Here is a 64,357-nt window from a genome sequence, read left to right on the forward strand (position 1 = left end):
CTTACTGACATGAGGAATAAAACTATGGACGAAGCTTAAATTACCATCACTTGGACATCTGAGTTTAATGCCTCACTGAGATTAATGCTGTAGTTCACATCTCTCAAAGCTATTGTTTCAGGCCCTCTGCAGACTCATCTCTACATCACTTAGCCTATGTCTACACTAGCACTTCTGTAGGTATAACTTATGTCTCTGAGGGGTGTGAAAAAAACACCGCTCTGGGCAACATAAGTTACACCAACAGAAGCACCAGTGTGCACAGCACTGTGTTGGCGGGAGACGCTCTCCTGCCAACTTAGCTACCACCACTCGTTGGAGGTAGTTTAATTATGTCAACGGGAGAGCTCCCTCCCATTGGCATCGAGTGGCTTCATGAGTGATCTTACAGCGGCACAGCTGCATTGGTACAGCTGTGCTGCTGTAAGCTTGCTAGTGTAGACATGGCCTTACATTCAGCTTACTTTTCTGAGATTTTCTTCACAACCAAATTGGCTTACCAAGAAAAAAAAATCTGTAAAACAATATAGCAACTTGAAAGAGGTACCAGTACATGGTACTGCCAAGTACTGGCTGACTCGAGCCTTGAAGTCCAGGCCCAAATTACACAATATTATGGACACTTAATTACTTTAGCCACATCCCCACTGCTGGACTCTGATGAGTGAGATCCTGCCTGTTCATGGAAGGCTATTTCAAATTCACAGACACATTGCTTCAGAAAAAAAAGACAAATGTTTAAATGTTTGTTGAGTCATACTTCTTCCTCCCCCTCCCCCGATTGAGAGGTAAAAATGTAAAACAACAAACAGCTACTATTACTTGGAAATGACACTGGGGACCAGTGTTTTGTAAGAGATTAAAAAAGGGTGGTACTTAGTGTGCAGAACTGCAGTCCTGGGATTGGGAGCTGCCAGCTGCTGCTCTGGAATTACAGGAAGTACTTCAGAAATCTGAGAATTTAGTATTTCATAACTGATGGATTTCCAGCTCACAGAATAAATGGCTCCTTAATTTGCTCTTTTTTCTAGGGAGTGAGATTCTGGCAGTAGCAGCATTAGGCCTATGCCATCTACATGGCTGTGTAGGGCCTGATTCTTCCAGGAAACCTGTCCTTTACACACATACACCACCAGCAGCCCCTGGTGTCAGATGGGGCTATTCTCTGTCCATGTCCCTGTCTGACATACAGCCAGTAGATCACGGTAGACATTACATTTCCAAACTGCCCTCTCTTTTTGGGAAGGTGGCCAACTTCTGCTGTCATGGGGGTGGGGTGGAGGGCACCAGTTGCTCCAAAGCCTCACAGACAGCACAAACATATGAGATTGCCATTGTCAAGGTTCCTTGCCCACTCTGAACTCTAGGGTACAGATATGGGGACCTGCATGAAAGATCCCCTAAGCTTATTCTTACCAGCTTTGGTTAAAAAATTCCCCAAGGTACAAACTTTGCTTTGTCCTTGAACCCTATGCTGCCACCACGAAGCGTGTTAAACAAAGAATGGGGAAAGAGTCCTCTTGGAGACGTCTTCCCCCAAAATATCCCCCCAAGCCCTACACCCCCTTTCCTGGGGAAGGCTTGATAAAAATCCTCACCAATTTGTACAGGTGAACACAGACCCAAACCCTTGGATCTTAAAAGCAATGAAAAATCAATCAGGTTCTTAAAAGAAGAATTTTAATTAAAGAAAAGATAAAAGAATCACCTCTGTAAAATCAGGATGGTAAATACCTTACAGGGTAATCAGATTCAAAACATAGAGAATCCGTCTAGGCAAAACCTTAAGTTACAAAAAGACACAAAAACAGGAATATACATTCCATTCAGCACAGCGTATTTTATCAGCCATTAAACAAAAGGAAATCTAACACATTTCTAGCTAGATTACTTACTAACTTAACAGAGTTTCTGAGACTGCATTCCTGATCTGTTCCTGGCAAAAGCGTCACACAGACAGCCGAACCCTTTGTGTGTCCCCCTCTCCCGATTTGAAAGTATCTTGTCTCCTCATTGGTCATTTTGGTCAGGTGCCAGCGAGGTTATCTTAGCTTCTTAACCCCTTACAGGTGAAAGGGTTTTGCCTCTGGCCAGGAGAGATTTTATAGCACTGTATAGAGAAAGGTGGTTACCTTTCCCTTTATTTTTATGACAGCCATAGTCTCAGGAAGGTTTCAGGCAGGAGGTAGCTGTGCGGTAGGTCAGATCTGGATGCCCCCCTGCAGGTGTTACTTCTCATACCTGCGCTCTAGAGTACAAATACATAGTTTGCACTTAACTGAGTCTGAGCAATGAAATTAAGCTAGTCACTTTCACTTTTGCTTCTAAAAAACAAGAAGAAGTCTGGTGGCACCTTAAAGACTACCAGATTTATTTAGGCATAAGCTTCTTCTCTTCATGTGTCAATATATTTATGCTTGCATCTGTAATTTTCACTAAATGCATCTGAAGAAGTGGTTTTTTTACCCACAAAAGCTTATGCCCAAATAAATCTGTTAGTCTTTAAGGTGCCACCGGACTCCTCGTTGATTTTGTGGATACAGAATAACACGGCTACCCCTCTGATACTTTTGCTTCTAGTTAGTTTCTAGGAAGCTCCCTTTGCAGCCTCTGATTCCCCAGCACAATGGTGCAGTGTTTGAATTGCAAGCACTGCAGGGGAATGTCTAAAACCAAACTTAAAAAAAAGCAAAACACAAAATCCTTACATTTGAAAAACATTTCTAATAATAACAGATTTTATAAAACTTTGAGAGTAATAATATCTATTCAAATGTGTCAGCCAGTCATATTTCCGGGGGCAGTTATTACTGTATTATTATTTATATACAATATTCTATTACATCTAACTCTTATCACCTCATTCATTATGAGATTTTAGCCTCATAACACTCCTGTGAGATAGGGACATAATATCCCCATTGTATAGATGGGGAACTGAAGTATGGGGCAGGTTAAGTCACTTGCCTACAGTACTACCGGGAGTCTGTAGCTGAGCCAGGAATTGAACCCTTGTGTCCAGTGTCCTACACCATCTTTCCCATCCCCATACAGCAAATTGACTGGGCCAGACAAATGACACGTCCTTGCCCTGACAAATTTAAAGGTACAAGTGGATATTACACTATACGTAAGTACAGTAGGGCCAAATCCTGCAGTCCTTTCTCAGGCAAATCTCCCATAGACTTAAGGACCCTGGCAACTTATGTTTGCTCTTTTAAAATAATGTATTAAGTAATGTATCCCTGTCCCATGCACAGCCCTTCTGTCTCTATTTCTCACTTTTCACTTGCTTGGAAATGGATAGTTGTGGCAGATAAACATCTAAGAGGCACGGGTGTGGGAGGGTAAATAGCAGCCTGAGAGCATGCACATGAAGCAGAGGCTGCAGAGCCTCGAATCCGCGGCTGCTGCTACCTGCAGGCTTTCTCAGAAAGACAAGGAGCTGATTCTGGAGGAGACAGAGAGCAGGGGTGTCAAACATGTGGCTAGAACATAATTTATTTATGTGGTCACCATGACGTGTTCAGATTCTCCAGAATCTCAGCTTCGATTTTCTGTCTGCACTGGTAATCATCTAAAGCTGATTGGAATATAGACTTTACAGTGGTTCTTAACCTGTGGTCTGCATGCAGGTAGGGGTCTGCCAGTATAATCTAGGGGGTCCATGAATGTGCCAGCAACCAGCGGTGACATGTGGGAGGGGGCACAGGAGGTCACATCCTCCCCCCCACACACACACCAGATTTGTGTCTTCCATTTGGCCCTGCTCTCTGAAGTGTTGATGCAGCAAAGCAGAGCAGTGGTGTATCTCCTTGGCTAGCTGCTGCCTGTGGAGTCAATGGCTGTGAGGCAACCCCTTCTGATGGTAGGAGGAGATCTCTCTTCTGGAGTGACGCTGCAATTTTTGGTTGTGGCCTCCCCCCCAGATTTCTGCTGGGTGGCTCACTGAAGTGAGTCAGGGAGTGGAGGTGGCGTTCCCTCCCCGAGCCCCCCTAGATGGACATGCCCCACAGTTTGAAAACCTCTCTGGCATTAATAAGCTGTCAATATTTTAATTTGCTGTGTTTTGTTGATCTATTCAAATAATTTATCTACAGTAATATTCATGATAACTATTAAAATAATGTGAAAGAAACAAATTATGAGCAACAAAATAATGATGGGGAGTTGGGATTCTGCAAGTTTGTCAATTTAAGTTTAGGGGTCCCTGGGTAAAAAAAGGTTGAGAACCATTGCTTTGGGTGACACTTCAGTGCCAACATCAATATTTAATATTTTAATCACTCATCATTTTAGTGGGTAGATTAGGAAGAGGATGGGAGCGCAGCCCACATGGTTGGAAACCTGGAATTGCTGCAGGGAAGAAGGGAATTCAGAGAACAGAGGAGATTCCCAAAGACAGGGGAGGGGGAAGAAATTGAGAAAGGAAGATGGAGAAGAAGGAGAAATAAACAGCAGTAGGCTTAAACAGAAACATATTGAAAACAAAAAGGGTGCATACTGAAGATGAATGAGACAATGAGGTACTGAACAAATAACAACAAAACATTTAGTTACTGCATAAAGACCATATCCTTTCCTTGATATCTGTGCAAACTGCCAATTGACATCAATGTCTTATTGAGAGTATATAGTCCTGAATTTATACCCTGGGCCATGAATCATAATTAAATGTAGAATTCAGCCCTCTTCTTCCAATGAGTTTGACACCCCTGCCATAAAAGTTAAGGATTTTGAGGTTGGAGGAAAGAACAGTTGAGCCTTGATTCCCCCCTCTGTCATGGGATGATGGAAGAAGAGAAAATTTATAGTAAACTCTTGTACACTTCCCTCTTTCCTGCCTGCTTTAAAAAAAAAAAAAAAGCATCCTGTGAAATGGATGGGTGGGAAAGCTATTGCGGGCTACTCTCCCCAAAAATGCTATTGCGGAGTGTTACTCTTTCAAAAGTGTTATTATGGGGGCTCTCCCCCTAAAATGCTCATATGCTGTTATAGAGAAATGGGGGTTGATCCCTTCTAAAATGTTGTTTACCAGTCATACAGCAATCTCAGGGGAGATTTTCAAAGGCAAAAAGGGCAATGAAAGTTGGGCACCTGCCTCCAATTTGTGTCCTGTCCAGTACCTTTATTTAGATTCCCATCTGTTCCACATAGATTGGAGCAGTTATTCTCATCACACACCCTGCCTAAAGCACTTGTCTACACTACAGCAATTCTAAAAACTGTTTGGTCCACTTAGCAGGCACGTAAAACACTCTGCAACAAGTGCTCTAAACAGCCAAATAGTGTTTGAATTAGCATGGTTCCGGTCTGTAATGTTTAATGACAGTAGATGGACAATGGTTCAAGTAGCCCTCCCACTACTATCCAATATTGCACTGGTGGCCTTTGAAATCTCTCAGAATCCCTTGCTTCTGGAAGATGTGCTTGAAATTGTGGGATAGATACCCAGAAGGCATTGCAACTAAAGCAATTTAGAACAGTACCAGTTAGAACATGGACCAAAACTGTAATGGCACAGAACACAAATCACCGTGTCTAATGTGGGCACACTCATTTACTTGGACTTCAGTTGGTTCTGTTCCACCAGTTCAATTAGAAACAGTTAATTAGCTAGCGTAGGCATGGTCAGAGAGTGAATGAGGGAGGAAACAATGGCGACTACTCAAGTTAGTGTAATTGGTGGAAGGGAGAAGCAAACACCAGGATGTGTCACTAAGTCCTATCAAGCTGTGCAGGAATTAGGACAGAAAAACAAACTGTAAAACTGGACAATTACAAATCCAACATGAAAACAAATGTCAGTTTGAGCCAATGGGGGAAATTAAACCCTTCTCCAAATACTCCAACTCAGAGTTCAGAGCACCAAGACAGCTTTTTTCGAACACTGTGCCCCACACACATGATCTACATAGAATCATAGAATATCAGAGTTGGAAGGGACCTCAGGAGGTCATCTAGTCCAACCCCCTGCTCAAAGCAGGACCAGTCCCCAATGTTTGCCCCAGATCTCTTAATGGCCTCCTCAAGGATTGAACTCACAACCCTGGGTTTAGTAGGCCAGTGCTCAAACCCCTGAGCTATCTGTGCCCAAGACGACAAGAGTTCTGTTCCTGGGTGTGATATATGATCTTGGGCAAGTCACTTCACCTTTCTGTTTCTCCGCTTCTCCTCCCAACTAGTCTTATGTATTTAATTTGCAAACTGTTCAGGCAGAAACTGTCTTTTACATTATGATTTTGTATGTTTCTTAGCACAATGGGGCCCTAAATTTGGTTGGGATCTCTGTGTGCTACTGAACTACAAATAATACTAAGAATACCTTGTCTGAATTGTGATCCCACTGGCTCTGACCTCTATACACCCTTGGCCAGCATCATAAACTCCCCTGTGCCCTTGCAGAGCTGGCTGGGTGGCTTGCACGGGACAAAGGAGTCTGTGAGCAGGCTCTATGCTTTCTGATCTTGCCATGGTGGTACTCCATTCTGACCAGGGCTGGTCAACATTTCAATCTTTTCAAAATCATTTTTGCTGGGTTTTAAAAACCAGTTTATATAGAGCTGTTTGAAATGTTTCCAGTGTTGGACATTTCAACCCCAGTTTTTGTATCAGAAATGTTTTAAAAATTCTCATAAATCTCCACAATTTTTTGAGATGGACTGGCCCAGCCAGGGAGAGGGTGGGTCAATAATTTCACCCCAAGGAACAGGAGGAGAGCTGGCTCAGAGGGTTTTTTTTAAAGAGCTGCAGGGGGAACGTGGCGCGGGGAAGCTGGTCCAAGCCGAGGGGGCTGCACGAAGAAAGCAATGAACGCGGTGACTTCACTGCACTTCCATGTCTGCGGCATGCACCTCACAGGAGGGACATCTCTGTTACCCATCTGCACGAACGACACCACGGCAGCCCATCGCCGCGCACTTCGCCGCCCCTCCGAAGCCCCCCCCCTGTCCCGCCCCGTCCCGTCCCGCTCCCCCATTTCCTACCCTGTCACCCCAAGCGCCTGGGAGGCTGCGGCTCCTGGCTGGGCTGGCGATGCGCCCGTGGGTTTGCAAAGGCAGGGCGCTGGCGGGGGCTGCGGCGCCTTTAAGGACGAAGGAGCCGGTGGCTGTGAGGGGGCGCAGGCGGGGAAGGGCCGGGGAAGGGGCGGCAGCGGCCACCGGCTCCAGGTTGAAGCGGGGGCGGAGCGGCTCGGCGCGCGGGGCTCTGGTCCTGCCCAGCGCCCGCCCCGCCCCGCCCCGCCCGCCGGAGAGGCCGCGGCGCCATGCGACGGCGGTGCCCGCCCGGCCCGGCCCTTGCAAGGCTCCCGGCCCCGCGCGGCCTGGGCTGGGCAGCGCGCAGAGGACGCAGCGGCGCAGGCTGCCGGCCAGGGGCCCCTGGGCCTCAGCGGGGCGCGGGACCCTAGTGGCCCCTGCGGGCGTGGCCGACGCGGGCCGGGCCTGGCGGCCGTTTCCCTCCGCTCGGGGCTGCGGGGCGGGGTCTTCCCGGCTTGCGCTGCCCGGGCGCGCCCTCGGGCCGGACTTTGCGCCAGCCAGCCAGCGCCGGCCGCTGCACTGCGAAGGGCGAGCCGCGTCCCCGCCGCGGCGCGGGGCTCTCAGCGGGCGGGCTGCGGTCGCGCGGGAGAAGCAAATGCCTTGAGCGTCTCTCCCCCGGCGCGGCGCGGGGCGGGACCCTGGCACGGGGAGCCCGTACGGGCGGAGAGAGGGGCAGCTGGCCGGTTCCGTGCAGTCATGGCTTGGCCGGCGTATTGGGTGGACGAGATGCAGTGGTTTGCCCTGGTCACTCTGTTTGTGGCTGCCCTGGTCACTCTGGCCATCTACCTGGTGCAATATGCTCTGGTGGCTCTGCGGAACAGCCGGAGGAAACCGCCGTCGTCGGATGAACTTCTGCAGGGAAATGACACCCTGTTGGCCTGGGTGCTGTCTCTGAACAGCTGGAGGACCCAGTGGCAGAAAGCTTGGATAACAGCCCTGAATGCAGAAGCCAAAGTGAGAGGGGTAAGTGGCCGTCTATACTGGGGGGAAAAAATAATCGTGAAAATCTTGCACTGAAAACGACGTGGCGATCGTCTGTGATACCATAATGTGGGCACCTGCACTTATTGCAAGTATGTGTTCCTTGAGATCGCATGGTTTTGAATGGAGATCTGTTTCCCCAGTCCTGTTTCATGGGACTGTAACCCTGTTGATTAATTTCAAATCGAAGTGAACCTGGTGAAAAGGGAGTGGGGAAATGGCTTTATAACTCTTATTCCAAAAGGATCCTATATGTAGACTTTCAAATACTGTTGTGGCTTTTGTTTCTGCATTTTTGTGTAGGTTAAAGTCCTGGAGAGTAATTTTGAAAACCGAGCCTCAGATTTTTAAGATTACAGTGTAAGGACATTATCAAGTTATTTTTCCCTTCCAAATGTTGACGTTTTACAATACTCACTGTTCCTCATAGTTGCCTTCTGGAAGCTTTAAACTAAAATCTCTTTCTTCCCACTTCCTACCAAATCAGTACGATTCCTTCCACTTTATTAAACTGTCATTCCATTAAAAAGGCAAATCTATTTTGGTAAATACATACGAATTTGAAAATGCAAGAGCCAAATTTTGCTTTCCATTACATCTGTACAAATCAGGAGTATAAAGCATCAGTGAACTGGATGTACGCTGGTGTAACTGAAAGTAGAATCTGACCCAAAGGCTTACATCTCCCCTGCAGAGCACTCTTGTGGTTGCAGAGTCTGCCACGAAAGCTAAATAAGTGTTGTCTATCCCAATAACATGCTAGAACTTCACCAGACTCTGGTTTTATTCTTATGTTTGCTAACCATGAATCAAGTCTTTTTGGGACTATGAAAAACGCTAACTGTAGAAACATTTGTTAATAAAACATATATAACGTTTACCTGATTTGATTATGTTGCAGTGAATGTCATTATTTGACTCCTGCTTTGCCCTGCCCACTATTTACCATGTTTGCCAAAACAAGAAGTAAATATATGTATGGGGACACTTATTCAGAATATCTTTACCAGTGAAATCTAGAAATTTTCCTGTTCTAGCCACTATTTCCTTTAAAAAAAATATATAGAAGGGAGATGGCTAGAAGTGCAGGAGAGAGGGTGTTGCTGACCTCTCAACCAATCAAGATAGACTCTGCATATGCAACTGATAACATTGTCCTGTACCTCTGAGGTAAATAGTAGAAACTGCCTGACTTGTCGTGACTCTAATGTCAATCATGAGCCAAAAGAAAAGGAGTACTTGTGGCACCTTAGAGACTAACAAATTTATTTGAGCATAATCATGAGCCAGACTTTTTTCCCCCTGTATAGAACTCTCAAAACTGGTCAATTCCAGCCCCTCTCATTTATGGTTTTTGAACACATTTCAGATTTTTGATGTTTACTTCTGTTTAACTTATTTTTGTTTGTCTGGCAGATCTCAGTCTTGTAGAGTGGAGCAGAATAGAGTAAAATAAGATAATGTTCAACCTTGTGTCAGTCATGCAACTTATGTTTGGATTTTATGTAAAACTTAAAAAAAATTGTCTGAATTGGCATGCACAATATTTGACCTACCTTTCTAGTCCCAGTATCTTTGTGTAAAGGACGTAAAACTTTATATATAGTATTAAAAAACAAAACTCTGGATCTGAAGGGAGGGTGCAAGGGTAGGTCGGCCCACAACAACCTACTGTAATTTCCTGGACCGAAATTGAAACTTTGCTGTGTCAATGGAAATACCCAATTCTAACCATCTGGGAAATGTTATGTTTCCGAGAGTAGATTTTTATGTGTATTTTTCAGCACCATCTCCTCAAGCCAGTGTTCTTTTGTTAGCAATCTATTATTTCTAAGCAACCCGTATGTGTGTATGAAATTTAAAATTCTCCAGGCATTATTGTAAATGGGGAAGGTTGATTGGAAATACCTTTGATTGTCCTCTTAAAATACCAGTGATGTGTGAGGAAATTATGGGTGTTATGATAAAGGATGAAGGACAGAGTTCGGCAAAAATAAATGTTTTAAGAATTGTAATGAATTGGGGACAGGTTCCAGGAGACAGAAATTAACATCACTCTGTAGGCAGACAGATACAGAAAACAACATTCTCTCTCTCACTCACACCCCCTCCCCAAAAGAGCCTCTGTAGCCTTTTCTTTTGATGAATTCGCTGCCTGACACTGCAATATGTTGTTACTCCCTCAGCTAGGTTCCCAAACGCTCAGAACAATGTCAGCATCACAACACTAATGAAATTCCTCCATGTGTACTCTTTTTTATACCAAAGCAAAACTTAACCTGGGCAGTCTGTTAATGCAGCAGCAGCAGCCAATGAGCACACACAGCATGAGTAAAATGTAATTACTGTTGTTTCTGAAAACATGACTTCACAAAGCAGTGGATTTTAGGGATCTCTCTCTCCCCCTCTTTGTGTGTGTTACGTTTACATCATATTCTTCCTAGGTTCTGGTCAGTTTTGTAGGCGTGGGGTGTTTTTTATTTTTAATACTTTGCAGAAATATTGTTGTGTGTTTAAAGATCTTTCAAACGATTGTTTGAAAGATCTCTTCATTTTGGGATAGATCATGCAGCCAGCCGTATAACGTGCTGTAGAATAGTATTCGTGTTATTAGGCTGAATCCTGAAAACAGTTGTTACTATTATTTTTAAATATTTATATTATGGTAGGTGTGAGAGAACCTTACTCATGAGAGTAGCTTCATTGAATTCAGTAGAACTACCTGCAATATGCTGAGTGCCCTCACCTCCCATTGCTGTCAAGATGAGTCAGGATCAGGCCTTATGAGAGTGAAATTCAGCACAAGTTTTCCAGGACGTTCCTTGCATTATGTAGTGGAGCATAGTGGATAAGATTAAAAATCCCTGCAATTTTATATATGAAAACTCACACTATCTGATGGTTTCAAAAACTTTAATGACAGTGTCTCTATTATTTTCAAGTGAAAATAATTTAATTAAAACGTGTTACTTGTTTCGTAGGATTCATTGTTGCTTACATTTGAAGAAGACACAACTCCTCAGCCACTGGAGCTAGCAGTTAGACGGGTTGTAAGTGTTGTAAAGTCAGCCCAAGAGAAGGTAAACTTTGTTTTCTCTTAATAGATTAAAATCGTTACTCCTTTTTAAAATACTAAGCTTGGCAATGGACTTTCTGAGTTATGGACTGTTGTAAACCCTGTGCATGCTTATATGAGCCAATTATAAGTTTCAGAGTGTGTTTCAGGGCTGCTAGCAATTGACCACAAAACTGAGCTGCTTCTTAGTTTTATGCATCTGTCAAGGTCACATGGCCAAATGTTGTTTTCCCATTATTTCCCCCTCTCATTACTGTTAGTCTGCTTAGGGTGGGGAAGGAAAGGAACATTCTGGAGAATAAAGTACTTCTAACCGTCTCTTACTCACTTCTGTTTTGTTGATTAAAAGTTTTACTTAACTGCAACCAGATAAGAATAGGGCAAGTAGGTACAAAGTCTAAAGGTGAAATCTTGGCCCCGTTGAATTCAATGGGAATTTTGTCCTGGTCTTTAATGGGTCCGGAAAGTCACCCTAAGTAGGTATTAAGTGAGAACTAGCATATGAACACTTTTTTTTTTTTTTTTCCTTAAGGAAGCACACAACATTAAAACAAGACCGAATGTGGCCATTGGAATATGCACATTCTTTCCATGAGATGCACAAGCACAACTCTACTGACTTCAGTGGAAGTTGCATGGGGTGGCATAATTTGGACAAAATTGTAGAGGCTAATGACTAAGTTTTCAAATTTAAGTGCCTACAGTTAGGTCCCTGACACAAAATGGCCTGATTCTCACAGGTACTAAGCACCCACTCTCTTATTAATTCTCTGTTCCTATTAGTCCTGTGAACTATGCACATATGTCAGAGTAGTCTAGCTTTAGGTTCCCCGATTGTAGGTTTGTTTTTGTTTGTTTGTTTGTTTTTTAATAACAAACTCTTAGTTGAGTGGAAGGGAAGGGCCTAGATCATTTGATATGGCAGAGCTGCATTCAGAGTAAGACCTGAGTGTTTGTACACCCCTAATCCTGAGGCTAGCTGATGACTGAGCCAGTCCACAAAGTAAGTTAGGGGAGTCTTAACTCCCAGGATGTCAAGATGCCCTCCAACATCTCCTTTTTCTCCAGCAGTTGGGGCTAGGATGCTATAATGTTGTTGTTATGTTGGCTTCACATTAGATTCCCCAACGCAGGGGGAATCCTATAGAGGCTGGATCTGCCAGTATTATGACTGCTTTGGGCCACCACTGGATCAGATCCTTTGCTATTTAAAGTTAAGGTTGCCATGTCAACTGAAATGTGGCCCCCTTGTACAAATGAAGTATATTACTGTGTATGTGTTAACATGGACTTTAAAATGTGTATGTCTAACAGAATGTCATTGACTTGCACTAATGCCTGGGAGACCCATTACAAGTTTCTGACTTTAAAAATTAGCAAGCAAGAACAAATAGTGCATTGCAAAATGTATACCTCCTCACTTCCTCTGACAACTGTAGTCTAATTTCAAATACTTAAGATACATCATAATATTTTTAGTATTACGCTCTGCTGTTAATACTTTGAGAACTGGGGGCAGGTGTGTGTGTCTGAGAGAGAGATGATTAGTAGGGATCTACTGTAGTAGATGGCCTTACATTTCATGTGATCTTCAATGCCTAAGCAAAACAGGGTGAGCAAGGCCCTGTCTGTACTAGGGAAAACTGCTGTGCTGGGTGACTCACTTACAACATGGTAGTATTCCCAAGAGGTTAAAATCTGCTTTGGTCTTGCCTGTGTAGATGGGACCAAGACTTACAGAATCATGCTGTGGTGTTGGACCTCACCGATGATGTAGCATGATTTATGTAGCATGATTTAGAAACCTAGGTTGAAATAGGTTTACCTATATGGATAGGACTAGGGGTAGCAAGAAAACAACAATTGCATTTTGCAAAAAGGTTTGAAGTTTCAACATTTGTTTTTTGTTCTGCATCAGAACCAAAGTGAGACCTTTTTTAAACTTTTAAATCAAGATTGATGTTCTTTTCTAAGAGATGTTTTAGTGCAAGCAGGAATTAATTCAACCAGGGAAGCTCTGTGGCCTGTTTTATACAGGAGGTCAGACTAGATGATTATGGTAGACCCTTCTGGCCTTAATCTCTGAATCTATATAAATATTTTTTTGTGGAACAAACATAAGATGGAGATTGGGGGATTTTGGGGAGGGGGAGGGAGAACCAGCCAGACCAGAAAAATCAATAGCCTGGTGATTAGGGCACTCCCCTGGGATGTACCTGCTCTAGAACCTGGGTCTCCCATATCCCATTTAGGCATTCATCTGGGTCTCTTGCATTTCCCTCCTTTTCTCCTTCTCCTCCTTCTCTTCCCCCCACCCCCCAAAAATACCCCAAACGAAAACATCCTGGATCTAAAAACCTTTCTGATGGAAGCTTAGTTGAGACTGATAAGTTTTGGTGTTGACAGATCTACATTTTCCAGTGAGAAACATTTTGGCGAAAAAGTCAGCTACAGATAAGACTGGGTTGAATGCTGTCTTAATCATATAGGCAGGTTTTTATGGAAATGACTTCAACCTTATCTATGAATTTCTTTACTCTTCTTGTCTTAAGACACACCCTGCATGAAATTCAAATATCTTTTGCCTCTATGCACAATAATTGTAAATTAAAGAAGGAGCCCTTTGATAGGTACTTTCTCTCCCTTTTTAAAGGCACAGGTTTTTTTTTTCTAGCAAACTCTGGTAGTTTCCTTGTAGGACATTAATTGAAAATCCAAAGAGCATTGATAGTAAATCCATGGAGAAATAAGTAGCTCTTTTGTATTGTTCTGTTCTTGGAACTGGTCTGTCCATACAAATACATTAAATTAGAATGGGAAATTCTATAATACATAACTGAAACGTTTTTTTAGGCCCTGTCCACATTGCAACTTTCAACTTGAGTTTGTAACTAGTTATTAGCATCGGTGGTTCTAAATTTGGTGTGTGACCAGGCCCCACGTTATCAACGCTGTGGCAGCCAAGAGTATTTTGCCAGAGGAATGTCTGGCACATGGCTGTCTTCTTGTGCCAAACTGGTTGCCCTTATATTTATGATGGTATTAAAAGATCATCCAGAGGCCTCAGCCAAGGATCTGGGCTCCATTATGCCATGTGCTTTACAAACCTAATTTAAAAAAAACCAAAACCAATCCCTTCCTCAGAGCTCACAACTAGGATTGTGACAACTCAACAGTGGATGCAACAGAGGAATTAGAGTGAAAGGACAAAATGACAGTAAAGTAAATACATGTATGTATAATATTATGCATAAACACACTCAACACAAAAAAGAACCCCATGGTTTCTCCTCTGTGTGATTAGTCCTCCTTCCTCTCAGCTCTCTCTGCAGTAGGACATACCTGAGTGCATTAGTACATATGATGCTGGTTCTACTCTGTGAACAAGTCTACCAGGGCACTATATCTCCTACTGAGCTATTAGTGGATATCTGGCCAGAATGTTGTTGTTTTTTATTTTTGCAGTAGATCTCAGAGATCCCACTTAGGATAGGGGCCCCATTATGCCAGGCACTGTGCAAACCTAACCCAACACACTTTGTTCCTTCCTTGAAGAGTTAAAATCTAAGAAATGGGTGCATTTTCCAGGAAGCAAACATGTGGGCAAACATGGTTGTAATGGCAGAAAAATGGCTGTGTGGATGCAGACTGAACCATGTGACTTGTTGCAAGTTAAGGTGACGAAGGCTCTAACCAGTTACAAAATCAATTAAAAAATATAGTTTGGACAGGGCCTAAATGTATAGAATGAAGTGATTTTTTTTTTTTTTTTTTTTTAAGAAATACTTGCATTGCTTTGCTTTGCTTGGTCAGCATTTCCATCACCTGTTTCCAGAAGGCTTTTTGCTTGGCAGTAAAAGTTTTGTGGTTTGCTTTTGGTTTTTTTCCTCTTGTCTGGAACTTGGCACATAAGGATTTGGCCTAGGCAAGAGCAAGTTTTGAAATCTATTTAGTTGGTTATAAGCTACAACCAAAAGTCTCCCTCCTTTTCCTCCTTGACATTGCCTGCTTGACATATTCTTCATACCCTAAAAATTCCGCCGGGGGTGAGGGGGAGAGGAAGTGGTTTAGAGAAAGGAAAGCTTCATTTAGTGGGCTAATCAGCCATGTGATTTTTTTCAGCTGGGCTTTGCAGCCTGCCCTTGAGGGCCTTATTCAGCTACTCTGCCATTGCAACTGTGCCACTTCAGTGCTTCTGTAGGTTGCCTGGGAGAGTTGAGCAATGTTGCCAAGAGCTGGTGGCATAGGGTAGCACCATTGTAGGGGTTGGAGACTTTCAATCCCTTTTGGAGCTGACGAAGAGAGATAAGGAGCAGGTAAAGACCAGTAATGCAAAAGACAATCCGTTAGTTTTAAAACACACTTGAGGTGTTTCAGATTCATCCCATCTTCTTACTCTGAACTCCTGAGGAGAGACTCCAGATTACTGGCAGGAAAGAAACATGATCTGTGATTCACACTGCTTATTGAAGGTCACTGCCTAATAAGGTTAACCCAGGCATGTCCTTGGATGAGGTCTCTGATTTTTGTATTTCTGAGATCTGGCTGGATGAAACCGACCAGGGGTATTCTATCTGCTTCCCAAGATCCATAAACCTGGGAATTCTGGACGCCCCCATCATCTCAGACATTGGCACTCAGCCAGACAATCCTGCTGTCAATGTAGACTTTCTCCTCAGGCCCTACGCTACCAGCACTTCCAGCTATCTTCGAGACAAAACTGACTTCCTGAGGAAACTACAATCCATCGGTGTCTAGAAAACACCCTCCTGGCCACTATGGATGTAGAAGCCCTCTACACCAACATTCCACACAAAGATGGCCTACAAGCCATCAGGAACAGTATCCCTGATAATGTCACAGCAAACCTGGTGGCTGACCTTTGTGACTTTGTCCTCACCCACAACTATTTCACATTTGGGGACAATGTATACCTTCAAATCAGCGGCACTGCTATGGGTACCCGCATGGCCCCACAGTATGCTAACGTTTTTATGGCTGACTTAGAACAACGCTTCCTCAGCTCTCATGCCCTAATGCCCCTACTCTACTTGCGCTATATTGATGACATCTTCATCATCTGGACCCATGGAAAAGAAGCCCTTGAGGAATTCCACCATGATTTCAACAATTTCCATCCCACCATCAACTTCAGCCTAGACCAATCCACACAAGCGGTCCATTTCCTGGACACTACTGTACTAATAAGCGATGGTCACATAAACACCACCCTATACCGGAAACCTCCTGACCTCTGTTCCTACCTACATGTCTCCAGCTGTCACCCTGACCACACCACATAATCCATTGTCTACAGCCAATCTCTAAAATACAACCACATTTGGTCCAACCCCTCAGACAGAGACAAACACCTACCAGATCTCTATCAAGCATTCTTACAACTACAATACCCACCTGCTGAAGTGAAAAAACAGATTGACAGAGCCAGAAGAGTACCCAGAAATCACCTACTACAGGACAGGCCCAATAAAGAAAATAACAGAACACCACTAGCCGTCACCTTCAGCCCCCAACTAAAACCTCTCCAGTGCATCATCAAAGATTTTACAATCTATCTTGAAAAATGATCCCTCACTCTCACAGATCGTGGGAGACAGCCCCCCAACCTGAAGCAAATACTCACCAGCAACCACACAACAAAAACACTAACCCAGGAACCTATCCTTGCAACAATGCCAACTCTGTCCACATATTTATTCAAGTGACACCACCATAGTGTCTAATCACATTAGCCATGCCATCAGGGGCTCGTTCACCTGCACATCTACCAGTGTGAGATATGCCATCATGTGCCTTGTACATTGCCCCTCTGCCATGTACATTGGCTAAACTGGACAGTCTCTATGCAAAAGAATAAATGGACACAAATCTGACATCAGGAATCATAACATTCAAAAACCGGTAGGAGAACATTTCAGCCTCTCTGGCCACTCAGTAAAAGATTTAAGGGTGACAATTTTGCAACAGAAAAGCTTCAAAAACAGACTCCAACGAGAAACTGCTGAGCTTGAATTAATATGCAAAGTAGATGTCATTAACTTGGGTTTAAATAGAGACTGGGCATGGCTGGGTCATTATACATATTGAATCTATTTCCTTAAGTTAAGTATTCTCACACCTTCTTGTCACCCGTCTAAATGGGCCATCTCAATTATCACTACGAAAGTTTTTTTTTCTCCTGCTAATAATAGCTCCTCTTAACTAATTAGCCTCTCTGTTTGTATGGTAACTTCCAACTTGTGTGTGTGTATATATATGTGTAAAAAATCTTACTATATGTTCCCTTCTATGCATCCGATGAAGTGGGCTGTAGCCCATGAAAGGTTATGCTCAAATACATTTGTTAGTCTCTAAGGTTTTGCCACAAGTACTCCTGTTCCTTTTGCGGATACAGACTAACACGGCTGCTACTCTGAAACTTCTAGGCTCATGTTAACCTGGAGGCTTTCTATTAGGTTCTTAATTGAGCATAAGTTTGGAGAGATTGTATGGCTGTTTTGGTTACATCTGAATCTAATAAATCTCCCTCAGCTCCAAAGCTTGATTAAATAGTGTGTTAATCTAGAGTGTAACAGTCCTGAGTTGGTGTAAAAACTGGCATTGGTATATAGATTACTTGCTGCACAGAAGAATCCCTGGTGGAGCTGACTGATTTTTCGCTCTGTGATAGTATTACACCAGTCAGTATTGATTGAACAAAGTTGTGTAAATTTCCACGGAGACTGTGATTCCTCTGAATTATCTTAGGCTCTCTTGTCTACCGTGAGACTGTCCCAGGTGTCTTCTGCCTCTACTAGTACAGTTGGGCCATGCGCAGAATCCTTGGGCTAGGATTTCTGATGGTGAGGAGTGGAGATCAAATCCCTGCAGTGAATTGGTTTCTCATTTTGAGTGTGGGAAGCACTTTCTTTAGAGTGAAGAATCTATTTTTAATCGTTAACCTTCTGTGACTTAAAGAAGTGATCAGTTTGACAACTTAGACTAGATGCTCTTCAATCAACATGGCACTGAAGCTTGGTAGGACTTTATATTCCATGGTCTGACTATTGATAGTACGGCCCTAAACCCCTCTACCCCACACTTTGTCCTCACAGGTTTCCATGATAGAAGACTTTTGCATGTGAGAGGGAAGATGGCTAGAATTCCAGTCATGGGTCTTGTGCCAAATCTGATATGGTTATAGCATAAACAGTCTTGAAAACCCTATGTTGTGGGTGCGTAAGAACCAAAGAAAGGCTTATTTTCTTTTGCCAAAATATCCACAAAGTCCTGATCAACAGAACTGTTTTGGGCAGTGAACAGCCTGATTAATTTGTGTTGTCCTTAATCAGTAAGGTTGACTATGCCACGCTCTGGGGTGTCTTCTAATTATTTTGCCAACAACCTTGCTCTGATCCAGACTAAAATCTGCCTCTGGAATAGCAGAGGTGGGCCTGAGTTAGAAGGGGGAGACAAATGCAGAGACTTCTCTGCTTGTTTGTCTGTTTGTGTCATTCAGTAAGCTGCTAGGTGAGCTCTGGGTTATTAGCTGTGAGTTGGATTCTCCCTGGCAAAGGTCAGCTGGGAATGTTTGGATACACCTTTCTTTGAGAGGGCATCCCTTGCATTGAGGATGTGTGGTGGGGCAGCTGCCCCACACAGGGAGAAGAAGGGGTTAAAAGCAGCACCAGGGAGGCTGCGCAGAAACCACTAATCAGGAAAAGGCTTATTGAGCCCACCAATAGGAAGGAAGGAAGGCTTGCTGGAGCAGCCAATCAGGGCTGGCGGGGGCCATATATAAAGGGCAGCTCAGCAGAGCAGAAAGGAGTTTCTCCCTGGAAGGCAAGGGGGGAGGACTGGCTGGCTGCCTGAAGAAGTGCCATAGATAGAGCAGTGCTGGGCAGGGGCAGCAGAGTGTGAGGGTGAGCCGCTGGCTGACCACTGCCAGGCTGGGGCCTAGCAATAAGGGCTGAGAGGGTGCTAGGGCTACGGGGGAAGTGGCCCAGGGAAAATAGGCAGCAGGTTGGAGGAGGGCAGTAGATGGCTGCTGACTATAGGGTCCCTGGGTCGGGACCCAGAGTAGCGGGCGGGCCTGGTTCACTTGCCAATGAGAAGAGCGTCCGGTATCCAGATTGCAGTTTGCCCCTGAGGCAAGGGGCTGGACCTTGGTCTGCAGTTGGCCACTGAGGCATGTGGTGGGACTAAGGACTGCCGGTCCCCCGGAAGTGGGGAGATACAGCCGGAGGATTGTGCCCAAAAGAGGACGCTATGGTGCAGGGAGCAACGTGGGTCCAAAGAGTGGAGACAGCAGTGACTGCAGGCATGATCCCACTAGCTGAAGGCAGACCATGGAGAGCGAATACCCAGGAGGGCCAGCAGGAGGCGCCACGGTTGAGAGTCCCACCCTGTTACAGGATGACAAAAGCCTTGTAGGCATTAACCCCTTGGAAAGCCTCAAGCATTTATAACCAAAGCATAGTTCTACTCCTGTGAATCTCCTGGATGTCTCCCTTTTCTCACCAGTCAGATGCTAAGACAATTTTAAGAAAAGAAGTAAGTTCTCTACATTGAAAGTTTTAGGCTGAGAATACATATTAGCAAGTTTTAAGGGTAAAAATGGTTTGTATGGTCCCTGATGAGATGAAACTGTTGTGGATGAAGAAGAGAGTCCTGTCTTTCTCCGGTCACTACTCTGGGGGCAGAGTTAAGATAGTTTGGGTACCTAAGAATAAATTGGTATACCTTCAAACACTGGTTTATTGTAAATTTAACCTTAACTTTAATTTTCTGGCTTTCCAGTGGTGTGTTTTTTCTTATAAGGATTTTTATTCCTAAATTACTGATATGCCCTCAACCTTCATTAAGCTATTTATCTGGGAATAAAATTGTGTTATATAGTAGCACCTGTTTCTTTTCTTTCAAAGAAAAGGCCAGCCAATGTTATCGCTGCACTGAGAGTTTTAATAAATACGTATAGCCAGCCATCTTTAAAAACCCTAAATATATTGCTACTGGGAAGATAAGAATTTACCACTTAAAAATCCATTTCATTATGGGCTATGACCCACTCGTTTAGAGGGGGTAGGAAGAAAAGAATGTCGGAGGAGTGGGAAACATTTAGAACAATGTGTGAAGAGTGTGAGTTTATATAGTACCAGTACATAACAAGTGAATTTAATTGAAATAAAACAAAAATATGAACTAAAATAACCCTAAACCTCTTTATTTTATTTATTTAACTGCATGTTGCCACTTCTTCAAGGAGAAAAGAGTAGCTGAAATTTTATAGCTCTCTAGAGAGGTAGGAGGGAGCAAACAGAAACTGAGGCACAAGTTCCCCTACTAATTTAGCTATCTGGAGAGCCTGAGGGAAAAGTTGAAATCAGAATGAGAGATAAAATTTCTGTGAATAGTGAAAGGGAAAACTTAAAATAGTTTAGACACTCTTATTTATATAGACACATTCTCCTTAAAATAGTGTCTAAACTTGTTGAATTAAAACTACAAATCTGCAAATATTCGTCTGTGATGGAGCTTGAAATTAACAGTTTTGTTTTTTTGTTTGTTTACTTATTAGTTTGTGGCTCAGAACCACTGTTGTTGATTACAACTCAGGGGATAAGAGAAGAAGATTTGTTAGCTGAAAAGAACCAGAGCTAGAAGATAAGAACACTGTTTAATGTGTAAATTCACCATTCAAATACTGGCTATTTTAGCTTTAATTCCATTGAGACAAGGTACAGAATGAAAAGATGGAGCACCCATTCCAGGGGGTGTAGAACTAAGCAGGCCTGACTTTCACATTTTAGGATAAAGGAAACAGTTTTATTACCTGTGTAGGTAACTGTATACACATTAGACCTCCTAGAAGGAATGACCTTTTATAAAGAAATTTCTCAGTCTTTGAAAGAAGTGTTATGATGTTTCTGTTTGAAGCAGAATGAAACCAAGGACTTCTGGGCTGAGTCTGAGAGAGATAAGCAAATTGAGTGTATTTGTTTATTTGGCTTGCTGTTTATTTTAAACTGTTTTTTTAATTTATTTTTATTATGGAGTTGTGCTAGTGACCCTATGGACTATATAACCAACTGTTGAAATAGGTAATGAAAATAAGAATTGTAAATCAATTCTCAAGAAAACAGACTTTTTTTGGAGCTTGGGGGAAAGACAGGGAAATGGTCACACTCATTACCACTACAAAAGTTATTTTTCCTCCCTTGGTATCCTACTGTTAATTGAATTGTCTCATTAGACTGACCTCACACTTAGGCACCTCCCACCTTTTCATGTATTTATACCTGCTCCTGTATTTTCCACTCCATGCATCTGATGAAGTGGGTTCTAGCCCACGAAAGCTTATGCCCAGATAAATGTGTTAGTCTCTAAGGTGCCACAAAGACTCCTTGTTGTTTCTCCTCTTAAGAATATTTTTGAGGTGGTGGAAAGGGACTGTAGGGGAAATATTGGTTGGACTTTACTCATGGTTAAGGCTAGGCCTTAATGGATTGGCCCTGAGGCCATTAATAATAGAAATGTAGGGCTGGAAGGGAAATTTGAGAGGTTATCTAGTCCAGCCCCCTGCCCTGAGGCAGGACTAAGTATACCTAGACCAGCGTTTTCTCCAATGCAGCCACCATGGTCACGGGTGGCCAGCAGGAGAATTTTCTGTGCCCACAATAGCCGCCTGGGCAGAGATGGAGGGTAGGGTTGACATCCCTCTAGGATTGTCCTGGAGTCTTCAGGAATTAAAGATTAATATTTAATTAAATAGTATGTCATGAGATGAAACCTCCAGGAATACATCCAGCCAGAATTGGCAACCCTAGTGGAGGGAGGCAAAGCAGTGGTCCGTCCCTGCAGCACCCAGCTGTTGCTCCTGGCTGCCTTGGTGTTTGCTGGCACCGCCAGCAGGGGATCAGCACACTGCACCACGCAACCTCCCAGAGGCTCCAGGCAGCGCCTCTGCAGACACATGGGGGTCCAGTGTGTGCGCCCATCAAGCTTTGGGCTTCAGGGCCTGGGCTCTGGCTCTGGGCTTTAGCCTGGGGCGATGGAGCTTGGGCTTGGAAAAATTGTCAGAGCGGCCACCAGCAAGGGTTGCTGGCCACACTCTGAGGTCACCAAAAAATTGTTCTGAGAACCCCTGAATCTAGGCCATCCCTGACATGTATTTTTTCTAATCTGTTCTTAAAAATCTCCAATGATGGGATTCAGTTACCTCCATTGGAAACCTTTTCCAGTGCTTAATTACCCTTACAGTTAGAAAGTATTTTCCTAATATCTAATTAAATCAAAGTAAACAATCAATTTGTAAGCATCTTGGGATGTGAATTGGGACAGAATGTATTTATTTATTTAGGCCTTGCCTTGTGTGCAGGAGTTGCACCAGTTTGTCTTAAACTTTGTTTTTAAACCTGTTCCTGTCCTTTCCATGATTTGATCTATGGAGCCCTCGAGATGAAGTGCATCAAAGGAGAGACTGATGTTTAGAGCCCTGCATGGATACAAAATTTGTATTCGCATCCGATCTGCAAAAATGATCCATGGCTATCCACAGCCGTGGATACGGATACCTGTGGATATAAAGCAGATATCTGTGGATTTCCAGGGCTATTCTGATGTTGGTTAAGACATTAAGAGCTGTCATGTTTTCTCTCCCACATTCTTCCAGAGGATACATTGATTTACTTTAAAAACTTAAGCTCTGATTGCAGAGCAGATGAGTAGGTAACAAATTCTATTTGTGTGCTTTAATAGTATACTTAAAATGTTCCTATGAAACAAATCCTGAATCAGAAATTGATGACTTCATGCTGAAATTGAAATTGATGACTTCATGCTGAGTTAGTGTACTTGCTAATTATAAGAGCGTGACTGTGATGTCTATACACTTAAGATTGCTGATGTGATTCTACCTCCTTAGTGAATTATTTTCTTTATCTGGGGCTCCTCTGTGTTGTGAAACGTGTACTGCAAGTTATTTGAATGTAGAAAGTCAATTCCTGAACCAAATTGGCTTTGGGGAGGAGGCAGGATGAGATTTTGCATTTATAGGTATATAAATAAAGTTACTGTTCATAAAAGCAAATGGACTGGCTACCTTGGGTTAAGCAGCAAGATGTATTGCAGGCAGGCAGGCACTGCACAAGCTTTGTCTTTTGAATATTCACCCCAAACTCTACCAATGCACTTCAGTACTAAATTTCAACACCTTTTCTGGTTCAACCAAAGATCTCTTAAGTCAAGGAGGCTAATTATGCCAAATTATATGATGGCTTTTTGTTTTGTTCGCAAACAGGGAAACTAGGATGATGGAACAAAATTCATCTTTGTGATAGCAGCGTGCCAAAATGACACGTTGCTTTTGTGGAATTTCACAAAAGTGACTTCATTATTTTATTCGGACCATTTTGTGACCCAGAAATCTTAATGTCTTGTGAAACTTTCACAAGATGGCTAGTTTTACATCAAAATATGAAAAAATGGAGTCCCATCATGTTTTGATGGGAAAATGTGATCTTTGAGTAAAATTTTTTTTTTTTTTTTTTTTTTAAGTTTGTGGGTGTGGAGGATGTTTGACAGTCAAGGAATTTACTTGGAGCGTTTGATTGTGTCAAAACCTCCAATTTTCGAGAAAGGTAGTGGCTGTAAATGCTTTAAACTACAGTCAGGATTTGAACTTTGGTCTCCAGAAACGAAAGTCTAGTGTCCTTGTCTCCTGCATTTTTGAACTTCGTAATTTTTCTAACTGATCAAGGTAGAAAGTTCCTTGAATGAAAAATTGATTTATTTTATTTATTCCCCACTAGGTGGTTTCTTGTAATGTAGTGGGAGACTCCATTCAATTTATTGTTCATGTGTCACATACTTCACCTACTACCACAGAATGTCAGTCGTACAGTGTGAAACTGTCTCCACTTCACTTACAGGTAACCTTTTTTTTAATGATATCCCTTGCTAAATATTATATTCAGATCCAAAAAGACTAATTGGACCAATTTTTTTACATATACTGTAGTCAAACTGAAAGATTGTTTTAACTTTTGAACCTCATAGTTACAAAATGCTTAAATATTTGTTAGCGCAGTCCACAAAAGTTGTTGTTGTTGTTTTTAAGGTACTTTTGTCCCAATTCTTTGTATAATTAAAACTAAATATTTGTGAAGACAATTCAAATAAATAATATTGCATTTATAATTGTGGACCATGAAAATATTTTTTTTTAAATGAGTCTGACTTTTATCAGTGCCCTAGGCCAGTGATTCTCAACCAGGGGTCTGGCCACAAGCAGGTTTCAGGGCCAGCATTAGTTTCACTGGGGCCCAAGGCAGAAAGCCAAAGCCATACCACATGGGGCTGAAGCCAAAGCCTGCGCAACGTAGTTTCGCAGAGGCATCTGTGTCATGGGGCCCCAGGCAATTGCCGTGCTTGGTACCCCTTAATGCCAGCCCTGTCTTTTATATGTAGAAAACCAGTTGTTGTGGCACAGGTGGGCCATGGAGGTTTTTATCGTATGTTGGGCAGCAGGGGCTCGGGGGGTGGGGGGGGGAATGGAGACCCCCTCGCCTAGGCTATACTCACAGGATACGCTAAAAGGTGAAATAATTTCTTATGTTCTTCTTAGACCACCTATCATCTGAGATTTATGAAATTAAATGCTGGTATCACTCTGACTTCAGTGATACTGCACTTGTTTACAGCAGTGATGAGCTTCGTCCCGTGCTTCTCTTAAAAGATATTCACAAGTCTGCAGGTGACAAAAACTAACCTCTGTCATTTCAACAGCTGGAACTCTATCTGAAAGAGAAAGGAGAAGACATTGAAGTTGTGTGGTCCTTCCTTAATGCTCCCGAAACTAATATTAAAATCCAGCCAACAGCAGTGCAGGAGGTCAGTCAGTAAGTTTTTTATTTTTATTTGTTTGTCTGTCTTAACCAGTCCTCTAAAACAAAACTAAAGGACATATTTTGACTCCCCTCTTAAGCACAGTAGCATCCCACATGGATACTAAAATGTTAAATCTAGGTTAAGGTAGAGTTGACCAGTTTTGTGAGAGAAATCTTTTGTTGGGTCATTGGTTTAATCCAAATCTTAAAGGATGAAAAAAATTCCTGCTTCTTAAATTATTTCTCAAAGCATTTTTGGACATCTGTAATAAGTGTCCCAGTCCAAAATAATTTTTTAAGTCACTGTTTGGATCACTTGCATTAGTATTAGAAGAGGACGACCTTTAGTCATTTGTCAAGTTGACTCTGAAATGTTTGGCGGTGGCAGGGTAGGGACTAAGCATCTTAAGGGTTTCCATAGTGCTAAGCACTTGACTTGTGCTTTCTGGTTTGCATATGTTATCTTTCAAGTTACAAATGAATTTTCTCATTATTTGGGACCTTCCTCTCTTCACTCCGCTTTGTATTTATCAGATTAGAGAAATTGTACCTTAACAATGAGAAATGGTTCTCTTTTGTGCCCTGCACTCTAAAGTGTGTAGTGTTTTTTCCCCGTTTTAAAAAGTTGACTTCAGTGCATGTTAGAGCTTCTACTGATGAGTTGTATTGACTGAATGATGACCTGAGGGCAGGGGGAGCGGGGGCTATTTAATTTTATTATCATGGATATACAACTAAACGTATTAAAAACTGATGTATAACAAATCATTCTTCAGAACACTTTAAAAAAACCCAACAGATTTATTTTGCATGTGTGGCAGCCTAAATGACCTTAATCACTGGGAATGTCGACTAATATCCATGTATTAAACAGTCACTAAGTACTTATTGACAGGTCATAATGTCTCTGAAACAGTGTGCCTGTTGCATTAAAAACTCTGCTTTTTGAAAAGTGCTTGACTGTGGATTTACAAGTGTAGTTACATTGCATTGGGTGTTGTACAGGCTCTTAAAAAGAGCCTGTAAGATCTAAGTAACTAAAGGCTTCATTCTCTTTTTAACATTAATGGGACCTGAGTATGCATCTTACAGTTCTAGAGCTGAAAACCCCTAAAATACTGACATTTGTAAATGAACTACAATTTGGAAATTGTTTCGGCTCCTTCATTTAAATGACATTTTCCCCTGTTCCTTATTTTTTTTAAGTAAATACTTTTACATGCAAAAATAATAATAATCCTCACTTAAAGAACTTATCTTCACAGTGCTGCACACACACGTCAGTTAAACTGGATGAAATAAAAAGATTCCAGTTTACACTGACAAAAGCTGGATCACTCTGAATCACACTTGGCACGCTGTACTTGGCTGACTCTTAGTGTTGCGGCTGATATGGCCTTGCATAGAAACTGCACTACCCGGTCACAAAAATAATATTTTACAGTTGGGAACGACAGTTCTAGCATATTCTAAAAATGACGTGTTAAAGGTTCTTCAAGTAACTTATTCAGATGTAGTCTTAATGTTTTTTGGTTTTGTTTTTTTAATGTGTCCTGTGTTGAATTCCAAAAAGAGGGTTGAATGTAAACGTTTACAATTGAAGATGGGGCACAGATAATGGAGTTCAAGTTTTTTCAAACATTATATTCTACTTGAAGCCAACAAGGAAGTGGAATATAACTTTTGAAAAAACTTTTATATAAACCTAATTCCCTCACCATCCCAAATGTCCATGACATTGGGTATCCGTCTTTCCAAGCCTTTACATTTGGAACTAAATTTGGGTGAGTGGAGGCTTTTTGTTTTAAGTGAACTGCTTCACACATGGACATGAAAGCATCAGGCTAAATGTCAATGAGTATCAGGCCAATTATAACAATTGGCATAACTTAGTTCATAGCAAACTTAGAGCTGGTTGAAAATTTGAAAAATTCCAACCAACATTTTCCATCAGACTAAATTTTCATTGATAGTGGGCAGTGAGCAGGGGTGGGGGGAACACCCAAAAAGAGGGGGGGGGGTGTTTTTTGGGGGGAGGAGAATGGAGGTGGTTCAAGCAGGTATAACACAGGTTTGTTATCTATGCACTTACCAAATTGATAAGGTGACACTGCCAAAGTGGGCACTGGAAGTTTAATTGTAGCAGTCTTTTGGGGTATTTTTTAAAATATTGGATCACAACAACATGCAACTTATAGAAATATGGCCCCTTAAGTAGGTTACAAGAGAGAAGCTGCAGTACAACATGAGAAAAATAAGGTTGAAGGGTGGAGCGTGCTTTATATGAACAATATCTATAGATCTTCGAAAAGAAAAGGAGGACTTGTGGCACCTTAGAGGCTAACAAATTTATCTGAGCATAAGCTTTCGTGAGCTACAGCTCACTTCATCGGATGCATCTAAATTTGTTCGTCTCTAAGGTGCCACAAGTCCTCCTTTTCTTTTTGCGGATACAGACTAACACGGCTGCTACTCTGAAACCTATACATCTTCAGAGTGTGGCATCATAAAGCGGGTAGTGAAACAAGATTTATATACATTGCAGATTGGGATTGTTCAAACACACCTAATACTACCCCTCCACAAGTTGGTCCCTTCTTGACCACTGACTTTAAATTTATTAGGCCTGTGGTGAAGATTTGGTTGTCACTTGCACCAGCGCAGGAATATCGCATTAACTTGTGCTAGTTCTAAAACACAGTGTAGGTTTGCAAAATGAAGTGGTCAATCCTGTGATATGCTGAGCATTCTTGGCTCGCATCAAAGTTGTTGAGAGCTGATGGAGCTCAGTCAGAATGTTTCAGGAGACGCTCATCATCTGCCAGGATTAGGCCTTTCGTCCCCATTGTGATGATCATCTTGAGTTGCGCTAGTGAGTTGTTGGGATATTTCTGCCAGGAATGCAGCTAAATAACTTGGCTTCTGCAACAGGACCTGGTTAATATCCATTTTTTGGTCTCTATCTTGTTGCCAGAGAATGTGAGTCCTCCGGTTGCGTACAAAATGGCTGTGCATTCCCACCTGACCACAGCACACATCAAGATACTCTTTCCATCTTACTGTAAGAATCCGGAGACATGAATGTTTCATATAAGACTCCGTAAATTGGCTCCATTCCTTTAAAAGTTATGGTCTGTAACAGTATAATCTTTCTAAATGAGATGTCAGTTTGAGACACTCCTCTATATATTTTCATCTGTAGGTATTCTCTGTCATGTAGGTCTATGCAGTGTCTCCATCTCTGTACATTAAAAATTGAACCTCTTCTAGATTCTCCCTGGACCACTTCCAGTGCTCTTGAATTTCCTAATTGCTGTCTATGTGCAATAATTTAATTAAATATCCTCTCAATTCCAACTGTTGAAGAAAACTGAAGCATAGAATAGCATGCTGCCACTGATTGATTATAGCTAAAAGTAAACCTCCTTTATCAGATCACTGGCAAGCAAACAGTTACTGCATTGATGCGCTTTATAAGTAACTTTAAAGCTACCATGTATAAGCAAAATTTTGCAATGCATTTTGATGCCTGTAATATAAAGGACAGAGCATAAATGAATGCTGCAATGAACTATAAATATCTGGAAAGCATTTCTTGGCTGGCAAGAGGGGATGGGAATGATAGCTTAAGTTTCCTGACTGGAGCTACATGAACAATCATACAGGACTATTTTAGGCATGGTTGAGGTTTGGGCTTAAGGAGTACCATAATGATCATTGTGTGCTGAATGGAAGTTACCAAATTTCAGCTAGTTGAAGTCAGCATATTCCATAGGAGTCAAAGGTACTAGACTGATGATCTGACCTGCTGTCTCTATGTACTGTATTGCTATCCTGGTGTTGCCGAGGTGGTAAAAGAGCTTTAACAGCATAACAAATATGTATGAAATCATGACACAGGTTCTTTTTGAGGTGAGTAATGACTCTACTCTTTCCATTTCTCTTTCAGAACTGCATGATATTATAATGCATATATTGTGAATGTGGGTTTTTTGTTTTTAATAACTAAGATCAAGTGACTATTTGTCTGACATTTCCGTATGTCTGGCTATTGGCGCTAGACCTGCTGTCATTCTTACATTTGCTTTATGACATAGTGGTAGACTGTACAGTCAGCTGTCCAGTGAATTTCTGCATTAATGTATGTTCTCCTGATTAATTAGAAGCATGATTCTTTTTTTCTCTCCTACTAGGGCCAGATGGCTGAGACATGTGCAATATCTGAGCCGTTCAGAGATGTTTTCCAGAATCTAATTAGTTCAGTTTCACCATCTGTAATCTTGAGTACAAAACCTACAGATATAATAAAGGAGGTACAGGTAAGTCTTGAATGCATTTAAATAATTTTTTCAACCTGCTTTCTGTTAATATTAATATGTCTGGTTAGAGGACACTCATGATCCCGTGAATGAACTGCAAGGCTAATAATGTGCTATTTGATCAGAAACCATAGGGAAACACTTTAAAATACATAGCCTCGGGTACAGGAGGATTTGACCTTAGAATTCCTAGGTGACTACTTTGTTGCTAATGCTGCCCTGTAATTTTGAATATCAAATGACTTTTACCATGTTGATCTGTGTGAGCATACAATGTATTCCATATTTTATATAGATGATTCCTTATGTCTTGTTTCCTTTTCACAGAATATACAAAACATAAGAACTCTCCCCCAGGGCACCAGCCCTCCGAAACCTCCCAGAGTTCATGAGCTAAAACTGCTAGTGAAGAACATTGTAGCCACACTGACTGATCACAGTGCTGCAGGTAAAACAAAAGCTAAAGCCGACAGATATTCTGCTTCAAAGCTGTAAGGAGGGTGACTCTAAACCTGTAGTGGTCATACTTTCAGACACAACAAAATACAATGAATGGATCAGATAACTCCTCCTTCTGATCTGCTGCCTCTGTGGCACTGGTGGGCCTTCTTCCTCTCTGTCCTCTCCACTTCCAAGAACCTGTAGGTGGGGTGGAATAACTGATTTATTTTAATTTGAATAATTAAAAGACTCATGCACAAAGCTAGGTGTCCTGGCATGTAATACTGTAACAAAACAAAACCCCAGAAGCACTACTTAATTATTCCAAAAAGTAATCCTGCCAAGCTCCTTTCCATCCTGCCATTATTGTTGGAAGCGGATCCTCAGCCCTCCCCCAAAACCCCATGGAGCAGATTCCTTTGCAGCTTGCCCAGGTCACCAGTTTTGGGCTATTTCAAACCAAGAGGGGTTATGCACTGTGCACATCATGACACTCTCGTTCTACGCCCCCAGAAAACTACGGTCAATAAACTGGTTTGTAGCACTGCTAGGTACCATGAAGCACCTTGCAATTAAGGGGGGCGAGGCGTTCTAAGGCAGCAGAAGATGAAGTCATTGATAAGATGGCTATAATGGAGTTGCACTGCCAAGGAGCAGAGGGCTCTGCTGCCAGTGTGAAGGCATAGGATTTCTCTAGAGATGGCCCTGTCCTTTGGCAAGAGATGCACAGTCCTCAGGGTGGTGTGGGAAGAGGCGGACATAGAATACAGTACACTGGTTGTGTTCAGTTCTGTGTGTATGTGAGGTGGGGGTGATCATTCTGTTAGGGGCGTTGAGGGAACTCTAAAGGAAACCTCCTTAGAGTCCTTTTTCCTCAGTCAGGGCCCCTCACCTGCAAGTCCGTTGGTGGGAAGGGGTTGGATATGGCCCAATATGAATTGTTATGTCCAGAGATTTCCAAGAAAGTATGGTCTGAAACGTCACATTTGGGGGAGAGGAGAGGCAACAAAAGGAAGTAAAACTCCTTGAAATACCCTTGTTGTACTGTCACTTCTTAATACAACTTTCCACTTTAAATCATTTGGAAGCTCTGCTTAACAACGGATGACTCAACATAAGCCCTCTGAACATAGATGTTCTAATCCAACTCACAGTATTTTCTATCTGGTTGAATATTACTTGGTATGACACTGGTTTAGCTGTGCTCTGAGTAATTTGTTAACACTAGAACCCTCCATGAGACGTTTATTCAGGGCAGGGATACTTTATTGAAGAAAGATCTACTTTTTTCCAAAAAAACAGTCATTGGGGCACATGGAGCGTGAAGCCAAGCAGGAGGTCACTGCCCACTAAAGCAAGTTGTGCTGCTTATGTTTGGGGCGTAGGCTTTCGACCTGTCTTTTAAGCGTCTAAGCTTCTTCATGATCAAGCCCACCTGCTTCATTGCTCCAGGCCTAGAGCACCAACTAAACTTTTCAGAAGTGGGGGAGGTTTAGGTTGGATATTAGGAAAAACTTTTTCACTAGGAGGGTGGTGAAGCACTGGAATGGGTTACCTAGGGAGGTGGTGGAATCTCCTTCCTTAGAGGTTTTTAAGGTCAGGCTTGACAAAGCCCTGGCTGGGATGATTTAGTGGGGGATTGGTCCTGCTTTGAGCAGGGGGTTGGACTAGACGACCTCCTGAGGTCCCTTCCAACCCTGATATGCTATGATTCTAAGTGTCTGATCAGTGACCTTTGGGTGCCTCAATTTTATGTGTGCCCAACTTGAGGCCTTTCAAAAGGGTGTTTGGTTTTTTTAATGTAGATTTTCCTCCCCTCCTCCCCCCAGTATGGGTGATAGGAACTTTCTGAAAATCTTTTAACATGCCTCAGTCTGAGCATCCAGAATTGCTAGTTACTTAACAAACAAACGGATGCCCCTTTTGAAGTGCTTCAGGTTGGGTGCAGTCTTGGTCTCTATGACTTTTGTAGTGTAAATAGGCCAGAATTCAACAGTCATTAAACCCTGTGCTTGGGTTTGGCTCGCTGCTGTGACTGGGGTGATTCCTTAGCACTGCCAGGCTTAGGGATTTTTTTTTTCTTAAGCGACAGTTATTGGATCATAGTTTTTCGCCATTTGTGGGCAGGTCTAAGCTGAGTCTAACCGTGTTGTTGGAGCCCTCTGTAGCATGATTGATTAACCAGCATAGTTGGTTTCTTTGCCTATGTTTCTACATAGGCTAAAACATGAATTTTTAACCTGTCCATAATAGGGTTTTGCCACATTAATATGCCTGTATGAGTTTGTATAGTGAGTTCTAGCTGGTAAATAACCAATGTTTACAATTACTTTGCTAGTAGGCTCTATATGTGTTTTTATGTAGGTCTTTTGTGTGTATGGGGTTCAGGTAACACACATCTTAGATTGATCTAATATAGCAAATTTTGTGTGTGTGTGTAATTTTTTTTATATATATAACTTTGTCTATTTCTGTGCACAAACCTCAGTGCAGATTTGTATATGTTCTTGCCTGTTGTCCTTCTCCAGAGCCCCAAATATGAAAAATAGTGACTTCTGACATTGTAAAATTTACTCTCTTTTTTTTAATGTGGTTTTTAGAAGCTATAAATAATACCACCTGTTCCTACTTGGAATAATAGTAAAATTATTCACTTTTTTTACCTTCAACTTGTTAGTACACATGTCTGCATTAGTAGAGCAATGCTCTTGACTGGCATGATCTCTGTAAAAATAGCAGTCTGTAAATCCATTGTTCATTAACAATATAGCGGTCAATATCTGTTACCACAAGAAATAGTAGTTCCTCAAGAAACAGCTAGATAAACAATCACTAAGGACTTCAAATATTTATCCAATTTTTGTTTTAAGTGACTTGAAACCATGTAGCTGTTCCCATAACTTCTCTTGATAACTACATTTCCTATCGTTATTACCCTCCTCCTCTCTCTAGCTCTTGTGATTTTGTTACACTGACACTCATAGCTCTTGGTCTTTAATTTAAAGACCAAGGTCTTTGGGCCCTGGATTGTTTTTCAGTATGTTTATACAGCACATAGGGCAACGATGCCCCAGTCTTGACCGGATACTAATGTAGTACAAACAAAAAGGGGTAGGAGGAAGGAATAATGCTAGCGTGTGGGGTGGCTTTTTTTTTTCCCCCCCTCAGTGGCCTAAGCAAAAAGGTGTCTCCTATTTCTCTTGAGAAAATACACTTATTGATGATTTGAAGTCAACAGTTGGATATTTGTTCCTTTCCTTTCCCAATACAGGCAGCATAAATCCAGTGTGTATAACTCAGTTGAATGATCCTCTGCAGCAATTTTCCAGCTCTGTAGCCAAAAATGGCACTAACCTCTCTTGGAAAGAGGATTTCATCTTGTAAGTAACCACCCACATAACATTTTCTATTAAATGTTTTTACAGTCTCAATTTATATAAGATGTTGGAAGAGGAACTGTGTTTTGAACGTATCCTATTGTGATTTGACACTGGCAGGGCATAACTGTGGTTTTTAAAGCAATTTTCTGGTACTGAGTTATAGCAAGTGTTAACATGGATTTCAGTCATTTTTACTTTTAATTGAGGATTGTTGGGCCTGGGATTGGGGAAGTATAGATGTGTAGTTTCTCACAGAAATGGATGGCGGCATGTAATTAAGGGCATGCCTACACCACAATCTTAAGTCGACCTATGTTAGGTCAGCTTACAGCAATCACAGTAATTACTGTGGTGGCTGATGTCCACCCTACCCTCCTATTGTCAGTGGTTTGCGTCCTCGCTATGAGTGCTTCCGCCTACTGAAGAGGGGTAGTGTGGGCGTTCTGAGAGCCAGGGCTCGCAGCTCCCTGCTGGGAGCCCAGCTGCTCCCTGCTCCCACCTGGGAGTGAGGGGATGCCACATGGGGCTTCTCACCTCTGGAAAGGAGACCCATGCCCTGAGTCCGGTCAGTTGCCGTGCTCCCAGTGGGGATCCTGGGCAGCAGCCTAAGCCAGGCACCTGAGTGACAGCCCAGCTTGGAGCAGAGACCTGGCAGCAGGATTGGGGAGCTGGCTTTCCTGTCAATTCACAGTTCCAGCTGAGCTGTGAAATTGACAAGACAGCCGACGTAAGGCACATGGTGTCTACACAGACACTGTGTCGTCCTAACTACGCTGACATAATTCCACCTCCAAGGTGTAGGACAGGGGTAGGCAACCTATGGCATGCGTGCCAAAGGCGGCACACGAGTTGATTTTTCAGTGGCACTCATGCTGTCCGGGTCCTGGCCACCGGTCCGGGGCCTCTGCATTTTAATTTAATTTTAAATGAAGCTTCTTAAATGTTTTAGAAACCTTCTTTACTTTACATACAACAATAGTTTAATTATTTATTATAGACATAGAAAGAGACCTTCTAAAAATGTTAAAATGTATTACTGGCACGCGTAGCCTTAAATGAGAGTGAATAAATGAAGACTCGGCACACCACTTCCGAAAGGCTGCCGACCCCTGGTGTAGGACTTATTATACTGGTGTAGTAGAGCACGTGCATCAGCGGGAGCAAGACTGTAATGGAAACACTGATATAAGCTGCCTTATGTCAGCCGAACTATGTAGTGCAGACCAAGGCTTAGCCTTTAAAAGGGCATCTGGTATAGTTATATTGTAAGTGCAGGTCATAGACTGATGTGCTGTGGAGTGGGAATGGAAAAAGAGAATACAGACAGTTTGGATAAAGCTGCTATCTGACAGTACTCTGACACAGCAGCTGCTTAGGTGATCACTATCCGCTTCAGTGCTTAGGAGGAAGCCACTGATGGGGCCAGAGGCTTCTTACTTTACTGGCTAAAAGGAAGGGAGGAAGCAGAAGCAGGTTGTCCTAATAAGTGAGGAAAAGGGGTGCTGCTGCGTGTACTGTGCTGTAGGCCACAGGCTAGACACTCTGCCAGGACGATGTGATTCTTTGCCACCCCATTGCTGGAATGAGCATGATGCAACTCATTTGCATTAGTAATAGAAATAAACCAGCTGGATTGAGATATTTCAAGATGAAAGATGCTAAGTGCTTTACCAACTTCATATACTGTATTTGCAGATGGCTTCAGCCATCTGTTAGTGGAACAGAATATCTGTTCCACGCTGCACAGCAGCCGCTACCCTATGTTTTAGGATAGGAAGTGGAAAGAGTATTCTTCTACAGCTGAAAGTGCAGGGGGAGTTCAGGTGAGTGGGATGACTATTTTAACTGAAATTTGGCCATTACACCACAGTTATGGTATGCTTTCCATGGTGATGGGTGCTCTAGATGTGCCTATGGTAGATAAGTTTGCAAAGTCCTATGAGATCTTTAACAATAAGTAGTCAGGATTTGGTCTATGTCTGCTCTGCACACCTTACAGCGGCTCAGTTGTGCCCTACAGCAGTGCCACTGTAAGGTACGCAGTGTAGCCGCTCTTCGTCAGCAGGAGGGAGCTCTCCCACCGACAAAATAAAACCACCCCCTGCAAGGTGGTTTGTTTTTCACACCCCTGACCGACAAAAGTTTTACTGACTAAAGTGCTAGTGTAGACCGAGCCTTGGTTGTACATCTTCCCTCACCTCCAAAAGAAAACACTTTCAGGACCACTGTCCCTAGCAGCAGGCTGGGGCATTGGCTCAATAGGAAGAGTACCACCTACTGAATTGTCAACACCGCTGCCCTTCCTGCTGCGCCCTGTGTCTTCCTTGGAAGTCTCCTGCGGCTCAACGCTGAGAAAGTTCCCACCGGAAAAGAAGCATAGTGTTAAAACATGTTTCCAATATTAAAGTTCTCCATTGAACTCTTATACCTATTGCAGAAGGAATAGTATAAAGTTTAGAGGAAATGGCACAATATCCATATGCTTTAACAGCCCAGTTGATAGATTTGGGTGTGGTGTTTTTGTTTGTCTTTTTTTGTCTATTGCATCAAGCACCACAGGTTGTACCAAAGCAGTTGCGTCTAATGATTCGTGTTGGTCATGTCATGTAGCAAGTGGTTCTTTACTCTTATCCTCTTACAGTGTCCCTTCAATCTAACTTTGTGCCAAAATACTGTAACATGGATCCTTTTTAGAGAAAATACCAGGGGGAAGCACCAATGATTTTTAAATCAGGAAGTTTCACAGTCAGTGGTCAGATATCTATGCCAGAAAACTATTTATTTAATATTTACCTCCTTTATTAAAATCTTACATTGGCAGGATGCACCTCCGCTTTTAATAGACCACTGGATCTATTCCATTTTCAGACTTATGAATTTGGGAATGTTGTCTCAGCTGTACGCAGAAGGAATTGTTTCTCAGTCTTCTGGTAGAGAACAGACATGGAAAACTTCATCCTGAAAGGCAAAGTTTATAACCAACTGAAAAGAGGCACTCTTATAATGGAAATGTTTCAGCAATCCTAAATCTAGTGAGGAAGCTAGATAGATCCAAGGTTAGGCTCCACCCCAGCATTCCCTTCCCTCAAGTTAATTTAGTTCAAGAGGTGGCACACGTTTTCTCTCCAGTATTTGAAAGGGAGGGTGCTGTAAATGCTGTCTAACACTTTCCACTGGCTGAACAATAAAACTGCATTGTGTGGTGCGATATGCAAATACAAGGTGTGAGACATAATAAAAGCCTTGTGTAAAGAGTAATTTTAAAATGAAGAGGTGAGAAACATTCCCAGTACAATAACTGGAGAAGGAATGAAAACTCTTTGAAGGCTTGACATCATTTTATTTATTCCACAGTGAATTAAATGCCAAATCAAAAGAGTTACAACTGCAGATCTTGGAAGATGGGAAATTGGATAGTAAGTACTGCAACTGAATTCTTTTGCATGGTCCACTCATGGGCATTACTGAGATCTTGAAACAAATCCTCTCTTGTTTACTGGCTGTTTCTAAGCACATAATCCCACTTATGTATAATCAAACTTTGACTATAGGGAATTGTAAACTACTATACCTGATTCTACCATCCCAGCTTAGAGTTCCTTATCCCTACTTACAAGAAAGGATGTTTCTGTTGCAGAGTAACTCTCTACTTGATCAGGAGAAGAGCAGACTTTTTTTTTTCTGCCTCCTACCTATTAACTAAGCCCTTATCCAATATAACTTATGTATGCCATATTTTATAACTTAGAGTGCTATGTTAGTCACACAGAATGTGTTTTGAAATTCAAGGCTGGCAAAAAGGAATTACAAAACTATCATAAAACCATGCAAGGGTGAGTGAGTTTTGAATTTCATTACACTTCTGGTAATTGGGGCTGTTTTTAAAAGCTCTGTTGGGCCACAGATTTTTAAGTGGAAATAAGCCAGTTTTGGGGGAGAAATGGTTGTGTATCAGTAACTTTTTTTTTTCTCAGCAAACAAATGTGAGGGGGAAAATAGCCATTGTGTCAAACATTTACAGAGATGTGGAGGATGGAAATGAATGAAATGGCAAAAAAAAAAAAAAGTTTCACACCGCTCTAATGTAGAGCCATATTCTAATAACACCTCTCAGTAAGGAGGAAAAGTATGTATTATCACTTACCTACAAAAAATCTGTCCTGCCCGGGTGTCTTTAATAATGGTCTTTCAAGATGTCAACCACTACACATACCATACACCTTTAATGGCACATTTTTATTACTTTATTTGACTTGCTTAAGAGTCTAACAATAAATATAAAATAACAGACTTAAAATTTCTGAAAAAGTAATATTTAGTTGGATATGTGGTGGTGGTGGTTGTTAAATCTTAGTAAGAGGAATGTGGGAAATGCTGGCAGTCATATAACTTAAATGTAGGTCCATCTATCGTAGAGTTTTATATTGCTGCCTTTTACCATGGCATCTGAGTGCCTTTCATGTAAAATCGATAACAACACTGACGAATAATGGCTCTCCCTTCTCACGGTGAACATTCTGCGTGGGCTGGGGCTTATTGGATAGAAGGGGTGTCAGTGTTGTGAGCGTCTTTTATAGTAGACTAATCTAAAAGGGCCTTTCTATGTCAGTTGAAGAAGCTAAGCTCTAGCACAACAGTAAGGAGAATCATAAATGCTTGTCACTCTGAAATATGGAAATCCTGACTTCTTAATACTTAGTGGCGTGAAATCCTGACTCCATTGAAATCGGTGGCAAAACTCCCATAAACATGAAAGGGGATAAGATTTTGCGCATGGACCTGCATAACAAAGCTTTAGCATCGTGTTAATTTTGTTAACAATAGAATTCTTTAACATTAACTATAAGATATCAGAGAGAGAATCTAAACTTGCACTCTAAGACCCACATAAGGAAGTACTCTTAGCTGGCTATGCCAATCCAAAATGAATCCAGGTAGCACCCTCTACGAAATACAAGACAAGGGCAATAGAGGAAAAAATGAAAGAATTCAGCTGGACTGTCTTTTGAACAGTTTAATCAGTGTTCAGAATCTCTAGAGGTTTGTTTATTTTTTTTTTCCTCCACGTGTCCAGGATGCAGAGGAAAAGTTATTTTAAAAAAAAAAATAGCTGAACTATTTGTGATTAAGTATCTACCTTCTTTTCTGTCAAGCAGTGTTATAACTATTATAAAAACCTAGCCTTCAAGAACTATAGATCCTTCAAAAATTTTTTCTGCAAATAATCCTGTCTCTTCATAAAGTAAATACCTTATTGTGCTGAAGAGATAATGTCTTGCAATGTTAGGTGCCTCAGCAGTTTGAAGTAGCAATGGCTTCTGCTTTGCACCTTTTCAAAATAACTTCAAAGATATTAACAGCTCAGACAAGACCTTACTATGTCACTTTCATTTATTTTAGGTTCTTTTTCAGCATGGGCAACTGTACCTTTAGACTTGTTCAGGAAACAGCCTTCTGGACAACAAAGCTTTGCACTGAAGAGCAGGTCCAACAGCCATAGCCCTGTGTTAGGATCGATCAATGCAGAGGTATCACATTCTTAGTTTATGGTTAAAAGAAAAGGAGTACTTGTGGCACCTTAGAGACTGCTCAATTTATTTGAGCATAAGCTTTTGTGAGCTACAGCTCACTTCATCGGATGCATACTGTGGAAAGTGTAGAAGATCTTTTTATATACACACAAAGCATGAAAAAATACCTCCTCCCACCCCACTCTCCTACTGGTAATAGCTTATCTAAAGTGATCACTCTCCTTACAATGTGTATGGTCAGATTGTCCATTTTAAGAATACAGGCCCAATACGCTGTTGCCTGCATGTTTTTTAACAATTTACAGAAGTGCCAACTGTGTGTTATGCTACGTAATCAAAATGGTAGTGTTGTGAACTCACTTTGTACTTGTGTAAGTGACTGCATAAGGTGCAGTCAAACAGTGAATCGTACCCTACCTACTTAAAGCAAAAGCTGTGACTGTTATGGGCAAAGCTTTAAGGAATAATTTGGGCCTTCTAAGGGCTTGTCTACATGAACACTTAGTTCGTGGCAAGCTGGGGTTTGTCTGCCCCACACTACCCTGGTGTATGCTTAAAGGTCTGTGGGTACCTTGCTAACATGCACTAACAACTCGTCAGTGTGCTTTGATCTAATCTGCTCTACAATTCCAGCTGCTGTTTCAAAGTGGTGTCTCTTTCCTTTCAAGGTGTAATTATTACTTTAATTACCAATTTTTTTCTTTCTAGTTCTCTTATGTGGAACCTAATGAGTCAAAATCCTGGCAAGTTCCTGCTCAGCTTCCTGCCACAAAAATAGAAAAGGAGTGCACTGTAATGCCTTGTGGGACTGTAGTCACTACTGTCACTGCTGTGAAAACCAAACCTCGACTAGAAGGGAAACCTTCTGCACTGAGCCCAGGTGAAGATATCAGTGAAACTTTAAAATGCAAATCCAAGATTGTTTGTTTTGTTTTGTTTGTTTGTGCTGGTTTTTAGTAGTATAGTTCCAATGGGGGACAGGGAAAGAAAAAAGAACATTGTGTAGATCTATTTAGGTGTGTGGGGGAGGGGTATTTTGGGTTTTTTGTTTTTGTTTTTAGTGTAGTCTTGGATAAAATATTTCTTTTGCGTGAAGCCAGATCCTGCCCCACTGAAGTCAATGAAAGTCTTGCCAATGACTTCAGTGGGAGCAGAATCAGCATCCTGGTAAGTAAGGTGAGAAATGATCATGATTTCCTTTGCTTGGTACTGTGAATGTTAGGTGTCTCTCTTTGGGGGTGGGGTGGGGTGTGTGTTGAGTATTCCCTTTGAAAACATGAATCTCCGAGTGGGGTAGAGTAGATAGTATGATGCTGCTATTAATATATAAATCCATTGTATTTGGAGCGTTTCTTGCACCCTGTCAAGGTGATCATCTCTCCGTCTGCCCTTGCAAAAAGATGGCACGTGATCCTCTACAATCACGCAACAAGCTGCTAAAGTAGGCGCTCTTATGACATGTCAGATTTTCTGTATAGAAAACTTGGAAAAAAAAAAAAATAGACCAAGTGCAAAAGACACAGGACAGAATTACCAGAGCAGAAATTGAAATTGTGGGGGTACCTTGCTTTAACATCCATAATGCTTTCTTGAAGCTCAGTGTAATTACTTTTGTTGTTGATCGTGGGGGAAGGGAATAAAATGTGGAGTCACCCACTTTTTTCCACCCAGTTTATCCCTCCCACATCCTCATATGCATACGTACCCACAAGAGAGGATATAAGTTAAATGATAATACCTATATGAAAGGTTTCAGAGTAGCAGCCGTGTTAGTCTGTATTCGCAAAAAGAAAAGGAGGACTTGTGGCACCTTAAAGACTCACAAAAGCTTATGCTCAAATAAATTGGTTAGCTACAGCTCACTTCATAGCTTTAAAACTATTAACTTCTGACTTCTTTATTTCTTGATCTGTTTATCTCCTCTGCCCCCAACTCTTTAGTATGGATTGGTGGTGTTCTAAGCTATCATTCACACCTGAAGGGGATCCTCCTTATTAAACAGTTTGATTACGTGGTGATGCTTCCCAGGGGTAACCTGAGGTTGAGAGGCACCTCGCTACCCCCTGCCTTTAGCATGAAGAAGCCTTGTCTGTGCCTGGCTGGGGTCAGCTTCCTAACTCTGCTGGCCACGGGCAACATAAGCTGTCCCCTCTAGGCCTCACAGGCACCGCTGGTACTCTGCTGATCAGGGATTGGACTGTGCCTATCGCTAAACCCTCTGAGCATCTCCCTGGAGCGGCCAGCCCCTGGTCCACTGGTTGCTTGCAGTATGCACAAATTCGTTTCTCCCAAAAAAGCAGTATATGCCATCTTACCACTTCCACCTCAGATCACCGCTCTGCCAAACACACAGCACTTAGGTTTATGCTGAGATCATATCTATCTAAGTTTATTTAACCAAGTATAGAGATTCAGGTAGTAGCAAAGAGAAGTATTATAAACAAATGATTACATATAAAATAGAATCATAACTCTCTCAGTTTGGAGACGGGACTTATTTAACAAGATCCTCTCATGTCTAATAATAAAGTATTGCTCATCCAAAATCCGTGCAGCACTTTACAGCCAGACAGGCTTTGACTGACTCTTCTTTCATGAGACCTGTATGCTGTCAGTTTGCCGTCTACCTGAAGAATGTGGTGTGTGTTTTTGCACTCCAAGGGCTTGTGTTCCTGTACAGTGCTCATGCAGCTGCGCCACTGTAACGCTTTAACGAAGATGCTACTACACCGCTTGGAGAGCGTCTCCTGTCAGTGGAGTTAATCCACCTCCCTGCGCAGCAGTAGCTGTGTCCGCAGGAGAAGCTCTTCTGTCAGCCTAGCACTGTCTGCATGAGGAGTTAGGTTGATATAACTATATCGCTCAGGGGAGTGGATTCTTCCCGCTTCTGAGTGAGATAGTTGTACCGATGCAGGTCTGTACGTGTAGACCTGGCTCAGGATAAACCAAACCGGTCCTTGGTCTTTATTCATAAACAGGACACCCCCTACTGTTTCTTCCTGTAGATTTCCTCTCTTCAATTTCACAATCTCTCAATTTGGACTGAGTCTACAAACAGGCCTACAGCATGAGGCATATGTGACGGGTTGGATCACAGAAACTCCTTTGGGAATGCCACCTGATGTGCCTAGACTAGCTCTGAGCCTGTCTTCCCTGCCAGCTTGGGACTTCAGTCCCTTGCCTGGTTTGAGCCAGACACACTTGCCTGCTGCAAACACAGATCCAAGTCTGAACCATGTCCCTCACAAGCTGCAGGCTTAACTGAAAACAGCTTAAGTGCTCCTATCTCCAGCACTCAGATATCCAACTCCCAACAGGGTCCAAACCCCAAATAAATCTGTTTTACCCTGTATAAAACTTATACAGGGTAAACTCATAAATTGTTCACCGTCTATAACACTGATAGAGAGATATGCACAGCTGTTTGGCCCCCCCAGGTATTAATACATACTCTGGGTTAATTAAGTAAAAATTGATTTTATTAAATACAAAAAGAGACAGAACAAAGTGAATTACCAAGCAAAATAAAATAAAACACGCAAGTCTAAGCCTAATACAGTAAGAAAACTGAATACAGATAAAAATCTCACCCTCAGAGATATTTCAATAAGCTTTTCACAGACTGAACGCCTTCCTAGTCTGGGCACGATCCTTTCCCCTGGTACAGTCCTGGTTCCAGCTCAGGTGGTAGCTAGGGGATTTCTCATGACTGCAGCCTCCTTTGTTCTGTTCCACCCCCTTATATATCTTTTGCATAAGGTGGGAGTCCTTTGTCCCTCTCTGGGTTCCCACCCCTCCTTCTAAATGGAAAAACAACAGGTTAAAGATGGATTCCAGTTCAGGTGACATGATCACAAGTTACTGTAAGACTTCATTGCATACATGTATACAGGAAGACTTACAAGTAAACAGAGCCATCTACAGTCAATTGTCCTGGTTAATGGGAGCCATCAAGATTCCAAACCACCATTAATGGCCCACACTTTGCATAATTATAATATGCCCTCAGAGTTATATTTCATATTTCTAGTTTCAGATACAAGAATGATGTATACATACAATTAGGATGACCACATTCAGTAGATTATAAGCTTTGTAAAGATACCTTACAAGAGACCTTTTGCATGAAGTATATTCCAGTTATGTTATATTCTCACTCATTAGCATATTTTCATCAAATCATATATAGTGCAACCTCACCGCTTACAATACACAATAGGACAGACAGGGAGGTAGGTGTTAATTACCTCCTGCATGAAGGGAATATTTCTGAGGTATGTCACCTCCTGGTAACCTCCCTTAACTCCAAGACCTGAAAAACATTATTTTCAGTATAAATACATAACTCCTTTAATTATTATCTGCACATACATTTCTCAATGATTATGATGACCAGTGGGCTACCAACTCTTGGTGGAGACCTCACATACATGAATTATTATGCAGATACCCAGCCCAGGGGAATCCCTTTAACACCGTATAATATTCTGCTAGTCAGCACCAAGAGCTCCCTGTGACGCTTACCTTAGGTTAGTTGTTGTTGCTCTCAGAGCACTCAGTAATGTCTACACTTTATTTATAATATTAGACTTTTTGGCTTAGATCACAATGGAAATGAGTTTGGCTTCTGGTGGATGCTTGTCCAAATTACAACACTACCATACAACTTGATGAGACTGCCAGAGTCTGTGCTTAGTACAGACCTGACTGGCTCTTTCTAATCCTGATCGCTATAACTATCTCTAAAGTGGATTGGCAGTGTTGTGGGAGGAAGCTTGTCCAGTGCTGGTCCAGACTGTGCCTTGCTGTAACTAGTGTTGTTAGCCCTTCTGTGACAGGCACAAAGTTTAAAACCCTCTTAAAATTTTGTGTATGTGTAAATGTAGATATGAGTTAGTCGTCAAATCATTGTACAAACTTTTTTTAGTTTTATTTACGTGGCTCTTTTGTCTAGAGTGTTTTAAAATCAAAATTATAAACAGAAAAATGAGCTCATTTTAAGACTGAAGATTTGGCATTTACCAGTGACAGAACTTTTGTTCAGAATTATACTAGACAGGTTTTTTCAAATGCTAATTTGTGTCCGTAAAAGCACTTTTTCAGATGCCCATTATTTTTGTTATACACATTTCTAAAATACTCATCACCAGAGTATCTAGGTAAGAGATAATAAATGAGAAACTTGCTTCTCAGATTCTCCTGTGAAAACGCCAGCTAAAGTGAAGGTGATTGAAAAGGATTTCTCAGTTCAAGCAATCCATTGTCAAGGTGCTCCGGTCAGCAAAGTGTTATCCTCTTCAGATACAGGTAAGAGAGAAACTTCCAGAGCCTGTATCTATATCCCGTTTTCTCTCCTATGCCATAGATTATCCTAAAACATTAAATTAACAGCAGGACCTATGCCTTAATGCCTTCTGGCAGGTATCCTAGCATTTGTTAGCAAATATTACAGTTAGTGTAGAAGTCTGAGTGTAACTAATTCCTAACTTCCTGAAAATCTGCCAAGGAACTGTGCTGTTGGGAGAGAAGGGAAGCCAATGGAGCAGCAGCCAGGTTGGCTCCTCTTTACTTGTCAACTGAATATCTCTTTCCTATGCATCCCTGGGCTCCATGAGATTAGGAAGGTGCAAAGATTCCCTAATCCACAATTCCTAAACTTCTTCCACCGGAGGGCACAGTGCACAAAAGCCCTGTGAGTGGGACTGCTGCTGAGTCCTCCTGTCAGAGGAGGTGCGCTCTCCCTTGTGTCTAAATTAGAGGAAGAGAAAGATGGCCTACGGAAGTCAGAAGATTGGATTCTCTTCTAGCTCTGCCACTGACTCACTTTGTGACCTTAAGCAACTTGTGTATTCTCATTGTGCCTGCTTCTCTACCTTTTGTAAATAACCCAGTAGATAGAAGATGAAGTGTGTTTAAAATACTAGGTAGTGATGGTGGTAGAACCGTTCTTCTTGTATTCACTTTTGGCATGTGGTTACATATGCTTTTTAATGTATTTAAATATAGACCCAAACCTTTCAAGCGTATGTAAGTGCAAACACTTTTTTCCCCCCTCCATATTTTGAATCTTCAGTGTCCTTATTTATATGGTCTTGTGGATGTGTTCCTGCAGTCTGAAAATAGTCAAAATGCACTTCAAAGAAAAAAAAATTCCTTTATCCACAGTCCTTGTGTCTTTCACTCCTTGTGTCACAGTGAACATCACTCCCTTCTTGGAACTATAGTATCATGGAAATTAATAATTGTAGAGGCTCATTATGTCATCTTTAAATGGCACATGCTGTGGAGTTTACTGCTCCTTTGGGGTAGAGATTAGAGCACACAGCACACTCTCTGGAGCCAATTCACACAATTCCTGAGACAGACGGAGGGTTTGCTGGATGATGAAGTTATGCTGGCCCAAGGATAAAGATCTATGGTAGGTAGGCTGTTGTACATCAATGCAGGGACTGGAGTTCATGCAGATTACTTTAAATATTTTTTTTGTTTGTTTTCGCGTAGGCCTCTTTAAGGTCTATTTGTTTACTTCATTTGTAACATTTAAACCAACCTGATAGCTTTCTTTGACAGGGTAACAAATCTTGTGGATGGGGGAAGCAGTAGGCATGGTATTTATTGACTTTAGTAAGGCTTTTGATACTGTCTCACATGACCTTCTCATAAACAATCCAGAGAAATACAACCTAGATGGAGCTATTATAAGGTGGGTGAATAAACCATTTCCAGAGAGTAGGTATCATTGGTTCACAGTCAAGCTTGAAGGACATATCGATTGGGGTCTCGCAAGCTGTGTTCCCTCTGAGCTGCGTGGTCGCATGGCAGTCCAGGAGTGAATTGGGTGCCGCGCACTTGATTAGCAGAACCACACATGTCAGTGTGTGTTCAGGTGCCCCTCCATACTGTTCTGCAGCCGCGTTGCTCCTTCCTCCAGCAGCTCCTGGGACCCTCCTGCTTGCTGTGCAGAACTGGGGAGGGTGGGAGAAGGAGAGGCACTGATGTCAGGGTGTCCACCTCCCCCCGGCCCATTTAGGCCATCTCCACAGAGCAGGGGAGAGGGGACAGGGCACAGGAGCAGTAGAGCTGCTGGCAGCTGCTGTGGTCTGAGCCTTCTAGTGAGTGCCTTAAAGAGACAGTGCGCGCACACACACCCACGCAGTCTTTCATACTTACCTTCCAACACATACTTTTGTTGTTGTTACTTCTTGGTACTTCCTGAAATGTGCACATATTCTCTGTAATTTTATTCTTTTCGTTTTTTGACTGGTCTGTGCATTTCATAATTTTATTTCTCTCATGCTTAAATTTAATTATTTGAGTAGTAGTGAGTTCTAAAATGCCTAACCTGTCCTGGCTGGAGTAATTATCCCTATGGTAACTTTAAAAAAAAAAAATTATACCTAGGTTTTTTGTTTCTACTGGTGGCGCACATCCGCACATTACCGTGATATTGGTGCACATAACAAAATTCATTCCGCACGTGGATGGAGAAAATAGAGGGAACATTGCCCGCAGGGATCAGTTCTGGGCAGTTCTGTTCAAGATCATCATCAATGATTTCGATAATGGCATAGGAGTACACTTTTATAAAGTTTGCAGATGATATCAAGCTGGGAGTGGTTGCAAGTGCTTTGGAGAATAGGATTAAAATTCAAAATGATCTGGACAAACTGGAGAAATGGTCTGAAGTAAATAGGATGAAATTCAATAAGGACAAATGCAAAGTACTCCACTTAGGAAGGAACAATCAGTTGCACACACACAAAATGGGAAATGACTGCCTAGGAAGGAGAACTGCAGAAAAGGATCTAGGGGTCATAGTGGATCACAAGCTAAATGAGTGAACAATGTAACACTGTTGCAAATAAAGCAAACATCATTCTGGGATGTATTAGCAGGAGTCTTGTAAGCAAGACATGAGAAGTAATTCTTCCGCTCTATTCCACGCTGATTAGGCCTCAACTAGAGTATTGTGTCCAGTTCTGGGAGCCACATTTCAGGAAAGATGTGGACAAATTGGAGAAAGTCCAGAAAAGAGCAAAGAAATGATTAAATGTCTAGAAAACATTGAAAAAATTGGGTTTGTTTAGTGTGGAGAATAGAAGACAGAAGGGACATAAGTTTTCAAGTACATAAACGGTTGTTACAAGGAGGAGGGAGAAAAATTGTTCTCCTTAACTGCTGGGGATAGGACAAGAAGCAATGGGCTTAAATTGCAGTAAGGGCGGTTTAGGTTGGACATTAGGAAAAGCTTGCTAACTGTCAGGGTGGTTAAGCACTGGAATAGATTGCCTAAGGAGGTTGTGGAATCTCCATCACTGGAGATTTTTGAGACCAGGTTAGGCAAACACCTGTTAGGGATGGTCTAGATCAGGGGACCTCAAACTGTGGGGCGCTCTCTCCCCTCCCCCCCAGAGGGTCATGGAGGAACCTTTCGGGGGGGCCCTGGGCTAGCTCCCATGGGGGGTGGTGAGGGAGCACAGCCAAGCCCTGCTCCATCCCCAGCTCTGCTCTGTCCCCGCTCCAGCCTTGGCCCCTGTCAAGGCTCATTCCCTACTCTGGCACTTCCAGTGCAGAAGGTGGGGGCCTGCAAGGATTCTAAAAATTAATACAAGCCTGGAGTGGAAAGTATTAAACTCCCAAGGTTACAGCTTTTCTCTGACCTTGAGATTGGTAGATGCTGCTACCACTCAAGTGCAGAACCCCTTTGAGAGCCCAGGAAGGCGCACTTGGGAATTACTTCCTGTGGGGGTACCTTCAAACCCCACCCCAAGGGAAGAGCTGAGAAGGGGGGGGGGGCGGGGCGCAAGGGAAATCAGCTGTTCCACCAGCTAATTAAACAATGTGTGCATCAACCTCTTAAGACACAGAAATCCGATTCTGCTCTTAAAGGTAAATTTTATTTTATTTTTTAAAAAAAAGAAGGAAGTACATCTGGTAATTCAGGCTATTGCTAGATCTTAAAAGAGCACTACAAGTATTAAGCACCAAGAATAGCTTTCTTGAGGTCCAGCTTAAAGGTTACCAGCAAAACAAAAGCACTTGGGGTTAGCACAGAGGAATCCACAAGCCATAAAGAAATAAAAGGGATAAACCTAATTGTGTCTTCCTAGACATTTCCTGATCTATTTACATATCTGGGTTTTTAAATGAGTACTTTCTAGATAGGATACTGATGATTTTTTTTTTTCATACCTGGCCCAAGCTTCTTACAGGATAGCTGCTGCCCTGTCCACCTCTCCACTGGAGAACAACCACAGACAGACAAAAGGGGAGTCGTTTTTCAATTTTAAAATGTTCTAGCCTTCCCATTCGCTCTTTTGGCCAGGTGCCCACTCACTGCCTTTTACCTATGCATAGCAGTGAGACTTTACGGGTAGATCAATTAGAGAACAGCTACTTAACAGGATTTTATAGCTACTAGCTGGCTGGGTGTCCATAAAAGGGAGCTACCTTCCCCCCTCCCCCCCCGCCTTCATTTATCACAGTCCCCGACTGCAGCCCAACCGTGGCTTCCACTCCTGGCCCCAGCCTTGGCCCCTGGCTGTGGCTCCGTTCCTGGTCCCAAACCTGCCCTCAGCCTTGGCCTCCTTACCCTGTCCGTGTCCTGTCCCTGGCTCAAGCGGGGGTAGGGGTGGGGCAACTGTGAAAAGTTTGGGGACCACTGAGCGGGTAATACTTAATCCTGCCATGAGCTCAGGGGACTGGACTAGATGACCCATCAAGGTCCCTTCCAGTTCTATGATTCTATTATTCTATGCCCAGAGAGACTCTGAAGCTTCATGTACAATCTTGGAAGAGTGAATGATATACCTATTCCAGGATACAAAGGAAGGATGTGGGCATGGAATGGAAACTAATAGTAAAATGATCATTTGGCTTATACTTGGTTCATGTGGTGTTTAGTTCCATGATTGCTGTAGATCTGTATATTTTTGTGTTTAAAATTCAAGCTGTCTTCCTTTTCCTCCTCTTACGCTTTGCTCAGCACTTAAACCCTTGCATACTTTTTATCTTAAAGCACTTTCCTTTCTTTTCAGAGCTGCTAGTGTTGAATGGCACTGATCCAGTTGCTGAAGCAGCCATTCGACAGTTAAGTGAGTCTGCAAAGCAGAAGCTGAAATCTCCAAGAAAGAAAAGCACCATTATCATATCAGGAGTGTCCAAGGTAGAGTTCAAAATCACACATGTTTTTAATGCGCGACACTGAAGAGACGCTTTGCTTTGCTGAGTATGATACTTGAACTCGCACTCTACTCTCTCCCATTTGACAGTTTTTGCAGAAGCTGGGTTTTATATCCTTGTTGCTTCAGAAATTAAGTGTTGCAAGTTAAGCCTAAAAGCAGAGAGTTAATCAGACACAATTTAGCCAGATGACTAACTTTACTAGATAGAGGCTGTTCTCTTAGGAGGTGGGGCTGTGGTTGGAGTTGGGGAAGACCTGTCCAGACTCAGCAGCCTGGTGAGAATTCCAGCTGCGAGTCCAAGAGATGGTGTTGGAATTCCTACCAAGCTATAGTCCCTAGACTGAGAATGGGGGCTTCATCTTTCAGACCGAGCTCCCTGTAAAAGAGGTCGTGGTTTTGGTTTTTTTTTGTTTCGTTTTGTTTTTGCTTTTTTTAAAGCCCCACCACTCTCTCTGGCTGCTGGAAAAGAAAAGAAGCTTTTTGTCTCTTTATGTTCCCTATCCCCATAAAGCCACCTGGCTGCTCTCCCCCAACCCCCATCTTGTTCATTCTCCCTACCGAATAGCTCCAAGGCCTCTGCTGCTTCTCACTTTTCCAAGCTGCCGGGCAGTGAAATTTACTGCTGTTTTGTCATTTTTCACAGCTACTTGAAGGATTCTGAGGAGAAGCAGTGCAAGCTGACATGACCCTTGTCTGTCTGCACTGTGCTGTGTTGGCGTGAAAGCTGGGAGCAGCAGCATTGAAACTGTCTGCAAAATGGGGATGATGGCACTACATAGACTTGCATTTAGCAGACTTTCATAAAGGTTCCTTTGCCACCATAAGGTCCTAAAACCTTGTTTTTTTTTCTTTCTTTCTTTCTTTTTAACCAAAGTTTAGATTTTTCTGGAAGTTGATACCTTTTTAGTTCCTTCCACACAGATGCTTACTTGCAAAGGAAGGTCTTCTACTGACCAGTAGTGATTACTGCAGTGGATTTTTTTTAATTTTTTTTTTTTTTAAATCAAGCCCAAATCATTTTGTTAAAGCCAAATTTGATTTAGCTCTGTGCTCTGCTAAGAAAAGGAGCAAAGAGAATATGCAATAATGTGGATTTCTGGCAGTATCTGGGCAATGCAGACAGGGTGCAAAGAATGAATAAAACCCTTGTGGAGGAGATTGGTTTGTCCAGCAAATAGTGTCTTTTTTTTATTTTTTTGTCTCTTTCACTGTGGCAGACCTCCTTATCTCAGGACAGTGAAGCTACACTGATGATGGACTATGCAGCAGCCATGGATGACTCATGTAAAGAGGAGGCTCCTTCCTTGGTGGGGGAGTCTACCACAGAAGTCCCCTCCAATAAAAAACTACCACTATCTGCTTCACAAATGCTACCTGCAACTGACCTAGAGGAAAATAGCCATAATGTGTGGGACTTGGATAACAGCAGCCAACAATGGAACAGCAATGCAATTTTAGACCAGGACTGTGAAGAGATGACCGGGAGTTCATTAAGTGTCTCGGAATCTGGGAGTGTGAAAAAATCTAAAGGTATATGAGCTCTCTTGACACTTGCCTAGAATTGTATCGAAGTACTGATTTCTATAGCTGAACTTCAGTGTCTTTGTCAAGCAGTACTATCAGGTGATTCTTTTCTATTCTTACCTTCTTTTCCCCTCTTAAACTTCAAGTGGATTTGGTGCTGGTAAAAAATGCCTGACTGATAACCCTGAAGAATTAAATCCTCTAGCTAACCACAAAAAATACAGTACAGGCTTCCCCACACTGTGCCCCTCCATCACGATATGGAAAGACTTGTTCCAGGAGAGAGAGGGTAAATTGCTCCAAATCCATTCAGTCATCTGGCTTCTGAGGCGATCAGTGACCAAACTGCGAATCCACTGATGCAAATTCTTTCTGGTAAATTAAGATCAATAGTGAGGGCCCAAATAAAGAGAGAAAACCAGTACAAATCCACAATCACCTCCATCATCCCCTCTGTGCACAACCCCTCCTCTTCCCCCTCCCCTCCCCACAAAAGGAGATTTGTGTCTCTGATTAACTTTTTACTCTTTGTGCATATTAAACTACCCATTGAACAGTTTGTCCCTCTCCCCTCTTGCCTCTTTCAATAATACAAGTGTTTACAAAAGAGAGTGACACACAGGATGTGATTGTTTTCTTTAAATAAGGGACAAATTGTTTTGTTATCACAACTGATACTTGCCTGAGTGTGTCTGCAGGCTGCAAATGACTTGGGCATGTCTTGTGGCTCATTAGATTTTCTTCCTCCCTGTCCTCAAACTAACTTTGGAGACACATTTGAGTCTCACTTCTTCTGTTCTTTGGCTGGTGGGATTTTGAACCTGAAAGAAGCCAGCTGGGAACACTCTGTTCAATGGACTCCACTCACCCACTTGCCTGTTACTAGTGTAGGAGAGAGGCAAGTCTAAGGGCCACTGTCCAGTAGCTGCCAAAGTTCTTATGTATGCCATCCCCCTCAAGACCTCTTCTGCCTTTTTTTTTTTAATGGCCTTCATGAATAGTACTGTAAACCCCACCACAAAATTTTTATCTCTCGTGCTTTAAATTCATAATCTCTGCCGTAAAATATACCGTGGATCTTTACGTGCTGAGGTTTCTCTCATTCTGTCGTGATTTTTCCCATCTTGTCTTTCCTGGCAGTCACTTATTGTTAGCAACTTACCTGAAGCTGTCGAGGTAAATGAGCAGTTTGGCAAATGTGTCCATAAGCTGGCCATTAAGAAGTGCATTATAGTTTTGTCTGTGCTTAACTGTCCCATATTTTGAGACCTGAATATTAGGAAATACGTGATTCCAGGGTGGCACTGTCACTAAGCCTCTGGACTGATTTCAACATTTACCTTGGAAAACAGTCTTGTATTTGAGTAGCTGTTTGGGTGGGGTGGCTGTTAAAAATGCAGTTTCATTAAAAACAGACTCTTTTCTTTCTCTGTACAAGCTGACTGCTCAGACTTAAATGCTACTCTCTCGTCTATTTTTAAAATAATTGTGTTCACCATCTCCTAACTCTTCAGTAGAAACAGTCTGAGTTCATGATGCAATACAAGAGTGCAAAAAAAACACAATACATCCGGTGTCCGATTCTTACATATTGTGAGGATGTTTGTGTCACATTCCACAAATAGCACAATGTTGTTCTACACAAAAGCCTGTCCAAAAAAAGATATTCACAGTCTAACTGTGGGGCTCTTGTATGTTCTCTGACAGCATCGTGGCTTTTGTGAAGCAAGATAGGAATATTTCCTCCTTCCCTCATCAGCCCCTGGCTAAGTTACGCTAGTACAAGATGTTTGTTTAAAAACTCACATCTGCATTCGTTTTGCAGGGGAAGCGTTTGCCAAATGTTCTACTTAACAAAAAAAAATCCTTCAAGTACAATGTTAATGGTTCACAATTTGTACTGTCTTTCATTATTATTTTTGCTCTTGCATGTGTTGCTTTTTACATCTTATTACCTTTCTGACTTCATCTTTCTTACTCATGCCTTTTGTAAACTTAAGAGGACTACTATGCCAACCTGAATTAATTGCCTACACAGTAAGTTATTTTTGTTTTACTTTTATTAAAGAAAATGTAGCTTTACCGAGAGACACTTATTGCAAAAGTGAAGCAAAACTTTCGTTGTTTTCTCACCTATTATCCTCTTCCCTGTGTCAGGGTTGGGTTTTTTTCCCTCTCTCCGCAATGCCTTCATTTATGTAGAGAGTTCTTAGCAGCTTAGTCTGTAGTAGCAAGTCATTCTAATTGTAGGTGTGTTACCGTTACAAATAATTGAATTGGGGCAGGGAAGATTCCCCTCTCCTCTGTCCAGATTGAAGATAACGGATTGGGGAAACTTGGATAATTACTGCAATTTTCCTGACATCTTGTGATATTTCTATGGCATTCATCCGTGTAGTAACTAGGAGCCTACCAAAGACATGCATGTGCAAACTACAGATGATTACATAGCCCTACATGAATAGTGTGTGTGTGTGTGTGTGTTACAAATTGTTTATGGGTTTCTTACGCTTTCCTAACAATCCTCAATTATTTGAGCTATAATATCTTTATATTTAAAATATTGCAATATTGTTTCAAAAACCGTACTATTCATTACATACATAGTGCACGTTTGTTTGCCTTTATGGAGCCAAGCAAAAAATTAAGACTTGAACGTGACTTGAACTCCTTCAGAGTGCTTGCTAAGGATTCATCGTGCCCCACTCCCTTTCTCTTGCCAGAAATAACGAAAGGATTGCATGAGAATACACGCTGATTTCGTATTTGCTTTCACCTGTTTCCAGTCACTTGTCCGTCCATCCGAATGCCTAGCTAACCTGGCTGTTTCACCAGCAGCTCCTCCTGAAAGAAAGATATTCCTGCTTCCAGAAGTGTAGATTGAACATTTAAAGTATAAGCCTTACCAGAGTGAAAGCAGAGGCATGTATTAAATAACTATATTGCACTTCTTAAATGAAAGCTACTTTTGTGAAATAGAGAAGACTGGGAGAAGGAGGGGCTTTAGTCTGAAGCCATGAATAGTGTGGAGACATGGGATAGGAAACTCATTAATTAAAAAAAAAAAAAAAAGTACTTAAACACAGTTCTTCAATAATCAATTTGAGTGGGAGTGGGGAACAATGTTGTACAGGACAACAACTATTCTGGTATTAACAGTAAGGATATTGCACTGAATTTCATTAGGGTTTATCTTTATATGATGCATTTGACAGGAGATGCCATTGACAATAATGGTAGCCATTTCCAATTTCCAGGACAGTATAATGTAAAAAGTTTCCCCGTCTGCCTTGGTTTCTGTATTCATAGGTAATGACAACAAAGCAAAGCGAATGGCATCAAGATGGTGATGGGTGCCAATAAAAGAACCTAGCTAGAATCATTAGATTAGATAGTGGTGTGGATACAAGCTAGTGTGAAGGTACAGCACTGGCAAGTTAATAATGGAGACCACATTTTGTTCTCTTGTACTAGTGTGAGCTCCAGAGAGGAAGATCATGACTACTTGATGCTCACTGTTTGGGGTCCTAAGCTGCACTCCCCTCCAAGTTCTTCATTTTCACTACCAATTTCCAATCTGCATGAACCCTCTAGAGGAGATGAAAATGCCACCACCCCACTGTACACAAAACCAAGTTGTCATTTTAAATCTATATTGCTAGACCATCCTTTTAATACCAATGTAGGCTGACCTCTCCTCTTAACTTCAGGGTTTTGTATCAGTCACTGACTAATTCCATGCTTCTGCCTCACAGTTAAGGCTATGTGCACACACAAAACAGGATCACATACAGAAGAGAGAATTCTTAAAAGTGGGGGACTGCTGGCTCCCAAAAGCAATCCATTTTCTTACAGAAAGAAAAGATTACTGATGACTTGTTTTGCATATGCAAATTTATTGAAGAGAGACAGGCTGTAGTTGGCATGACCGCATAACACATGACACAGTTGCCTTTTCATGCATTAATCAATGACATGAAAAATACTTTTAGTAATACAATCCTGGAGTATTAATTTATTACGTAACTACTTATGTCTGTTCATTTTAAAAACCCTGTTTGGGGAATTTTGAAGAGTTTGGCGGCTAAATTCTAACAAGTTTGTCTGAGCAGGTGCAAACTGAGATTTTTCAAAGATTTATTACTAGTCCAGATTTGGGCTTTTTTTTTCCCTCACGGAAACAGCAAATGGCACATCCTTGACAGCAGGCTCCCTGCCAAATGCGAAGGCACTAGTGTCTTAAACACTTGCAAGAATGTTTGTTTTGCCCACGTTAAAAACAATGTATGTTTCCCTAGCCTCCTTTTCTGAAACAGCTGAATCCTTTCTGCTGAAATTTTAAAAATGAAGACATTTAGCCTGAGGCAGACACCTGCTGGAAATTTGCCATGCCCAGTCAGCTAAAGTTAGGCAAAGTTATAAGCACCTGACAACAGGTCCTTATAATGGCAAGTGTTGGGCAACTTAACTGTAGGTGGCGCTACCAGCTCCATCTATAATACACCCTGACTTGTAAAGGCACATGGTAGGTAGCGCTCTTAATAAATTAGCGTTTTACAGATGCCAATGGGGATCCTGAACTTGGAATTTAAATGCCAACTTCATCTTGTGCATAAACTAGCTGTATACACTCTTCCCCCCTCCCCCCCCAGCTTCCTTGATGTTTCAGCAGCAATCCATGCACTAGATATCTGGGCGGAAGAGGGCAGAGTGTATGTGTATTTCTGAACATGTCATCCCATTCATTGCATATCTCTTCCCCCCATACCACATACTGTCCTTCCTAGTGTATTGGAAGGATTAAATCCACCTGAATGGGATGTGAGAACTCGAAGATCCTGGAATGTTGTTGCAGCCGACAGTGAATGCTATGCATGTATCATGGGCTTTAAGAGAGCAACTGAAACGAAGCAAATGAAAGGGAAGAGAAGTCTACAGTACTTGTGGATTGCCCTTGAAAAGTTGGAGAATTCAAAGGATCTCCAATATTAACAAATTCTCATCTGTACCTTGTTCTGTAACAGCATCTTTGTCTTTTTCAACCACGCTCTTTTTTTCGAGGACTGAAGGAAAACTGACGTTCTCTTTAGTGCTCCTCTTAACGATAACCGTGAATGCCTACATTGCTTCAGATAATATTTTCTTACTTGGCTTTTCTATTACCTGTAAGTGTCTGTGCATAGATAGAGATCTCTAATTGCTGTAGGTCCTCATGAATCTGAGTGATTAGGTTAGAATGAAAAGTGCTATTTCCATGGTGTTGAGGGGAAGTAAAAAAAATTTTAAAAAATACACACACACACACTTACACACACACACACACTTGCTCTTTAACTTAAGAGGCTAGACTTTCCCAAGATTCGCAAAAAGAAAAGGAGTACTTGTGGCACCTTAGAGACTAACCAATTTATTTGAGCATGAGCTTTCGTGAGCTACAGCTCACTTCATCGGATGCATACTGTGGAAACTGCAGAAGACATTATATATACACAGAGACCATGAAACAATATCTCCTTCCACCCCACTCTCCTGCTGGTAATAGCTTATCTAAAGTGATCATCAAGTTGGGCCATTTCCAGCACAAATCCAGGTTTTCTCACCCTCCGTCCCATCCCCCCCCCCCCCAAACTCACTCTCCTGCTGGTAATAGCTCATCCAAAGTGACCACTCTCCCTACAATGTGCATGATAATCAAGGTGGGCCATTTCCAGCACAAATCCAGGTTTTCTCACCCCCCCCCCCCCACACACACAAATTCACTCTCCTGCTGGCAATAGCTCATCCAAACTGACCACTCTCCTTATTGTTTCATGGTCTCTGTGTGTATATATAATGTCTTCTGCAGTTTCCACAGTATGCATCCGATGAAGTGAGCTGTAGCTCATGAAAGCTCATGCTCAAATAAATTGGTTAGTCTCCAACGTGCCACAAATACTCCTTTTCTTTTTGCGAAAACAGACTAACACGGCTGTTACTCTGAAACCTTTCCCAAGATTATTCCATTTTGGGGCAGAGGGAGGATATGTCTGAATGTTGCTGGAAATACAGTAGCATACAATGTAGATGCATTCTGTCGTGAGCATCTAGTTGACAGTACAGATCGTGTACAGATCGTGTACAAACTTAACTTATTGTGACTAGCTACAAAACAGAACTTGGATAGAGCATCGATGTTATCTAACCTAGAGAACTTTCATAATATTCTTGCTCCAGTACAGAACATTCTTGGTTTCCTAGTTTCTTTCACACTTAAGTATTTCAGAGGGCATAACTTAAAACTGACGATGATTATTTTTTAATAGAATGTTAAAAACAAAATAAAATGATGATCCATCGGGAAAAGCGTATTTATATCTAAATTCTCCATCTTGTTCACCTCTGTAGGTGGAATTTTGAAAAAAAGTGCAAAGCTGTTTTTCCGGCGGCGGCATCATCAGAAGGATCCAGGAATGAGCCAGTCGCACAATGACCTTGTTTACCTGCAGCAGCCAACGTCTGATGAAACACAAAGGAAGGGAGCAACGCTAACACGCATCCTTCACAAGAAAATTCTTTCTAAGAACAAAAGCAAGAATAAGCTGAATTGCACTTCCATGGAGCCATGTGTATAAAACCTAATGCTCTCTGAATGATACTTGCACATCAATTGATCAGCTGTTTACAAAACCATACTAGAAGATGTAAACACAGATTGTGACATGCATAAAATGATATTCACAAATGCAGTGGTTCTGGAATAAGCAGACAAAGCTTGGCTTCTGTTTTTCCAAAACACTTTTTTTTTTTTTTAAAGCCTTTAAGCAAGAAGAATCCCGTCCTCACCAGCCTACCCCTAGCATAAATAGTGTTGATTGTATGATGACGGCATGTTCCCCGCCTCCCTACCCCAATCCAAGTTGTCACTCTGCATTCAATCCTGATTTGCAGAAGGTTTGAATCTACCACTCCTAGTGATGATATTTTTATTTTGGAGGGGATGGGGGTAGAGAAGATGGGTCGTACTGTAGAAGTGGTGTGACTGGGGAGGCTCACCTTTTTTTTAGAATATTAAATCTAGTTTACATTTAACTTCTAGACAACATGACTTCTTGGTTTCCAGATAGATGACTGGACTACTGTGAAGAGGTAATGTACCACTGTGGTTTTTGCTTCTGTAATATGAAACAATAGTAGCAGTGCAGATCTCAACTTGGGTTTCTAGACATGCTGAAAGTGGAAGCCGAGAGACCCTGATCTGGTTCCTGTTATAATTTGGAAACTGCTTTGTTTCTGAAAAAGGAAATTAAATGTTGATTAAGACATCCTGCTGTAATAACTGCTAAATCAGTGTAGATAGACATGTACCTTTGATATTAGCCATAATGATGATTATGCAAATACGTATCCTAGAATATTTAATTCTGTGCATATATTGTGCTAAAAACCCTTTTTTTCTAGGTTTACTTTGTTCCCACTTGCAAACAAAGTATTTAAAAGGTCTTACTGTTACTTTTATTTCCCCACTATATGAGAAGCTAAAAGTGCTAATGCGAAAGTTATGTTGGGGACTCTACTCCCTTATCTACAGTACTTTGTAGACCAGTATACTAGCAATCGTATCAAAAGCAAAGTTAGGAGCAATAAATTTTGTGTAGATCACATTTAATCCTACTTAGATTTGTATTAGTTCATGGTCTGATTTGCCAGTTACCAGTAGCCTGGAAAACAGAATTTTTGAAAAGTTTCTCTTTCCCCTCCTTCAGTTACAAGTTTTGTCCTTATGGTAAGGGAGTTTTTTTGGTTTGTTTGGGTTTTTTGTGTGTGTTTAAAATATATTGCAGTTGGCTCCTTTCTTTAAAATCTGGTAAAAGAAAAATTATAGTTCTCACTTAGTTAAACTGTCTAAGAAGAGGGGAATAAAACTTCAATCTCTATATGCATTTTACAGATAACATATTTTTCTCATGTATGCCTGTTTACACATTCCTTTGCCATATATGCATTCCCTGTTGAGAACATAGCACCCAATCCTGCTGTCTTTACCCAGGCAAACACTTGCGTTGCACCAGTATCACCACAAATCTAAACTGATACAATTCCATTGACGTAAACAGAGTTGTGCCTGCTTCTGTCACTAGTGAATTTGGCCCAAAGACTTGAATAAGACATTTGACTGAGTAAGGATGGCAGCATTGTGCCTTAGCCTTAAAGTTATAGTTTCCAAAAATTGAAACTGTGGAATAATTGAACTAAGAGCTTTCAATACTTTTGGTAGGCTCCAGATTCCTTAGCAAAGATGTACTGAAGGGTATAAAACTGGGGTGGGGGAAATCTTCAGCAAAAAATCAAATATCCAAAGAAATGAACCACCAAATGCTTTTAACTGAGCCTCTAGTTCCAAATACATTTTATTTGGCCTAGTAATAGCACTGTGGCAGTACTGTCATGCATACCATTTTGCAAAAAATATGTACTGTCAACAGTCTTGCTGTATTTGTTGTTATAAATACCTGCAGGCATTTTTAAACACTATTTTAAAAAAATCTTAAGTTTGTTGCAGTTGCAGTTTTTTGTAATATAACTATGCAACACTCTACAGCTTTTGTGGGTTTTTTATTTTGGGTTGTCTTTTTTTAAATCCGAAATCATTATGGTTAAAATCCTACTTTCACATATTTGAGACTTTCTCCTTTTTTACTAACTTGCAAAAAACCGAGGTTAGGATTCCATATCTACTGTACAACAGCTGATGCCATCAGCACTAAAAGGCTGAGGCTGCACTCCTTTGGTGCACGCACAATTCCCCTTGATTTCGTTAGGTGTTGGCATGTAATGGTAGGTAAAAGAGAGATCCCTTCCCTATTTAAAGTTTTTGAACTGGTCTACACTACAGACTTATATTGGTATAACTATATTGCTCAGGTTTAAAAATCCACTCTCTTGAGCAATGTAGTTATACCACCCTACATCCTGCCCCCCATGGGAGGCAGATTAATTATGCTGGTGGGAGAGCTCTCTCCTGTCAGTTTAGAGTGTCTTTATTTAAAGCACTACAGTGACACAACTCAGTGCTACATCAATGCAGCGTTTTAAGTGTAAACTTGCCCTTAGTGATGCTGTTTGCTGAAAGGAGGAAAAACAAAATTAAACCCTAAATGTCGTGGCCTTTCTAAACTAAAGTTTTCCTTAGGTGCATATCACCATAGTATACAAGAACCTAGGAAGTGCAGGATTAGGCCCTGATGAGTGAAAAGTATCACTGATTGTGAACAAAAAATTTGACACTAAACATTTAAAGTCTGTTAAATTACTGAGTTGGGACTTTTGTGTACAAAACCTTGTGTGGCTCATCTTTTAAATTGGTGTGAGGGATTACATTCATCTTGGCAGAATGCAAGCAGAAGGCTCTCTCCTCCACCCCCAGTAGACCAGTAACTCTTGATTTTTATGGAAGTCTTGGATGACTGCCAAAATTTGAGTTTTGGTGGTGGGGAACTGAGGTGGAGACTAGTGTAGCCTATTCTCAAGATGGAGGGGACAAAGACATTTGGGATAAAAGATTAATTTTTGTTAATAAATTAAAAGCTTCTCAATGGGCCCCTCCAAAATAGCCCTGTTCAGATGGATAGTGATTTAAGATTTGCCGCATGTGGCTAGGTCATTTTTCCCCTCTTCTAGAAATCACTGTAGATAGCATTGAGAGCATGTTAGCCATAGTCATTAGTTGTGAGCCCAAACTGACAGTTCAAATCCTCAGTATTTCAAATGTTCAAAATCATGATCCAGACCCCCCAAAATTATGAGATTAAAAATAAATGTGGGGGGGTTATATGCCCTCTGGTTTCTGAGCCTTTAGGGTGAACTTAGTCATGTTTTTCAAGCTTTCTTCTGCAACCATGAGGGCTAGGAACTTACTCTTATTTTTAAATGAAAGCTGAGATTCTCATGTAATTTTGTTTCCAGGCACTGGGGCTTTAAATAAAATCTCATATTGGAAAGCTCACCGTTAAAATTGCAAGAGCTAGCAACACTCAATCCTATGGGAATAGATGGGCACATACCAGTAGTTCACCTACAGCCTGCTCCCATTTAAGTGAACATGAGTTTTGCCACAGAGTTCAGCAAGATTGGGCATGGCACTTAACATTAACACTGGGTCCAATCCTCTCAGGTGCTAAATGCTTCCTGCCACAGTCTGTGAAGGTTTCAGAGTAACAGCCGTGTTAGTCTGTATTCGCAAAAAGAAAAGGAGTATTTGTGGCACCTTAGAGACCAACCAATTTATTTGAGCATGAGCTTTCGTGAGCTACAGCTCACTTCATCGGATTTCCACAGTATGCATCCGATGAAGTGAGCTGTAGCTCACGAAAGCTCATGCTCAAATAAATTGGTTGGTCTCTAAGGTGCCACAAGTACTCCTTTTCTTTTTGCAATCTGTGAAGAATATCAATGGGCACTGGGGCAGCACTGCACCTTGCAAGATCAGATCCAGCATGGTTCCCTAACTTTGGGGAAGGACAGGGGTTGTAATTTACACACACACACACCTTAATAATTTTAGTAGTTCAGCATTTGAGAAGGAATATCACATCACGTATCAAAACCTTTGCATTATGTTTTCGTTTTCTCTCTCTCTCTCTCATATAATCTCAAAGCTGTATTGTGGAAATAATTCATGAAATCTTTTTGTGGTGGTTTTTTTAATTCTTATTTATCCGTGCATTCTGTAAGCCAAAGAAAGTATACAGGGGTTGGTTTATTTGTTTTTTCCCCCATGTGTTTTCTCTTTATTGTTATGTAAAATTTGCAGAAGGAAACGGTGAAACTAACTATACTTTGTGCATTTGACAGCACTTCAACTCCCCACCCTCACGCCAAATAGTCCCTTTCAGTTCTAGTGATCCCTTAGATGTTAGAGCAATAGTACTATGAGGTTTGAGGGGTAGAGGAGGAATCATATAAATGTGACTTCTTTTTTTTATTGATTGTGTCTCATTGAATATAAAGCCGAAAGTTAAGATATGTGCGAGCAGGGTATCATCATAAACCCAAGTACACCATAGCATAGGATTAAATGATTGCTTGAAGGGAACAGAGCCTATTAGTACAGTCCATATTTAGATGTAGCTGCCCTACTGGAAAAGCTATGATGTAAAGAGCAGAGTTGTTGTTTTAAACTGCTTTTAGCAACCAATGGCCTCACATTTACTCCATGACATCCACATTGACTTCAGTGAGACGATTCATGTACTTAAAGTAAGGCATGTGCTTAGGTACCTGGCTGAATCAGGGACTTTATTTATCATTAACTCTGAATACATTCAGTTAATCTTCCTACCATTCAGTTAAGGGTGAGCGATGTATTACTCAGGACAGCTATACTGCTGTTGTGCAAGCTACTAGCGAGCTGCAAAAGTAGCTGGCGTATATGGAACTGGTTATCTTGCCAATCTTGTTATTTAACATCCCTATATAAAAAGTGTAGCTGTTTACCAAGGGTGTAATATGCTCGCATATTCCAAACAGGGTGAAACATTTACTCTTAGCACTCAGCTGTGATAACTTTTTAAAATTTGTACACTAAAATAACTTGGTGTAATTAAGAGGACTATGCTGTACAGATTTATTAGACTATCACTAATAAGCATGAAAAGAGGATGTCTTCTTTTTTTAAAAAGAAAGAACTACTGCTGTACATAAAATAATAAACACCGATTGTCTCTGTGTAGTATCCTGTCATATATGCCTTGGTCTTCCAGGTGTACTGCATTGCTTGTCTGCTCATCTGCATTAATAAGACGACTCCATGTTTTCAGGGCCTCTTTACCTGTTTTCTTTTAGCAGCAAGCTCCTCCTAGCTGTGCCTGACCCTGTGTTGCTCCGTTCTTATTGTGCCTGAGCCCATCTAGGAAGGATCCCTTGCTGTGCTATTGGGATGCATTCTAAAACTGTGCTGGGAGGCAGCCTATTGGAGGGGACTGAGGGACGAATGAATAATTTGAGCCTAAGATTTGATGTTTGCATTGTTTGTCCAGGTTCATGAACATGCCCAGCTTTTAATGGACAATTTGTTATATCCCAAAGCCAACTATCACTTCACCATTTTTTGTCAGAAAAGGTCCTTTAGCAGAACAGAATGTCCAGATGTCACCTTGTGTGGAATCCTACAAAAGTAGGGCTTGGCAGATAATGTAGTCAAGCCCCCTGCACTGAGGCAGGATTATGTATATGTAGTAGTGGAGCAGTATTGGATGTCAAGATGCAGTGGTGTTTAGATGAACTGAATGGAGCTGTTTGCCTAAAGGATACTGAGTGTTCTGTGTGTGTTAATTTTTATTTGTGTGTGGAGGGGGAAAAAAAAATCCTGGAATTTTTCAATGTTCATTTTCCAAATATTAAAAGTTGGATGAAATTGGGGTTTTAAAAAATAGAAAAATGGGGGGGGGAGAAAAACACATTCATAATATACACATTTTACTACAGTATAATTGAAACATTTTTTATGTACAAAGATATTTTTGTCTCACTTGGTGCAAATAGTTTTTCCAGAAATCCTGATTTGCGTACACTTACATAATTTTCTTCAAAGCATCCTCACTCCTGTTGAGCCTCTTGCTGTCCTGGAGGTAGTCCACCCTTGAAAATAAGCACCCTGTGTCAAGACACCCACGGGGTACACTCAGAGCTCACCATGTCACTTTGCTGAAATTGGGAAGTGTCTTGATGACTGTTCCAAAAAGCCAGCACATCCAGTTTCACATCAGGGTTAAGCATGTTCAGGTAAGTCAGTAGTGGGTTTACAATAGAGCCAGGCCCATGCTCAGAAGAGGCCCCAGCCTGCTCCACTTGCACTGAGCCGCCACCAGCCCGCTGGCTCTCCCTCCCCCGCCCACCACTTGCTCCTCTTGACCTGCCTGCCGGTCAGCCAAGGGTTCCTCTCCACCCCCAGGTCCCACCTGCCAGCTGCTCTCTGCCTCCGGGCCGGACCCCAGTGCATCTCCGGCTCCAGGCAGTCTCTTCTTCCCATTATCGATACGGCCCCACCTGTCTCCCTGGAGCAGAAGCCTAGCCAGTTGTGGGGGAGGGGACTGTGGTGGGCTTGGCTGGGCCCCTCCAGGCAAATGGGTCCTGAGGGAGCCTAGCTGGGGCAGGCCCCTGGCCTGGCTAATCAGGCCACTCCTGAGGGGCTGGTACGATTCCCCGCCCCGGGACCAGCCCTGGCTGCGCTGGCGGCTCAGCCCGGCCAACACAGTCACGCCCCAGCGTGGCCAGTGAGTGCGGCTGGGAGGCAGGGCATGGGGGAGTGGGTCTCTGGGGGTGCAGGGCTGTGAGGGGGTGGGGAAGAGCTGTGTGTGTGTTGGGACACTAGGGAGTGGAGGTTCTACGTGGGGTGCTGGGCAGTTGTGGTGGGGCTGTAGGCAGGGGGGTGCTGGCCAGGGGTGGTGTTGTGCAGGGCGCAGTGCATTTGTGGCAGGGTCTGGGGGTGTGCTGGACATAGCAGGTGTGGGGGAGGGGGCTCTGGGGCAGGGCATGGCATGGGCCTAACCCCAAAGGGAAGGGGCATGCTGGCAGCACAGGGCCTGGCGGGCCATTGCTGGTTTGTAAATAGTGCCCTTGCACGGGGCTGGGCGGAGCAGGAGTGCCCCTGCCATGCCCCTGGCCAGCCCCTCGTATCCACAAAAACAACAAGGAGTCCGGTGGCACCTTAAATACTAACAGATGTATTTGGGCATAAGCTTTCCTGAGCTAGAACCCACTTCAGCGGCTGCATCCCATGGAGTGGGTTCTAGCCCACGAAAGCTTATGCCCAAATACACCTCTTAAGCAAGGGCAGAAGTCTTCTGTGGCCTAAGGTGCGCCGCTAGCGGGGGATTAGGCGACCTAAGGGCATCGTTTCCACAGCTCTGAGCGCTGGAGCAGGTGGCTGTTAGTTCGAGGGGCGGCGCAGGGCCGGCCGGCGGCAGCCTGCAGCACCTTGGCTTGAGCCCTGGCTGGGCTGCCCGAGGCGCGAGGGGAGGGGGG

The 64,357-nt window shown here is 42.1% G+C and overlaps 1 protein-coding gene across 1 annotated transcript; it reads left to right on the forward strand.

Moving 5' to 3' along the window:
• Positions 1-7,249: 7,249 nt before the first annotated feature.
• Positions 7,250-60,662, forward strand: C2CD2 (C2 calcium dependent domain containing 2). Its single transcript, XM_084638740.1, has 14 exons — positions 7,250-7,997; positions 10,997-11,095; positions 23,901-24,020; positions 24,877-24,981; positions 29,171-29,296; positions 29,624-29,744; positions 33,009-33,117; positions 36,472-36,533; positions 38,518-38,645; positions 39,357-39,528; positions 43,842-43,955; positions 48,686-48,813; positions 50,050-50,362; positions 56,741-60,662. The coding sequence occupies exons 1-14, from the start codon at positions 7,731-7,733 to the stop codon at positions 56,965-56,967; spliced, it is 2,091 nt and encodes a 696-aa protein (XP_084494866.1). The 5' UTR covers positions 7,250-7,730; the 3' UTR covers positions 56,968-60,662.
• The last annotated feature ends 3,695 nt before the right edge of the window (positions 60,663-64,357 follow it).

The sequence above is a fragment of the Lepidochelys olivacea genome (assembly GCF_965140295.1).
Source record: "Lepidochelys olivacea isolate rLepOli2 genome assembly, chromosome: 1".
Classification (NCBI taxonomy): Eukaryota; Metazoa; Chordata; order Testudines; family Cheloniidae; genus Lepidochelys; species Lepidochelys olivacea.

Excerpts from the sequence above, each read along its gene's own strand:
- C2CD2 (XM_084638740.1), top strand. The coding sequence starts at position 7,731 with ATGGCTTGGCCGGCGTATTGGGTGGACGAGATGCAGTGGTTTGCCCTG. Across the intron at positions 36,534-38,517 it reads GGAAGATGGGAAATTGGATA|GTTCTTTTTCAGCATGGGCA; the intron begins GTAAGTACTGCA and ends CATTTATTTTAG. Across the intron at positions 43,956-48,685 it reads GTTATCCTCTTCAGATACAG|AGCTGCTAGTGTTGAATGGC; the intron begins GTAAGAGAGAAA and ends CTTTCTTTTCAG.